The 71,373-nt window shown below is 46.6% G+C and overlaps 2 protein-coding genes and 1 long non-coding RNA gene across 5 annotated transcripts; 2 read left to right on the top strand and 1 right to left on the bottom strand.

Annotated features, from left to right (window-relative positions):
* Window positions 1-31,038: 31,038 nt before the first annotated feature.
* On the top strand, window positions 31,039-35,369 carry ADO (2-aminoethanethiol dioxygenase). Its single transcript, XM_084753119.1, has one exon. It carries the CDS (start codon window positions 31,396-31,398, stop codon window positions 32,164-32,166), a length of 771 nt encoding a protein of 256 aa, XP_084609245.1. The 5' UTR covers window positions 31,039-31,395; the 3' UTR covers window positions 32,167-35,369.
* Window positions 35,370-37,992: 2,623 nt separating this feature from the next.
* EGR2 (early growth response 2) lies at window positions 37,993-46,317 on the bottom strand. 3 transcript variants are annotated; one of them, XM_084753116.1, is made up of 4 exons: window positions 45,302-46,317; window positions 44,348-44,453; window positions 41,749-41,857; window positions 37,993-40,420 (listed from the first exon to the last, which is right to left on the bottom strand). In XM_084753116.1, the coding sequence occupies exons 2-4, from the start codon at window positions 44,444-44,446 to the stop codon at window positions 39,180-39,182; spliced, it is 1,449 nt and encodes a 482-aa protein (XP_084609242.1). In that variant the 5' UTR covers window positions 44,447-44,453; window positions 45,302-46,317; the 3' UTR covers window positions 37,993-39,179. The 3 variants fall into 3 exon arrangements, with proteins under 3 accessions (XP_084609242.1, XP_084609243.1, XP_084609244.1); XM_084753117.1 differs by lacking the exon at window positions 45,302-46,317 and adding an exon at window positions 44,556-44,651; XM_084753118.1 differs by lacking the exons at window positions 44,348-44,453; window positions 45,302-46,317 and adding an exon at window positions 42,152-44,306.
* Window positions 44,702-54,140, top strand: LOC311581106. The gene is made up of 3 exons (XR_014773656.1): window positions 44,702-44,836; window positions 47,189-47,270; window positions 53,727-54,140. It is a non-coding gene; the product is annotated as an uncharacterized lncRNA (long non-coding RNA).
* Window positions 54,141-71,373: the final 17,233 nt, after the last annotated feature.

Here is a 71,373-nt window from a genome sequence, read left to right as displayed (position 1 = left end):
GGTTTTTTTTTTAATCTTATTATCTCTGTCTAGTCACCCAAAGCCTTACAAGGAAAAATAAATTTGCTTATGAAAAGATCTGTTAGTCATCAGAAATGACCCCTTTCTTCTCTGGCGTCTTCTTGTGATCATGGATGTCAGACAAGAAACACGATGGCTACCTGGTCTCCTGTGCCTGACCTCAACCCACCTGTCTGGAATCCTGCATCCCTTGCTCCCTCTGGCTTCAGTCTCTGTTCAGTAAGGCCAGAGGCTTGGCCTGCAGTCAACAGAGCTAGCCTAAAATTTATACAGGTGTTTCAGGGCCTCTGGGGGAGCCAAGAAGGGAGGCATGCCCACCTGCCCTCAGACAGAGCAGACTCCTCTGCTGGTCAAAGGCAAGAGTCTTGACCATCTTTCAAAGTTGGGGGAGAAGGCCATCATGTGAGATGGTTTCTGGGACACCCTTCATTTTGAGCATGCTATAAATCTACAGCTAGCATTAGCCTGCTTTGGGGAGTTCCCTCCAGGTTGGCCCAGCACTGACTGGGGTGTGTCTGAAGGGCTCTTTCTTAAGCTACAGCTATTCATGAGTTAACACGTATTATGTTATGGTAGTTCATGGAAAAGAGTGTTGTGGTAAAGCCAGGAATGGAATCTTAACATGGAAACAGGAGAAAAGTAGTGGAGAGATCAGAGTAGACTGTGGGCCTAGGAGGAGTAGCAGGATCAATGGAGAACTCAGCCATGATGGGCACTCAGCATCCCCAGGCAAAGGCACTGGAAGTCATAACTGACCATCCTTTACAAACTCATCATAATCCATACAAAGGACCAATAAAGGTCCCATCTGCAAGGCAGAGGCTTAGTGTGGCTAAATGGTGACCCAGGATCCAGGGTCCAAGAGTTGGTGGGCACCAAGGCATGTGTGCAGATGTAGTAGCGCTGTCCACCCAAATCCATGGTAGGGATGTGCTTCTCTGCTACCTTATAGCCAGATGTGCCCTGGCTTTGGCCGTGGCCTCTGAGCTGAGATGATGTATGCTGCTTCCAGGTGGAAGCTTTTCATTTGCCAAATAGGTCACTCCACTGCTGTGTCCCTCAGCCATGACAACTAGCTGTGTGTGCCACAGAAGTTGCCCCAGCCCGGCTTCCTGGGGCCCAGACAAATTGATAAGAGACATGTCACATGAGGAGGAAATGGGTGTGTTTTCATCGGTGGGAACCTTGGGGTGCTTGTTACCTCAGCATCACCTGACTCATCCTGAAGTATGTTGTAACCATGCACAAAAGCAGAAAAATTAAGAAGCCAGAGTTGAGTGCCTGTCATCATCCTGGTTGATTTATCAACTCCTCTAAAGAGAGAGGTTTTTCTCCATCTTGAGACCCAACAAAAGGTATTTTGCCTGCCCACTGCCCTGTGATCAGTGGGCTCCCATCATCTAACAAACAGAGTTCCAGGGCAGCCAGGGCTATCACACAGAGGAACCCTGTCTCAGCGGGGGGAAAGAGAGGGCAGGGGAGAATAAATGCAAATGAACTTCATTGATAGAATTGATTGATAACTAAAACTCCCTCAAAGTCCTGCAGCCTAAGCTTATAAGCCTGGATAGACACTTCTGGCACATTTATTATTAAATCAATGTCTTAAACAACTATGACAAACCCAGGCAGAAGTGGGAGGCAGGAGTTGGGGAGGAACTTAGAACTAGAAAAGAAAGCTTTGAATTTGCTTCTCTCTCTCACTCTCTCTCTCTCTCTCTCTCTCTCTCTCTCTCTCTCTCTCTCTCTCTCCCTCCCTCCCTCCCTCCCTCCTTCTCTCTCTGTTTTGTTTTTGTTTTGTTTTGTTTTCTGAGAGTCGTTGTCAATTTATTTTATTTTATAGGGTCATACTCAACTTTCAACCAACTCTCGATTTTGACCTGTTATCTTTCTGTGATTATTTAAAATATCATTGCATTTCAAATCACAACTCTTTTGTCTCTCTGCCCTATCTCCTCTGAATTCATGGATCTGGGTTAAAGGTCACCAGGACACTGCTGTGTATGGAGTCTGGGTAACTCCCCATGTTTCCCACAATGGTCCTCTTGGAGTCCCATGGGTAAGCGTTCCTGCTCCAGCTCTGACAGGGGAGCAAAGGCAGACAGACTAGGAATTAGAGACTTACTCAAACCTCACAGCCAGAAGCTGAGGGCATCGGGACATGGTCCTCTTAAGTAGCTGCAGCTTCTAAGGGCTCTGCCCTACATTTGTAGCCCCCATGGAGCAGACTATCAGGAAGGGGACAGATGTACAGAGCACCTGGGGACACAGACAGATGCAGACAGGACATCATCGAGGCCACCCACCCCTGAGAACAAACTGTGAGGGTGGAGGCAGCCAGCCAGAGCTTGCTGTCCCCAGGCACTTCTACAGAAAGTTCTTAAAATAGCACTTGACCAGGCTGGGAAAGGCAGGTATCCGTGAGCCTGCATGCTGAGATCCTGGATGCCACAGAAGCTCACGCTTTGGCAAACGCAGCCAGGCCTGGGCCTGGCTCTGTCAGCTGCTAGCTATGAGAAGGCAGCTGAGCAGGACCTAGCCGGCAAACAGCAATTATGCCTCCAAGCCAGGCTCTGGTCTCCACGTCCAAGCTGTTTACTCACTTGGCCCAAAGATAACACCTGGCCCTGCTGTCTTCCTACATTTCAGAGAAAACAAATGAGTTTTCCTAAATGACACAGACAGGAAGTGAAAGAGCCAGGATTTAGTGCCCCAATTTCCTCTCTCTGGGTCCCAGTTTGCTCCTCTATACACGTAAGAAAGTTGGACCTGATGACCCCAAAACTCAATTCCAGATTTCCTATGCTTCTCCAGTCTGTTGCCAGATCCTGTCTGCACATCACAAGCACCCGGAGAAAGTGAAGTACCCAGTCTGCACTCACATCTATCTGTAGGGTTCCTGCCCCACACACCCCTCTGCCCAGGGTTGTTCCAGACTCTGGTCCACACAGCTACTCCGTTTCTGCAGTTTGCTAATAGCATTAGAGAATGCATGACAACACTTCTATGAGATTAATCCAAATGAGAGAGGCAACAGTGAGGAAAAACACTGATGTCCAATCATATCCCACCATGCTCTTGGCAATAAAGTAAAGCAACTCTCCTCATCCTGGTAGGTATGTTGATGGCATCTGAGCAGGCAGTGTGGGGTCAGATGAATGTCACCTCCATAGCACTGAGGTGACCATGGCCTGGGGTGGGGCAGGGGATGTGTCATAGTCCTGGTCCAGAGTCTCAGTGCATTCACCATTTTAAACCAACAGGCCAACTAAACAACACACTCGAATCAATTAGCTTTCTCTAGGGCCTCAGGGTTCCCTGGTCCTAAGCAGGCAATCCCAGAAGCCCTCATCTTCAGGGTGGTATGGAATTCACTAGGAGCTTCCTAAAAATGTTGAGTCCTGGGCCTCTCTGTGAGAATGGTTTCGTGGTCTCTGGTAACCTTAGCCGGCCTCCCCAGCCACCCACCACTCATAGTGTGTGGACCATGCTTTTGAGGAATGAAGTCTGGCCTGTGTACTGGGCCCATCGCTCACGCTTTCCTCAAGAGAGATACGGACTGCAGCTGCTAATTTGGACAGGGACAAGCCAGTCTCATTGAGCAGGATGACATATACAGCCGAGGGCTGTTTTATTTGGGGTAGAGGTAGGATTGCGTTTGTTAATTCAGACTTGTAAAACTAAAACTGTAGTGCACAATGGCTGTGACTTTTATGCCATCTCAGCCACTCAACAGCATCCCGTCCTACACAAGAAGTTCTGTTTTAAAGACACCTCCCATTAGTCATAGTATTTGCAGTCTCCAATTGGATCACCTGTGACATTACAAGTAGCAGGTGTTAATGATTTTACTGGTATGCAAAGAATAAAGCAACTAACCTAAAGTAGCGGGGAGGCAGGAGGTAGGAGGTGTACCTCTCCCTCCATCTGCCTCCCAGATCTTGGGGTGGGAGGGTTGGAGAACTGAGCAGGATCTGAGGGGACCGTTTACAGTGCTTCCGGGATTTACAAAGCTGAAGGCTAGTACACACACACACACACACCATCACCACCACCACCACCACCACCACCATCACCACCACCACCACCACCATCAATGGTAGGGAAACACTTCGGAAGTGGTGGGAACTCTGCAGAAACTGTTCGTGTTCTAAGTCTGTAACCCCAGGGAAGCCACTTAACCTCTCAGGGTTTTGTTCTCTGTACAGTAGGGCCATTGATATTAGCTCAGGTGACAGGAAGATGGACTGAGATATCAGATGCAAATCAGCCAACTGAGACTTCTCAAGAACTGATCATTCCCACCTTACTCCTCTGCTGAATAGAAAGCCATGAACCAGAAGGGAGCATCACCATTGGCTGTGGTTGCTGCTGGGGGGTGGGGGTAGGGGGGATGGGCGGTGCACAAATGTTCCATGAGGCGGCTTCTTGACTTGCCATGACCTCGTTTTTAGTCACCTAACACCACCTAACACCACTTCCACGAGGCAGCCTGAGGAGGAGAGTATTGGTCTCAGCACTCGATGAAACAAGCGCCAAGGACATAGTGTAATAGAATGGGGGTGGGGGTGGGGCAGAGTAATCAGAGAGATGATGGAAAGGAAAGGAAGAAGAAAAGGGAGGGAAGGAGGGAGGGAGGCCATCAGGCAAGCCACCACCCAGGACATACCAAGGGTCCATGGTGTCATTAACCCCTAGGTGTCATGAAGAGCCTTGGGTGGGAGGAAGCATTTCCCCACCTTCAGACACATATTTTGTGGTACAGCCCCTGTTCAGACTGTTTCTTCCACCCATGCCTACCAAAAAGCCAAAAAAAAAATCCTATATACTCACTTTCTAGGTCACCTTCTCTGGAACATCTTTCCTTGTGGCCCTTAAGGTCGCCTCTCCTCAGAATCCCGAGAGCTTTATCTGTATCCCTCTTTTACGTAAACCACTCTCCACCTCTGCCAAATGCTGCCATAGTCGGCGAATCCCCTAACTTCTCCACCACACTCTTTCCTCCGCTCCCACGCTCCACCCTGATGTGTGCCTAAGGAGAAAACAGGACGCAAGGACTTCCCCAGCTCGGCAAGGGCCTAGACCCTTGTGTTGGTGTTGAGAGCTGGTAAAAAAACTGAGTGCTGATGGGAACTTGTCTACTTGGGATTCTTCCATTAGAGACCACAACGACCATGGAGACCAGAAGAAGCAGAGCAAGGTGCCAGCAGCACCCAGGGTACCAGTGCCGGGAAATAACAGGATCACAGTAGTTTCCCTTCGTGTTTCCTGGGCCAGCTCCTAGGCGTTGTCTTCCCTTGGGCTATCTCTATAACTCCTGGTGTCGTTTATGTACAGCTGTTTTTATTTTACCTTGAAAAAGATGTATTTAGTTTATGTATATGAGTGCTTTGCCTTGGTGCATGCCTGGTGCCCTCAGAAGTCATAGAATAGGGTCAGACCTCCTATTCTGGGTCTAGCCACCATGTGGGTGCTAGAAACCAAACCAGGGTCTTTTGCTAGAGTACTCAATACCCCTAGCCACAGGGCCACGATGCTCTTCTTCGGGACCCATATTGTTTCCCTTGAGATGGGCTCTCTCTGTGTAATGTAGGTTCCTGCTTTAGCCTCCTAACTAAGGACGAGTACCTCAGGCTCCGCTGTCATTTCTTTTTAAGCAAGATCAGCAACTCTCGGCACACTGTAAGCCTTGCACAAATGTCAGCTGTTGTAATTTCCCAGTCAAGTGGGGGGGGGGATCTTAGTTCAGGAAGGCAAAAGCCCCTATTTTGTGTTCTCCCTGGGAAACATCAACTTCATTCTTTAAGCCTCACCTCCAAGACTCCTCGGGTACGGTGAGACCCCACAAGCCTCAGGATCTGTGGGCAATGAGTAGCATGCATACTGGCCCTGCACAGCATGGGAGGGACCCTGCCACAGTGTGGGATGGCAGCCAATGGCTGGTCAGGTGATGCTGGGAGACACTTTGTGTGGACACACTTGGATGTAGCCTTCATCCTTTCCTCTTGTTCCCCTTGGTCTCTCCCATCCCCAGGGCCCTGGCTGGTAAAGTTGCTGCTGAGGAATGTGAGGTGTGACAAGTCACCAGTACTTTGCAGAGGTTTTCTTCTGAGGACTCACACTTACTACCTTGTTGGTTTGTAATTTGAGAGCATCAAGGCCAAGCCCCACAATCCCTGGGTCTTAACTACGCAGTTGCTCCTCCAGTCATCTCCCAGGGGTACCCTCTTCCATCTGTCGCTGTGGAAGAAGCTTCTTCCGACAGAGGTTGTCCAGGATACCAGGCATGCTGGCTGCAATCTGATCCCTGGAGAATTCTGGGCCTGCTCTCAGATGAGGAGACCTATCTGGCAGGCTGTCTCCGTGCAGCTCCATCCATCTTCTAGGTTTTCACTATCAACCTTGACTCTGACTTCAGAAAGATCTGGAACCCTAGATCCTAATCCTTCCACACAGAGCTTTGGCCCAGGCTCTTTTTAAATGTGTATATTTTGATTATACAATTTAATCAAAGCACTCCCCTTATACTTACATAATTATTTTCAGTCAACTTATTCTTCCTTATATGTTTAACCCCTCAAAACAGCCAGGCCATGTTCACTTCACCTACCAGTACACTTAGAAACGTTCAGATACATTCATGTGTGTGCAAGTGTGCGTGCCAATGAGTATGTGTGGAAGTCAGAATTCAATTCAGTTTCTCCTCCTACCACGTGTGTCCTGGGGATCGAACTCAGGTCATCAGATTTGGCGGCAAGCACCTCCATCTGCTGAGCCATCTCATCTTTCCAGTTCATTTTATAAGAGACAGTAAAATTGACAGGAGAAAGGGAGGGAGGGAGGGAAGGAGGAAAGGAGGAAGGGAGAAAGAGAGCTAATCGTTTTTCTGAAACACCAAAACTTAATCTCAAACAGGAAATATCAACAACAAATTAAAAGTAAGTCACCTTCATGAGAATTCTAATCTCAAAGTAACCCCCACTGTTGGGAAGAAGTTGTTTAGCCCCACAATGCGACAACTTATCTAACTAATTTTCTTTCATTTGCTCACAATGGTGGCATTTCATTTTTGGCTTCATTCACTATGGACACTATTTCAATGTAATCAAATAAATCAAACTTAAATAGCAGGGCCTTTTGGAAAACAGAGACTCATCTCTCAATGCAATGAACAAATATTTGCATTACCTATTTATATTAAAATATGCAGATATTTCCCAAGCATTCTGCCAACTTATAAATTTTTATAACTTCTTTGAATTGTTAACATTTTTTTAACACACTGCAGGATTTCAGCTTTGTGAAGGGCTCAATAACAATCTTTCTGGTCAGGAAAAAGGAAAAGGACATTAGAATAAAGAATGCAGAATAAATAAAAACAAAACAGTACAGCCCGTACATCCACTCACACAAAGACAACGTTCATGGGCTGCGATATGGAATTGTCACAACACAATGTCCTTCATGTTGGATTCAGCAGTGAAAGGAATTTCTCTAGTTATTGAAGACTTTATGGCTGGGTTTCAGAAAGGGGGAAAAAAAAATCCACATCTATTCCAGTGTGACTTCTGTGCAATGCAAGCCCGGCACATTTTAAGGCCTGTTGGATAATGCCGCTATTCTTTCACGAACTGTTAACAGCTGTAGCAACTATTATGACCGTCTTCAAAACATGTCTGTAGTCGGCGCTCCCCAGACACTTAGCAATCCCAAAGCTATTCCTGGACTCACTCGCATCACAGCATGAGCACAAAGTTTTGATTTATGCTGGAAACGAAACAACAAACTTCTGACCCTTCCTCTAAGTGGCCATTCAGATGACACGGACGGCATGTGCCTGTGCGGGGAGTGGGGCACAATTCACAGAAACAAAAAGGAAACAGGACAATAAATGGAGGGCCACCCACAGTTACCTTAAGGAGAACCCACGGTCGCCAGCACAGAGCTCTGTGTTGGAATGACATCTTGGGGCCCACAGAAGGCTCTTGTGCTTGGAGAGCAGGAATGAGCAAGGCGGCTTTGGGGAGGGAGGGAGGCCAGCACAGGAGGGGTGAGGGCAAAGCCTGCGGCAACATTAATCCATCAAGACGCCACCCTGGGGATGAGGATGCACAAAGGCAAGGCTAGGGCTGACATGGTGGGAGGCCTTGCCAGCCTGGGCAATGCCCCGAGTGCTATTCCAGCCCTTCCTCCCCAACACGTACATGGACAGGTGCACCAAAAGCTCCACGTCACTGAACCAAGACAAACTAACCTAAAACTGGCAGCTGTGGGAATGAGTGTCAAGCCGATGATCACAGGCCCCTTTGGAACTGTGTGTCTAGCACCATTGTGCAACCAAGATCCAGAGACGCGCCCATACCAGAGCCAGTGACTAGCAGGGAAAGATAGGCGCAGGACACCTGGGTCTTCTGTTCTCAAACTAAAAACCAGAAGGCAGTTAAGTGTGTGTGCGTCTCCCAACGATAAACCATGTGCTTACCTCTCTCCGTGCTGCCGTGGAGAAAGGATGCCTCGGAAAGACTCGTTCGCCCCAGCCGTTGGCCATCTTCTTTCCACCCAGTATTAGATGCCAGAAGAGGAAGGGGCCCAGCCTCCGGCCTGAAGCTTTCACATCTAGTTAGGACACAAAACACAGCAATGTAGAAAAGAAGTAGAAAAGCAAGTGGAGGAAAAGCAGGAAAGGGTGCTTGCTACCGAAGCTGATGACCTGAGTTCAAGCCTCAGGACCCGCACGGCTGAAAAAAGAGAACTGACTCCCATGGCCTCCTGACCTTCACAGATATGACATGACACACACTCATACATATAATAATAATAATAATAATAATAATAATAATAATAATAATAATAATAATAATAGTAAAAATAAAAAATATCAAAAGGATTCTAAAGGGCTAAGAGTGGGTAAGGATGGGTCATCTGACTTGGTCCTGAAGCCTGAGAAGCTGTGGTCCAGCCATTCAGTCTCCCTGAACCCACAGCTAAAGCATTACTGAGGAGGGAGGTAAAAAAAAAAAAAATACCTGCCTTTCTTCCAACAGCACGCTGAGACGCATGTAATGGGAGAGCCAGCTTCAGTCACTTAAACAATGAGGCCATTCAGTGACCTCACACATCCAGAGAGCTGAACGTAGGTAGTTCTAGGCTTCGGTCTCATGACTCAGAATCTTTTGTTCTCCTGGTCTCTCGTATGAATATTTCCCTTGCGTGTTAGCTCATGGTGTCCAGAGAGCCGCTACAGCACCTGATACCATCTTACAGTGAGAAGGGGGAGGTCCCTGGCGGCCGCCTATCTTCTAATACTTATCACACTGTCGTTGTGAGAGTTAAGAGTTCCCAGAAACCCCACATTCAGAGGACTTCTACCTATTGGCCAGGATCTCATGGGGCCACCACTGTCAACAAGGAGAGTTGCCATCGGGCTAGGAAGGAGGCTTGGCTGGGGCTGAGATGAGGTAATGATTACCTCAGCAGTGTGCTGCCCCAAGTCAAGTTTACCAGCAAGGAAGAGCAAGGGGCGGAAGTGTGAGCTCAGCAGCGGCGCTTAGTCCTTCCCTTGTTAGTGTTCTCTCTGTTGATTGAAAGCTTAGAGCATGTGTGTTGATGATGTCCATGGTATGTGCTGCCACCAGCCGCTATGGGCGAGGAAGCGTCTTTTGCAGTGATACGGATGACTGCAGACTCATAACTGAGAACTCATAACATTGAAGGCTTCTTGACAACCTCTCCCCCGCCCCACCTCACCCTATTACTCCCTCAAACAAACAAACAAACAAACATTCCAGACAGGACGCTGTTGGAGAGAGTCCTTAAAATTGAGATAAAGATGCTGAGGTATAGCTTTCGAAGCTCATGGCTTCTGGTGTGGGAGTGGGGTGGATGGTTTTCTTTAAGGGGCTGGCCACTGGGAGTTTGACCTTGCTCCAATGAGTATAAAGGCAACACATATTGGGCTTGGTGGGCTTTTTCTGTGTGAATGTTTTTTGGGGGGTAGGGGCAAAGGTGGGAGGATGGACCTAGGAGGAATGGTAAGTGAGGGTGATTGGGGTGCATTGTTTGAAAATCTCAAATAATTAATAAAAATATTATGTTGGGGGGAGGTTTTTTTTCTGAACAGGGCATGGCAGCACACACCTTTAATCCTGGAGCTCAGGAAACAGAGGCAGGCAGATTTGGTCTGAGTTCAAGACCAATCCAGACTACAGAGCAAGTTTCAGGACAGCCAGGGCTACACAGAGAAACCAGGTCTCAAAAGGAACTTTTTTCTTTTCAGTATTATAAAGAACCCATAACTTCTGCTATTTGTACAAAATATGTCTGACTTCTTTAAAGGAAAAGTAGACTACAAAGCTTAGTATCTTTTCTACTGCAATGTCTCAGGAGATGTGGGCTGGGTGGATGACTCAGTCAGTCAACGCTAGCCTCACAGGCATGAGGACCAGGGTTCAATAGCCAGAGCCCTTATAAAAACAACCAAAGGAGAGTGTACTTCAAATCCCAGAGCTGGGAAGGTAGAGACTGGCAGGTCCCCAGAGTTCAATGGCTAACAAGGCTTCAGGCCAGTGAGAGGCAGATAGTGCCAGAGTAATGACACCACATGATGTCCTCTGATCTCCTCACACACATACACAAGCATGAACACACAACTCAAGCAGAAAATGCTTGTAGCGATCACTAGTGACCAGTGTCAATGCACTTTCACAACCATTCAGTCCCACTGTTGTTCAACTGAACTTTGACCTTGCTTACACTGTCTTGTAAGTTAGGCGAGATGCCCCTTTAAATGTCCAAAAGTTTTGGTTTAGTTTGGTTTTTACAAGACAAGGTTTCTCTGTGTAGCTTTGGCTGTCCTGGACTCACTTTGTAGACCTGGCCTCATACTCACAGTAATCCTCCTGCCTCTTGCCTCCTGAGTGCTGGGATCAAAGGTGTGTACCATCTAGAAGTTGAATCTTAATGTAAAATAATCACAGTAATTCTATTTCCTAAATCAGCCACTGGTTTTGGGAATAGTTTCTATCATCATTCTGGCTAGCCATGCTTCAGGGAGTCTTCTGAGAGTTTTCTAGGGGGAAAAGATTCCTTCATGATTTAAAAAAAAAAAACAAAACAAGTTTTCTTTTTCTTCATCTCAAAGGAAATGATGCCCGGAACATCAGCAATCATGAGAGGATGACCCAGGAAAAGACCAAGGAATTGGAAAAGTTAAAAAGCAAGCTCCGCTCTCGCTGTTGAGTCACCAGATTCACCAGCCTTGAAATGCATTACTCCTAAGCTTCATATCAGGTGAGATGAGAAAAGAAACTCCTCGTGTGTGGGTTTAGACTTGGTTTTCTGGGACCCCAATGTCCCAGGCTCTCTATTTCAGTTAAGACATCTGCTTCACCACCCACAATGGAAGCAAGCTCTCTTACTGGGGCTCTACCTGTAGGACACAGGGCAGGTCTTTGATGTGATCAAGCTGTTGTGTCCTATCCCACATGCCACAGCAGCCTCGGTAGGACCAAATCTTCTGAAGTCCACAGAGTGAAGGGATTCAACACTGGCTATGGTGACAACAGGCTCTGAGGCCCTCACGTGCACCATGAAAGGTTATCTACTTCACATCAAGCACCGGAAACCTATCTGCCCTGAGGTGCAGGAGAAACGTGTCACCATTCAGAAACTCACAGGTAGTGGACATAAGAGGTCTACGAAAACAACTAAATTGATAGGAATAAAGGTGCTGGTCTGTTTTTAAAATGCTATAATTTGGGGCTCTAATCCTTCTACAGGACTATGTATATCTCTTATACAAAAACTGTACAGGGAAAAATGTTGAACACACAAAAATATAACCAAATGTACATATATTAAAAAGTGTGAGGAAGGAAGCATTTGGTTCTATTAAGTGGTTTCTCTCAATTATTTTTCCACAGAAAAGACTTAAAATGTGGTTAAATGTCTAAAATGTCATATGACACACATTTAATTTTTTTTTCTTTCCAGAAAAAAAGGCACTATGTACTGCAGCGAGCTTGCTGTTTCTCAATATTATCTAGAATAGAACATTACAGACAGGACTCCAACTATTAGAACACCCATCACTGCACAGATTTTCTTTTAGAAAAAGAAATCTAAAGAGGTGAACTGCCTTTCCTACAGTTATACAACTGAGCACAGTGGGAAAATAAAAATAATGGTTTGCATTATATCTTGGACGGTTCTTAGAGGGCTAAGTAAAGCCACACACACCAAAAAGAGCCTGGATCTGAGGAATGCTCAAAGGCACAGCAAATCCACCAGGGAGTGCCACACCTATGTATCATCAGCCCATCCGAGGATTTCTCAAAGGATGTGAAGATCCTTACAGAGGATGTGAGAAAACACATCGAGTGCTACCAATAACAAGGGCAAGGGCACAGGGTGGTTACTGACAGACAGATCCTAAGAAAGCAGTGGTCCTCTACCTTCCTAGTGCTGTGGCCCTTTCATACAGTTCTTCATGTTGCCGTGAGCCCCAAGCATAAAATTATTTTCATTGCTACTTTAACTGTAATTTGCTACTGCTAAAAATCATAATGTAAATATCTGTGTTTTTCCAACAGTCTTAGGTGACCCCTGTGACAGTCATTTGACCCTCAAAGGAGGTCATGACCCTCAGGTTGAGAACCACTATACTACAGCAATGGTGGATATCTTCTCCCTGCCGTGTGCTGCAAGGTCACACTGAAACACGTCATTGGTGGCTTGGGGTAGAGGTGGGAGGGGTCTGCTTATCATATCTACCTGTTGCAATACTGAAAGGAAAATCGAAACACAGACATAGAATCTAATCACGCTCACAATAAAGAACATACGTATATGTGCATGCATACACAGAAGCTGAGGGGAGAACCTGACTTATGATGCTTCAAAAGTAGAACGTTAGTATCCTCTTACCGCAAGGTCAATATAAGCCACAGAGCAGCAAACATACTGATGAAGCCAAATGCTCAATCTGTACCCACAGCTCAGCAGATGGTATCATTGTTCCCCAACATTTGGGGAAATGGACTTCAGTGACTTCATGTACAGGATGATTGTAGCGTTGTTAGTGTACCTTCTGTTGTTATAACAGGATACCACTGAATGAAAAATTTATTTCTCACAGCTCTGGAGACTGATTCAATATTTTTTTTTAACGTGCTGGCTGTTTTTGTCAGGGCCCTATTGCAGCATCCTCCCAAAATGAAAGGTGGTATGAGAGTAAGAGAGAGAGGAGGAGAGAGTAGGAGGGAAGAGATCACACATTCTTTTTATCACGAACTCAAAAGCCCCTCATTAATCCATGCAAGGGCCATGGCCTTATGAGCTCATCCCCTCTTAATGGTCCTATGTCTTAATACGGCTACACTAAAGTTTTTCTCACCACACGGTCTCTGGGGAACACACCTAACACACAGCAATTATGTGTTTTCTCCTAGAGTGGGTTTCATGGAACACCTCCACAAACTAAGTCAAGCCAGTGGAGTAGCCAGAACCAGGAAAGCAGAGTGTGTGAAGTGCTTAAGTCTCAAAAAGGGGAAACTTAGAAGCTACAGGGTGGCTGGCTAAACTCTCATGAGTTTAGCCCTATGAGACAGGAGAAAGGCAGATACACTGTGTTCTTGCTAAGGCTCTGTAGCATGAAATCAGATATGGGATAGCTTGAACATTTTGCTCGTTTGCTTTGCTCTTCGGGGTCTTTTGTACATCCATATAAATAGACTGCCTTTTTCCATTTCTGTGAAGAATGGCACCGGGATTTTGATGGGATCACTGAATCTGTGGATTGCTTTCAGTGTAGTTCCTACAGTTCATGGGTGTGGGGTGTCTTCCCCTCTAGTGTCGCCTTCAATTCCTTTCTCCAATGTTTTCTCTCTTTGCATTTTTTGCTATTGGTGTTTAAGAAAGATATCAAACTTTGCAGATTAATTTTGTATCTTGTCACTTTGCTGGAAGTGCTTCTCCAAGAGGCTTTTTTTTTTTTTTGTCTTTAGTCTCCTATGTATGGAATCATGCCAGCTACATAAAGAGGACACTTGGACTTCTTCCTTTCCCATTGTATCCCTGCTATCTCCTTGTCTTATTGCTCTAGCTAAGACACTGAGCACTATACAAGTAATCATAGAGAAAGTGGACACCCTTGACTTGTCCCTGACTTTAGTGGAGACGCTCTCAGTTTTCCCTTATGGAGTGTAACATTTGTTCTAGGTTCATCATAGATAGGGTTTACTATGTTGAGAGGCATTCTTTCTACTTCTAGTCTTTTCAGGGCTCTTAGTATAAAGGGACAATAAATTTTGTTGAAAGGGTTTTTTTTTTTGTTTTTTGGGTTTTTTTTTTTTTATCTACTGAGACAATCACATGACTTCTATCCTTAAGTCCTTTGTGTGAAAGATTACATTCATTGATTTGCATATCCTGAGCCATCCTATCTTTGTAATGAAGCCAATTTGATCATGGCGAATATCTTTTTGATGTGTTCCAGAATTTAGTTTGCCAGTATTTTAATAAGAATTTTTGTACCTATATTCATCAGAAAGATTGTGACTGGGCAATATTGAGATTGGTAGTAGTAATAGTAGTAGTAGTAGTAATAGTAGCAGCAGCAGCAGCAGCAGCAGTATGTTGTGTGTGGTGTTTTGCCTGAATGTCTGTCTATGCATCGCATTTGTGCAGTGGCTTTAGAGACTAGAGCACTGAAGCCTCCGGAACTAGAGTTACTGGAGTTGTGAGCACCATGTGGGTGCTGAGCCATCTCTCCAGTCCCAAGACTGATTTTTATCCCACAGCTTAAAAGCACCTGTTTGGGTCACTTAAAATAATAATGGCCTCGTGGGCTCTGGCAGACTTCCCTGTGACACTGCCATGAGTGGAAGTGAGTGTCTTTTCTCAGTTGGCTTCCCAGCTCCTCTGTGATCTCTTCCTCTTCCTAAGACAGTGAGGCTGCTGGTCAGAGCAGCAGGCATTGTCCTCACTTGTGTCCTCCATGTCATTATCTCTTTGTGGTTCCTCAGACTCTAATCTCCTTAATGAGCTGCTGGTTCTGAAATTGGCCCTTTGCCTAGAGTGGGGTTTCCCCAGCCTGGAGATATGAAGAGGCATCCCATACCCTTTGTGTGGGGGAAATCCCAGGGCCCCCAGAGAACTGGGCTATTATTTTGTACATTAAATAGGAGAGAGGCTTGACTAACAAGTGTGGAAAACAGGCAATTTTCTATTGTGAAATAGTGTCTGGATAAGCTATTTTAACAACACAGGTCCTTTCTCTTTACTAACTTGCACAGACACACCTGCCGGGCTGGCTTTGCTCTTTTATCAGCTGTCCAATATTCTAGAAGCAACATAAAAAAGCTGGCCTGGGGCAGCAGAGCTCAATTAGATCACACACTGGCATCAGGACTATGCTCTTGTTCACAGGCACAAGAACAAGAACTTTTTTCTTTCTTTTCTTTTCTTTTTCTTTTCTTTTTTTTTCCCCCACAGAACTTTTAAAGTCAAGTTTTGAACACATTTCATCCACTCAACGTTGCAATGGAAAATGCTAATGAACTTGAAAAAAGTTGGCTCATTTTCTATACTTTAAAAACCTGTGAGTTCCCGTAAGTCATCCAGATCCTTTTGAAAAATTTCACATGAATTTCCTTGTTGGGAGGTAGTGGAAAAGTTCAGGAATCGGAGCAGAGGGAAAGGAAGTGGGTCCAGGAGTGTGCCTCCTCTCTTTCTGCTTCCTAACCACCGTGAACGCCCTCCTCTGTCACATGCCCCCAGTCCCGTGATGCTCTGTCCAAACGCGCGCACGAGCCAAACAATCATGGACTGAGCCCCTTGAACCTGTGAACCCAGTGAGTCTTCCCTCCCGTGTTTCCACCGGGTATTTTGAAATGAAGAAAATAACTAACGCACACTGTTTAGTAAACGCTGAGGGGTGACTCTGTGAATGGCATACTGTAGGACTTGTTCCTGAAAGCAAAGGTCCCTGGAACAGAACTGTAGTTTATACAACGCTGAAATGTGTTAGCAGAAAGGGAAATGACTCTACACATTAAAGAGGAGGAGGGTGATGGCTGCCATTCCCGCAGGGGACGGTAAGGAAGGACTGCCACACTCAAGGAAGCACTAAGGAAATCTGGAAGGAGGAAAACACTAGGGGTTAGAGACAGTGGCACAGAGATCTAAGTGAAGAAAAAAGAACTATACGGAATGTCGAGCAGAATACAGCGACATACAGCGGATGCCTCTGGCCTGTGAGAGGATGCAGAAGAACAATGAAGCAGAGATGAGAGGCGAGGGGGGACCAGGTTGCGGCACAAACCAGTGCACATGCTAAACAATAAGGAAGTGTTTTCCCTGAATTACATTTTTTTTTTTTTTTACTCAAATGCCCCTGAAGAGCTACATCTTTCCAAACCACCTCCACCTGAGGATGTGTGATAACGGAACCCTAGTTTCTGAGGTCTTGGGTGACTAAGACACTCAAGTCCATGAAGATGCATTCTTGGCTCTTCACCCAATTCTCCTCTAAAGGTAAAACAAGGACCAATTAGATCAATTCCTCTAATTCCAAAGTCTCAGTGAACCAAAGTCGGCACCACTGCACTCGACTCTCCCATCTACTGCTGGCCATTCTGGAAACATCCTTCCTAGATGTGAGAAGGAGCCAAAGGGGGAGTCTCAAAGGGCCAGGAGAAAATAATAAAGTGGACATGGCCTCTTCAGGAGCCTTTCCCTGCATCTAGTAAGGCTTATCACCAAGCAGTGACACACAGGACAGGTGTGCTCTGTGTGTGTGGCTGGCACCTGCAGACAGGGGTGCTTCCAAGGTGTTCCTGCCAATGGTGTTGGAAGGCAAAGGACAATGCCATCAGCAGGAAGAAATTATTAACTGGTGGGCTGAACAGACAGCTCAGTCTGTTAAATTCTTGCCCTAAGAGCATAAAGTCCTGAGTTCCGGTCCCAGAACCGACATATTAAGAAGCAGACAGGCAAAGCGGCTATAATCTCAGCCAGGCTGCTCTGTTATCCCAGTCCTGGGTGTGTGGGGGGGGGGAGGAGGGCAGGTCACTGGGGCTAGCTGTCCAGTTGTCTAGCCTAGCTGGTAAGTTGAAGGCTAATGAATGACCCTGTGCCAAGTAATAAAAGTGTAGAGTGCACCTGTGGTACGGTATCTGCGGTTGTCCTCTCACGCCACATGCATGTGCACATGTACATGCAAACCCGCCCACCCATACACATACACACAACTATTGATTGGGCTATCTGACAGTTCTCTTTGTGCTTAAGGCTCAGAATCCAAGTTTATCTTCCCTCATCACTTTTTTGTATGTATGTGGTGCTGGGTATCAAACCAGGGCTGCACTCGCGCTAGGCAAGGGCTCTACCACTGACCTAGCTCCCCAGTTCCTCTCCCCTCTTACTGCTATTATTAGAGAGGAGAGAGATTCAGAATCATTCTTCTCATCACGTGAGCAAAGCACAAATGAAAAAACCTCAGCCTCGGGCTCTCTCTCTGTTCCTCGGCAACCGTCTTCACCTCTCTAGAGCACTCCCCACAATTAATCCCTCATCTCTTCTAGGAGCGGAGTCCAGAATGCACTTGGGAAAAAGACAAAAGCAGTACGCCCCATCTTGGATTCCGTTAATAAATAAATAAATAAATAACATGCTATTGCTGTCCACGGGAAAGGTGTAACTCAACAGGTGAACCCAGTTTCCCAGGTTCTCTCCTCCCTGAATCCCTGACCCCAGTGGTGAGGAAATGGCTCAAGTGGTGCCATCTTGGTTGGCTTCCCTCACTCTGTGTGAGCTATACTGCTTCTGTCTCTTACAGGCACAGTGCGGTGGTTAGAACAGGAACGGCTCCCACAGACTCATGTGTTTGAATGCTTGGCCATAGGGAGTGACACTATTGAGAGGTGTGGCCTTGTTGGAGGAAGTGTGTCATTGTGGGGCTGGGCTTTGAGGCCTAAGAAGCTCAAGTCTGGCCGGTGTGGCACATGGCCTCCTGCTGCCGGCGGATCAAGACGTAGAACTCTCAGCTCCTCACCAGCACCATGTCTGCCTGCATGCTGCCATGGTTCTCATCCTGATGCTAACGGACTAAAACCTCTGAACTGTAAGCCAGCCCCAATGAAGTGTTTTCCTTTAAGATACTTGGTGACCTTATGCTTCAACCTCAACAAAATGTAGGCTGAAGTTAAGGAGAGAGAGACAGGACGTCTAAAAGCAGGACTGAGATCGTTCCTTGGAGACTTACACCTTAAGTAATGGGGGCTTGTGGGGGGCAGGGGACTGAAACTACTAGATGTTGAGTACCCACGTGGCCATTGCCACTGCTAAGCCACTGTTACTGCAGTAATACAAATGCTGTCTTTCTGCAAAGGCTTCTGGGAAAGTCTGGACTAAGAGAAGAAAGGTAAAACCAAGATGCCAGATTAGGAAGACCGTGCCAAAGGTATAAATATGAAATTTGTCAGCTAGGTATATGTGACAATTTTCATTTAGGGGAAGGGGGCCTAAAACATGTGAGGGCAATGGTTAACACTCCAGGGCCTAAAGTCAGAGTAGTGAAATATGGCAAGGGATAATTATTTTATTTTACTGTGATGCTCAGCTGGATGTCCAAAACCAGGTTGACATTGCAACTCACTGGAAGGTGCAGATTCCCACAGGTGCAGTCCTCATAGTCAGTACTGCCCCCCACCCCCACCCCCGCCCCGAGTGGTGCCCAGGTTCAGTGATAAGCCCATTCACACTCTGCGTACACTTCAAGGATTGGGGCAAATGCACATGACACGTCCCTCTACTACTGCGCCATAGAGAAGTTCTAGAGTCCTAGGAGCGCTCTGTCCTCTGGCTGTTCATCAATCAGTTTCCTGTCCTCTAGCCCGTGGCAGCCATCAGCTTTTAACTATCGCTATAGTCTTACTTTTCCACAAATCTCGCGTGTTTGGACTCACAGGCTCTGCAGCCTTTTGAGAGCGCCTTCTTTCCCTTAAATCCATGCCGTAGCCTTTTTCCATATCTGCTACTGCCTTTGTAGCTCTTCACTTTCTAGGCCTGAACTCCTACTGTCTTTGTAGATCACGGTTTGTTTACTCATTTGCCTACTAAAGGATGCCACGTCTGTTTATCTATTACTTTGAAAAAACAAAGATAAAAGGAGTAGTAGATAAAAGCAAACAAATAATTGAATGAGTTGAGAGCAACCGGACAAACTCATTAGCAGCAGCCTCGTCGTGTTCGCTCTGTTTCTTTGCTCTGTCGACCAAGGCACTTCCCAGTCACGGAGCAGCTCTTGGGCCTGCAGTGCGCTTCCACTGGGTCCTCTGCCTGGAAGACAGTGTCAGTCAGAAGCTAGGCAGGTACTAATAGTATCTTAGCTTTGAACTGGAAAGTTAGCTCTGCTATAAAGGGCACTTCTGGGGCCACCAGCACTCTAAGAATAGAACCAGCGTGTTCTAGTGTGGAAACACCGCTGCAGAGACTACTATACAGATCAGCTACAATTTGGGTACAGAAGCATTTCGTGAGGGAGCACCAAAATCATCAAGTGTCATAATGGGGAAACCTACTATGAGCTAGTAGCTGTACAGTTAAGCCTACTGTGAGCTAGTAGCTATACAGTAAAGCCTACTGTGAGCTGGTAGCTATAGTAAAGCCTACTGTGAGCTAGTAGCTGCACAGTAAAGCCTACTATGAGCTAGCAGCTGTACAATAAAGCCTACTGTGAGCTGGTAGCTGTACAGTAAAGCCTACTGTGAGCTAGCAGCTGTACAATAAAGCCTACTGTGAGCTGGTAGCTATACAGTAAAGCCTACTGTGAGCTAGTAGCTATATAGTAAAGCCTACTGTGAGCTAGTAGCTATACAGTAAAGCCTACTGTGAGCTAGGAGCTGTACAATAAAGCCTACTGTGAGCTAGGAGCTGTACAGTTAAGTCTACTGTGAGCTAGCAGCTATACTATAAAGCCTACTGTGAGCTAGTAGCTATACAGTAAAGCCTACTGTGAGCTAGTAGCTGCACAGTAAAGCCTACTGTGAGCTAGCAGCTGTACAATAAAGCCTACTGTGAGCTGGTAGCTATATAATAAAGCCTACTGTGACCTAGTAGCTGTACAGTAAAGCCTACTGTGAGCTAGCAGCTATAAAGCCTACTGTGAGCTAGTAGCTATATAGTAAAGCCTACTGTGAGCTAGTAGCTGCACAGTAAAGCCTACTGTGAGCTAGTAGCTATACAGTAAAGCCTACTGTGAGCTAGTAGCTGTACAGTAAAGCCTACTGTGAGCTGGTAGCTATATAGTAAAGCCTACTGTGAGCTAGTAGCTATACAGTTAAGCCTACTGTGAGCTAGTAGCTATACAGTTAAGCCTACTGTGAGCTAGTAGCTGTACAGTAAAGCCTACTGTGAGCTGGTAGCTATATAGTAAAGCCTACTGTGAGCTAGTAGCTGTACAGTTAAGCCTACTGTGAGCTAGTAGCTGTACAGTTTCTGTCTGAATGAGAAGTCATCAGTGCCAGAGAAACTCCCATGCCACCTCCAGAGCAAAGGGTTGGGGCTTGGGAGATTTTACACTCCTTTGGTATACTTTACGCTTAATTCTGAGTTACTTAAATTACTTTTCAAAACAGTTGATTGAATAAAAGGAAGAGGCTTTATATAGTTCATGTATGTTTTTCTATTTGGGAAATGGAAGTCATGATTAAAATTGGCATTTTTGAAGCTCTAATTGCTAGTTACTGCTTTGCTGCAGGAAAGAAATATTTCCTAGATCAGCCAGATGGGAAGTCTCAAGATAAGAAATTATAAGCCAGTGTTCATGTTCCAACCAGAAGAAAAATTCTGTTTATCCATTTTTAATTCTGCTTAAGTAGTAAGTAATACATTTCCTTAATTGATTCCTAAACAGCTATTAATTGGCTGACTAATTTTCTAACGCTAGACTTAATCTCCCAAATCCTATTACATCGTAAATAAGTGAAGCAGAGTTTTATGAAAGGGAAGCTCTGTGCATTAAGGACTTCATAAACCATGACAGGAGCAGACTGGCTTGATTACTAAAAGTGACCTTCCTGTGGGCATACAAACTTACAATGGCCTGCAGAAACTTAAAATGTCCTTCCAAACTCTTTTCTCACTGAAATAGAACTTAGTATTTCAGCTCTCACATCCAGAACAGAGCGGCACAAGAGCCTTCTGGACAAGTGTTAGGAACTGAGCTGCCATTCGCTGGGACCCGTTCAGCGCCTCTCCTGCTGGAGGCACCACCCACCTGCAGCGCCCTCTTCTCTTTCCTTTAAGGGCAAGAAGGGCTGCAAAGATGAACTCAGGAGAAGCATCTGAGGGAAGGCCACAGTGGTTTCTTGTTACTTGTGAGGCCATGGAACATTCTCTCTTACTGATGCTCCTGACATCTGCTGCAGATCTATGGGCCGTTAGAAGAATGGCTCTGTTCAGATGGACTCATCCCTGAAAACAAAAGCAACAACCACCAACAAAACAAAACAACAAAAAAAAAACAAAACAAACAAACAAACAAAAAACCCATGGAACTTTTCTTTTATTCAAGTCTCCTGAAAGCCACTCAGGAACAGCTACAAATTGAGGTCCGTCTTGCTAGCTGCTTGAGTTTGACAAATAAAGCAATCATGGAAGTCGTGGAGCGTGCACTACTGCTAAAAGCCCTATTTTCTTGACATAATACAGCAGTGGGATGGCCAGGCAACTGAATGGCATTCCTTAACATAATCACTTAATGTTGTGCAACCAACATCAGGTCTCATTGCTTCCTCACTTGCAAAGGATTTGATGATAATAAAGTTGATTGTTAGTGTGAAGATATAAATTGTTCAGTAGTTAAAGTTCTTAATGACAGCAAAAGAACACAAAAGAGGAAAAATAGGCTTTAGCAGCCCAAAGTCATTGCTAATTGCCTGTGCATTCATCGTGGGCTGACCAGGGCTAATTATCTAATTAAACTGAAAGCTGCTGGCTTAAAGGCATCCAAGGTGCCATGATGCTAGCTGTCAATTACCTCAGCACGGTTTCTTGAAATGTGTCGTTAACTCAAGCCATGTTTTGCTTTTCTCAACAGCAATACTCGGCACTCTGGTTGCATGGTAATTTGTGCTTAGAAGGGGGAAAAAGTTTTCTTTTGAAAAATGAGCTGTGGAAACTCAGACTAACAACAAACGCTTTCAACAGGAAGTCCCGTTCATTCTGTTCCACGATCCTTATTCAGGAACAGTCAATACCGTCCACAGCAAGTAAAAAAACACAACAGGACACAAAAGAGAAACCAGATCGCTGCTGTCCACATGGTGCTGAGTGTCTCCTGCATGTCGTGTTTAACACTACACTTACAAATGTCTTCTGTGACACCCCACAGCAGTCCGAAGTATGAAAACATGCCATTCAATGCCATTTAATCACGAGGAAGGAGAGTGTACTATTGCCAGCTGAGATCCTTACAGCCGCTCCACTTCTAAACTGCGCTGTGAGTTCTCACAATTGCTGGATGATAAAAACATCATCAGGGCCAGCCGGGCGTGGTGGCACACGCCGTTAATCCCAGCACTCGGGAGGCAGAGGCAGGCGATCACTGTGAGTTCAAGGCCAGATTGGTCTACAAAGTGAGTCCAGGATAGCCAAGGCTACACAGAGAGACCTTGTCTCAAAAAACAAAACAAACAAACAAACAAACAAACAAAAAACAATCAGAGCCACTGTTGACAAGGTTGCTTTTCCAACAGAAGGCCTGGAGTGGGGGTTCCCTTTGAGATCGGAGTGAATCCCCTGCAAAGCCTATGGTGGATCATGAGCTCATGTGGCCACTCCTCTGATTGAGTAAAGCCATGCACAGGGCATGTGGGTACCTAAGTGACTGGGTCCAAGATAAGTTTAAAAAAAAAAAAGACTAAGTTCAATAAAAATTACCTGAGTCTGTCCACCAAATTCCTGTCGGTTCTGGCCATAAAAGACACCAGGCAGGCTCGTGATAGTATCCCTCTCCCCGGGCCCCTCCCATTCTCAGGACCTCTTTATCACTGTTCCTTAAAAACGTACATTTACTCTGCTCACTCCTTTCCAAATTGTCTTTTTCTTGTGAGTGAGTCAAGGAGTGTAGAAGCCAGTGGCTCAGGGTGGCTTTGGTGACCAATGACTGTTGGACACTTGAGCTTTCAGCTAAGCTCACCAAAAGCTGGGAGAGGTGGCCCTCTCAAAACATTCCCGAGGTCCTCTTGGAAATAAACATATAACTATTTATTTTAAGTCTTCCAAACGCACTGAATGTATCTTAAGGTGAATTACGGGCACAGATCTCTCAGACACACACACACACACACACACACACACACACACACACACACACACACACTGACGGACGGACAGGGTACAGTTGGCGGACTAGGGCAGACAAAGATCCTGTCTCAGGGGGAACTGTGGATTTCACAAATCAAAATAATTAGGCTGCTGTCTTATTCCTAGGGAATCTGACCTAAAAGCACAGTCCATGACCTTGCAGAAATACTTGTAAGCATCCTTGCCGTGGGGGAATGGCATCTCCCACGAAAGAACAGCTTTATTTGAAAGACCACTTCCACTTCCAATCAGGGCTCTCCTGGTCACCTGCAAGCACATGGAACTCAGAACCTTAGCCCAGCCCTTTTCCAGTCAACATTCAAGCAGGTGCCAGTAACAAACACACAGATTATTTCCTGACAGAGAGGGAAGCCGATTTTCCCTTTCACTGCCTCTTAAAGCTGAACATCAACTGTTTTACCACTTGTGTTTAAAATCCATTAATTAAAATAAATAGAAAGTTAAAAAAAAATCATCTTAACTTCAGCCAGGAGGAAAAGGACAGATGGGAAAGCGGAGGAGGTGGAGATAGCTGATGTCTTCTTGCGGGGAAGAAAAACAAAAAGCACGGGGTGGGGAGGGGGGAGATTGAGTATTTAAGAGACATAAGATGTCTTTGAATTTAATTTACAGTTTGTGGTTATTTTGGGTCTCATAATAGTCACATTGCTTAAGCACAAGAAGACAGCCTCTCCAGTATCAAGCTGGTAAGTGGGCTACTGACACCATAACTCCACTCTCAAGAGGACCATGCTGTCTAAGGCAGGGTTACTATTGCTATGAGGAAACCAAAAGCAAGTTGGGAAGGAAAGGGTTTATTTGGCTTACACTTCTACATTGAAGGAAGTCAGGACACGAAACTCAAACAGGGCAGGATCCTGGAGGCAGGAGCTAATGCAGAGACCATGGAGGTGTGCCGTTTACTGCCTTAACTTCCCACAGCCTTCTCAGCCTGCTTTCTTATAGAACCCAGGACCACCAGAGATGGCTCCACCCACAATGGGCTGGGCCCTCCCCCATCCATCACTAATTAAGAAAACACTCTACAGGCTTGTCTACAAGCCTGATCTTATGGGGGCATTTTCTCAGCTGAAGCTCCCTCCTCTGATGACTCTAGCTTGTGACACAAGACTAGCTAGTATACTGACATTTAGCAGCATGTCCGGCTATGAAAAACAAAAGTTTTCTCTTCTTTAACAATTTGTGGGCACACCTCACCCCACCTCTGTCTGCAAATTCACTTGGTTTTCATTCCCTTTCCCCTTAGCTTCTGTTGCTCCAAATAAGCTGGTGAGGGAGGCAAAGGAATCAGCTTAAGTTCTTCCCTACCCGAGAGCCCTACATTCACAGGTCCACAGTCCAGCCCGATAAACTGGTCACGACCCCAGAGAGGGCTGCAGAAGTGAATTGCAGGAGGCAGGTGTGAAAAACATGGTAAAGTTCCTGAATGCACAATGACCAAAAACTACTTCAAAATCAAATACATAATCAGGCCAAGGCATTCCCTGCAGTGCTCGCCTAAGCTGCACTGGATGATGTCATTGATAACGCATTGGTTCTCACACACCACCAAGGAGCATTGCCCCAAACACCAAGCTCAGAATGGTGCCTGATGTGTGCAGTAAAAACAACCACAGTGCTGGTTGCCATTTTCTGCTCTCATAGGAACAAAGTGGCTTAACTAGGGAAAGCGGAGTCTTTTCATAATTTCAACCATGAACCTCAGCACATTTCAGTCTACCATTGAGAGTATACTGCAGGATTTTAAAACTTGCTATTTGAGTTGCTGACTTGAGTTTCATTTAAAAAAAAAAAAGATTCAAAAGTAACTTTGGGGTTAGAATTAAGATAGAATGCTCAGTGATTTCTGACGTAACTTATTGGTTATACAGAGAAGCATTCTTAGCACTGACACTTATGAAACAAAAATATCACCAACTCTGAAAACTGTTGGAAGAAGCTCTGTGTCCTTCAGTGTTAAATATCCAGCAAAGATTTAGTCTTTATGTAAAGGTAGGTAAACATTTCATTAGCAGGAAAATTTGCCTTCCACTTTTAATCAATATTAAAAATCACATGGGTTCCAAAGTTTTGGGGTATTGTTGTTGTTGTTGTTGTTGTTGTTTTCTCATGAGCTTTTTAAAAGCAGGTCTCATTTTGTAGCCCAAGCTAGCCTCCACTCCTTGGAAACTTTCCTCATTCAGCTTCTCAAGAGATGGGATTACAGGAGTGAGCCACCATACCTGCCTCAATAATTGCTTCAAAATGTCTCTATGAAGTAATATCAGTAAATATGTAGCTTATATACCCAGTTTTTTATGCCTTATGCCCATTGATGGTGTAAGAATTTCTGTCAATAGGGGTCACAAGCAAGCAAGAAGTCCTAGCTATAGAATTAGCAGAAAATGGTGCCAATAGCTTATGTGACACCATAGACATCTGCAGTGTATTGGTAAAATGACCACCTAAAGTCTAACCCAAAACTAAACATTTCTAAGCTTAGAAAATATGCATAAACAGCCTCCATATCAGCCCAGTGAGTCTACATAACCAAACAAAGCCAGGGTAAAGGAGTTCCTGTGCAAGATCTTAGTGGAAAAGGCCTGAGTTAAGAGGCCTGTAACAGTGTCATTTAAGTAAAGAGAGTGGAGAAAATATCTGTGTTTGGTTTTACCTACGTTGTTCTCGTAACGGCCTTTTCTCCTGTGTTGACTAAAGGAGCTGCTAGAAAAGAATATAACCCTCATCTCCCACAAACCACCCACCCAGGGGTGGGAGACGTTCTAGAAAAGTCACGTGACACCCAGACACTCACAAGGCCATCCAACCAGTTCTTCTGATTTGGCATTTGTTTGTTTGTTTGTTTATTTATTTATTTATTTATTTATTATTCATTCATTCACTCCTAATATAGGACGAGAAAACTAGCATTTTAAAATCTGAAAAGTAATGTGAATACAACATGAACCCCAAATATTTAAATATAAGTTGTTTAAAACTGGGGAAACTCTAGCAGTTTGTTTCCTGCCTCCCAGCAGTCCAAGTGCTAATAATTGTGGTGCTCTTCTACTGGAGTCCATAATGGATTGGAGAGAGAGAGATCCTCGTAAAAGTTGGGAGGTCATCTTGTAAATAAAGGAATCGTAGGCTTCCGGAACAGAAGGGGAGAAGAAGATGAGGAACAAGAGAGCAGCCTGCTCCTGAGGTAATGCAAGCCTAGCAGAGAGCAGGGAGCTGGGGGAATCTTCCAGACGCTTCCCGTGAATGAAGGAACTTGAAGAAAAGAGAACGTGCTTTATTCCTGCTTCTGTTTGCTCATCCTCTTTCCTAAATTTACTAGCTGTGGACAGAAGGCGGGGTGTCAGCTTTCACAGTCGTACCTGTCAGCACAGAGCTGTCAGCTTGTGCACGGGAGAATGTGCAGGGTATGCTTGGAAACAGACCGCTGAAGCCACCGCTAGCCAGAAGCCCTGCTGGCTGCACCTGAGAAGCCGCGTCTCCACCTTCACGCCGTCTCTCCTGTCTCTCCCCAGAATCACTCCATTAACTTGGGGGTCCTCTATACTTGTCCCACCAGCAATCTCCCCTGGTTAAAAAAAAGTAAACCCATGAAGCCAGTCAAGGCCCTTTCCAGGCCACAGCACTCTAAAGGTTTCCTGTTGTACTTATTTTTTTTTAAGATTTATTTATTTATTATATATACAGTGCTCTGCCTGCATGTACATGTGCAGCCCAGAAGAAGGCATCGGATCACTTTATAGATGGTTGTGAGCCACCATGTGGTTGCTGGGAATTGAACTCAGGACATCTGGAAGAGCAGGCAGTGCTCTTAACCTCTGAGCCAGCTCTCCAGCCCTCCTGCTGTACTTACAGCACATTCCACGCTCATCCACGGCTGTAAAGCATTCACAAGCCAGTCCTTGGCCACCTCTCTGCTTTCATCTCCACCCAAGACCCCCCAACTCCCTATATCCCTGAAACTTTTCTCTTCTCTTGGTAAGAATCAAGTTCTTTCTTACGTGGCCGGTCACAGTGTGACAGGCTGTGTCCTACCAAGGGCCCTACAGCTCCTCAGTGGCATGGATAGCTTTAAGCCACCTGTGGACTCAAAGGACCAGAGGTCCTTGGCATCGTGCTATGTAACTGTCTCAAGTGTGGCGGACACAGCATGAGCTCAGAGGTTCTCAGGTGAACATTGTCAGGGTGACTCTGGGAGAGGACCACTACACTGTTTCCTTGCACACAGAACTGTCCTGAGTTGAAAAGCATCTTTTTATGTAAGCCACATACATCATTTAAAACAAAACAGAACAGAAACTTAAGTGTATGGATGTTTTGTCTGCATGTATGCTGTACAATACATGCGCGCAGTGCCTAGAAGGCCGAAAGAGACTGTCACATCCCCTGGGACTGGGGTTATGGCTGCTTGTCAACCACCATTTGGGTGCTGGGACTATGACCTCTGGAAAAGCAGCCAGTGAGCTTAGCTATTGAGACTCTTAAGTGCCATGCTCTGATATTTTTACATAACGATTTTTTTTGGATACTTGGGACAAACCCAATACCCCTGATCCCTCCTTATAACTGAATGTAAGGAGACACACACACACACACACACACACACACACACACACACACACACACCATAGCATCCTATTACCATGTTCAATTGTACTGGTAAGGAGGATGCTCAATTGTTCCCTGATGTTTATACCAGTAAGGAATCTAACATTCATGTCTCTGTGCTCTGGAACACCCTGCGCTGTCTGTTATCTGCTGCTATAACTGTGCCAGACCAAGGAATTTATAAATGAAGTTACTCCTTATGGTCTGGTGTGGCACCCGCGCCACTGCGGTACCGAGTCGAGGGCAAGGGACTGTGGATTTAACTCATGCACACACACACACACACACACACACACACACACACACACACACAATAACACAGCGGATCCTTCGTGCTAAGAGAGCAGCAACCGTAGCAGCAGCCACGGCAGCGGTTTATTATTCTCCTCTCCTTCAGAGTTCCAAAGAGCCTTCTTATAGGCAGCAAAACAGGAATCCTCCTCCCAGGTGAAATCCCTCAAGAGGTGATCGCACACAGGAGGAAAAGTCTCGAGGAAGGGAGGGGCGCGTTCTCAGAGCAGTAAACACGACTAGCTAACCAAGATAAACACAGACATGGAAGCTGCTAGAAACAGGACATGAAACAGCAAGACAGGCATGCAGCCCAGTCGGGCCTGGTTCCTACAGTCTGGAGGCTGGGAAGCTGAGAGCATGGTACCATCTGGGGGAGAGAGAAGCCATTAAATACAGAATCTCACTCAGCCTATGCACACTGGCAGTGGGGCAGCAAGCCAAGCAGAGCACTTCTCACAGGCTAGCCCTCTTAGGCTCAGCATCCCTCATTAGTGCAGCTCCTAGGGACAACATCAGAGGGAATTGAGGCAGTTGCCTGCCTGTGACCTCTAAAGTACCCTATGCCCTGCTGACACCCACCGGATCTCCAAAACTTTGACACGCACAGCATAGCATCCTATTACTGCACTTTGGACAAATACTACCCTCCCACCCCCACCCCTAGTGTAGCCTAGAAAATGGGAACTCTTCAAGGAAAGGGCAGCTAGTGGAGGCATTACCAGGTCTAATGGCCAAAATGACCTTTCCCAACTCCACTCTGAAACTGGTGAAAGAGAAACCACATTCCATTTCAGCGCTCCCTGAATGCTTAAACCTATTGGTCTTGAAAGGGTAAGTTGTAGCCACTGAAAATCTTAATACTATCTATTGTCCTGTGGTAGTTACTCTGTTCCCAAAAGTGTCCCTGGTCATTTGCCCACGTAGCATATCTTCCAGACTTACAGATGAAATACTTAGCTTTGTTTATGTAAATACAGACCACTGTTTAGAAGGGACACATGTGGAAATCAAGCAAGTCCGTATGTTGTTCAAGTCTGTGTTCTGTGTCGTCTGTACCTCCCACTAATTACTCTTTAATACAAGTTAAAACCAGTAAGTAAAAAAATAAATCTATGTTTGTAAATGAAAGCAAAGGACTGTCTCTCAAATATTCCTTACTTTACAAATAGACTGCAAGGGACTTCCTTGAACAGTGAACTTCAACAGTGCATTTACTAACTGCAGGGCCAACCAATCTTAGGGGTCGTTGGCGTCGCCAAGAGTTGCTCCTACTCACACTCACTCACCTATTAGGAGTTGACTTTTCACAGATCTTAGAGTGACCCGCACATGGTGCTCAATCTAGAACCATTTCAGAAAGCATGCCCCAGGCAAAAGTCTGGCTACACCAAAACCAGCATTCTGCGAATGCATGAACTGAGGGGCTTGGGACGAAAGGATGTGCGTGCGGACAGACACTCAGCTTGCAATGGCACGACGCGCTGGGTAAGCTCCACCCTGCGCCCCCACCCCCACCCCCACCCCCTCCATTTACCCCAATTCAAACTGTGTTTAGTTAGCCTGAGCTCACTGCTCTTCCACGTGTGTACCTCCAACTCACTCCCTCGTGTACAGAGGGGGAAATCAAACCATTGGTGCCTACTTCTTAGGAGGAGTTTCTGTGAAGGTTAACTAAAATATTATTATTCAACGTACTTAACAAGGTACCTGGAATACTGTGCTTACTGCTGGCTAGGTTACATAACCCACTGAAAACGCACGCCTGTTTGACTGGAAAGGATGTTCTACACGAAACCCATGTTTAGCTTTGAAAGTCCAAGAAGACCTTATTCACGGCATCTGGTATCTTCTTTTTCCAGTCACCACGTAACTCTATAAAAAGCCCAGAGACTAGTTCATCACTCCGCGGTGAACTAACTTCATAAACTGGCCCGATAGTTGCACTGCACTAGAGACTCTCATGACAGTGATAATCTACACTGACAAAAAGCCCCTTCCTCTTCAACTGGTGTTTCTCAGGCGCTCTGGGGCTGGATAAACATCAGTATATAGAACCAGGGTCATAGCAAATCAAGGCGCAGCGTCATCAAGCCCCGCGGCAAACAGCTGCGCCCAGCTGTGCCGTGGTTCCCCGCTCGACCTCCTAAAAAAAAAAAAGAGAGAGAGAGAGAGAAAAGTATAGAAGCGCCATCCCCGAATCTCTGCGGTGCACACAGCGTGGCCCCACGAGGAGCCGAATCCCCATTCTCATGGGGCAAGGGTCAAAGGTGACCCTGAATGACCCAGCAGGCCCTAGCTGCACCAGAAGGCTCAGGACCCTCCTGCCCAGTTCCTCCCAACATCCCCCCCCTCCCCACGACAGCTGCCGGAAGTGTGTCACCCCGCCTACGGGGATGACGGGAGTTGTAGTTAAATGATTCTTGCATAATAGTTAAGTTTTATCAAAAAAAAAAGAAAGAAAGAAAGAAGGAAAGAGAGAGAGAGAGAGAGAGAGAAAGAAAGAAAGAAAGAAAGAAAGAAAGAAAGAAAGAAAGAAAGAAAGAAAGAAAGAAAGAAAGAAAGAAAGAAAGAAAGAAAGAAAGAAAGAAAGAAAGAAAAACACCCTGCGGCTCTAGACAACGGGTTGATTGCTTTCTGCCAGGTCTTAAAAGTCCTGGTTTTCCCTTCTCCGCAGAACGCGTCCACGCAGCACGCAGGCGCAGCCTCGGACTACACGTCCCAGCGTGCCCTGCGGCACGCCCGCCGCGCCCCGGCAGTCGTCGACGGTGCGGGCCGAGTGAATGGAGTTCCGCGCATGAGGCAGCGCCTGGCACGGCCCGCGCAGCGCCTACCCGGTGCCCCCCGAGCGTGAGTGCGGGCTGCGGCTGTGCGCGTGCGCACTCGCCTTTGCGCGCGGGCAAGCGCCCGACCGTTGGCGCGCTAGCGGGGGCGACCGTGCAAAGCGGCCCCGCGCGCCCCGCCGGCCGGTGGTTGCGGGGCCTCTCGCGTGGCGCGGGGCTGCGGGTAGCCGTGGCGGCCGCCGGAGACCGCAAAGGGCGGCGCAGAGGCGGAGCGGGCCGGCCGCGAGCCGTGCAGGAAGCGCCAAGCATGCCCCGCGACAACATGGCCTCCCTCATCCAGCGCATTGCCCGCCAGGCTTGTCTCACCTTCCGCGGCGGCGCAACGGGCTCCGAGTCGCCCGCGCCCGGCTTCCCCGAAAACCTGAGCCAGCTGAAGAGCCTGCTGACCCAGGTACGCGCCGAAGACCTCAATATCGCGCCGCGCAAGGCGCCGCCGCAGCCCCTGCCCCGCAACCTGCCGCCGGTCACCTACATGCACATCTACGAGACCGATGGCTTCAGCCTGGGCGTGTTCCTGCTCAAGAGCGGCACGTGCATCCCTTTGCACGACCACCCGGGCATGCACGGCATGCTCAAGGTGTTGTACGGCAAGGTACGCATCAGCTGCATGGACAAGCTGGACGCGGGCGCCGGGTCGCGGACGCCGCCGCCTGAGCAGCAGTTCGAGCCTCCCCTGCAGCCCCGGGAGCGGGAAGCCGTGCGGCGGGGTGTGCTGCGTTCTCGGGCCGAGTACACTGAGGCCAGCGGGCCCTGCATGCTCACGCCACACCGGGACAACCTGCACCAGATTGATGCGGTGGACGGGCCAGCCGCCTTCCTGGATATCCTGGCTCCACCCTACGACCCAGACGACGGCCGAGACTGTCACTATTACCGCGTGCTGGAGCCCATCAGACCCAAGGAGGCTTCCTGCTCTGCCTGCGACCTTCCCCGAGAAGTGTGGCTCCTGGAGACTCCACAGGCTGATGACTTCTGGTGCGAAGGAGAGCCCTATCCAGGCCCCAAGGTCCTGCCTTGAAGCTCGTGCCGCCCGGGAACTGTGGGCCAAAAATGTGCCCTGCCCTGCTCAAGAAAAGCCTGGCCGCTGACGACCTACCATAAGGGCTCTAATCTCTCTGCTCCCTCGCCTGATCAATGGATCTACTGGAGTGACCAGAGCCTCATCTTGGGCCACCTTGGGGAGCACGGCCCAGGCACGGTTATGGGGGCGGGCGAGCGGGTGGGCAGAAGGCTAGATTGCTTCCCAGTGGTCACTGCCACCTGCCACCGATGCTTTGATTTAAGGGAGTGGGGCAGGGGACCCTAAAGCTCGTCCATCTTAAAGCCATAATGAAAGTATTCTCGTTTCTCATGCTCTACAAAATAACACTAAGTGGTTTTGAACCCCTCCTCCCTTTGGTGACTAAGATTTGTTTTCTTCTGCCCACTCCTTAATAGTTTTATTACTGATTGTGCGTGACCTTGAATTGTTTTTTAGTTCAAGTCATTGGTCTGGTTTACACACACACACCCATAGAGTGTCTAAAGCGAGCAGTTCTGAAAAGACATCGTTCCAGCGCTCTGGTACACCCTGGTATCTGCGTGTTGAGGACAATTTCTCTCCCCTGCTCCCCCTGCTTGGCAGCCACATCTGGTGTACACTCAGGTAGCCTTTAGTAAGAAGTTCACATCTGTGATTTCCCTGAGGTCAGGCCCTTAGAGCTCATTTTCCCCTTGAGTCTCCAGATCTGTTACTTAAACAGATTGTTTTGGGGGATTCACCTTTAAAGCAAAGACTGTGTTATCCTCAAGTGACTTTTTTCTTAATGTACTTAAGAGATGATAAGAAATAATTATGTGTTTTCTAACCAGAAGATTCAGAGGAGCTGAGTCTGTTGTGCTTCCAGATAACTGAATGTAAAGCCACCTGTTGAACTCCATCCTCCTGTTTTCTTCCAGCATCTTCCTGTGAAAGTGGGGAGGGGTGCTCTGGCCCTTTGTTTGTTTGTTTTGTATTCTCCCAAGAACCTGCGGAAGCCTGTGGTTCCAGCTGTGTTGCTGGGGTCAATATCCCAGTACTCCCTTAAACAAAAGCCATTGCTGGCTACTCGTGTCCTAGTTAGAGCTAGAAGGCCTGTAGTGCCCTGGGAGCAGGCTGCTGCCAAACAGGCAAGAAGCCCTGGGCTCAGTACTCAGCGCTGCATAAACTAAGTGTGGTGCACACACCTATAGCTCCCACAGGAGGATCCGTTCAAGGGCAGACTTGGCTACATGGTGAATCTAAGAGGAGCTTAAATGGATGGAGGAGATGTGTGTGTGTGTGTACACATACGGACTGGATTGACAGTAAAGAATTTGGCCATTTTAGAGCATCAGGGTTAGAGTAAGCCCTGTGTCACCTCTTGCCGCAGACTCCCGTGCTGTCTGCATCCCTGCCGCTGGCTGAGGCTGGGTACCTCCATCATGTTTACAGATGTGTTGACACTGTAGCTTCTGGCCTTGGAGCACAGGTTCTCTCCGGAGACTATTTACAGGCTTCCTTTTTATCACAGGCTTTTTCATAAAAACAAACTGTAGAAATAAAATATGCCCAGCTGTCTTCTAAGCCCACTTGATTGCTCATGTGGCAATAGGACCCTAATATCTGTAATAAATGGAGACTTACTGTCCCAGGCGGCAAGTGTTTATTGACCTTTAGGGAAGCTGCTCCTGGCTCCAGGTATCCAGGTTACACAGTCTGGGGCTGAAGGGCTGTTTGCTCCCAGTCCAGTTAAAAGTGGTACGGAAAAGCAAATCATTGCTTGTTTAGCTTGTGGGTTTTTGTTTTGTTTTAATAAAAATGAAAACAACAGGCCAGAGGAGACCTATTTTAAACCTGACACAGCTACACCACCAAGGTCTTCCACCAGGGCTTCCTGAGTTCAAGTTGTTTCCCTTCGTGGAGTTAAAATGTCTCTGGATCCCTGTGACACAGCTCTTAGAGCCACTCGTGTGAAAATCTAGATAGGAAGTGATGGGTTTAAACTTGACTTTTTTTTTTTTTAATAGAATAGCAAGGAGTGTGGTTTTCAGCCACTTACAGTTTTTGAGTTGCAGCATACTCTGGGGTACTTTAGCCTATAGGAACTTAGTCTAGAACTAGGCTAGTAATAAAAATATGAGGGCTTTTATTGCAAAAGAGGAGGGGGAATGTTTAGGTTTGTTAAAAGTAATTTGGAAGGAAAAAAAATCCTAAGGTGCTTTTCAAAAGAATAACTGAAATTGTTCTGGGCTAAAGCAGCAATACTGTGCCCCTTATTAGCTCAGTGAGAGTGGGGAGCTGTTGTCTCACTCATACATCCTGTAAACTTCCAGTGACGACAGTGTAACAAGTCTCAATGAGCCACTATAGAAAGAATATGTTCCTTATTAAGGCAAAATGTGCAGAAAAATCCTTGCACTTCTATGCATAAACTATTAGCTGTATCTGCTGCCCTTGTGTTTCCATGTAGGTCTACAATACAGATTGTAGTCTAGAAACTGGGATCAACGCTACCTTCTTTCCTTTGGAAAGACCTCTGAGCACAATGGTATCAGTCACTTAACTTCTATGATGAATAATAAATGCAATAACTAGTGAGAAATTGTCTGTCTAATACTTGGATGAGAAATTGTCTGTCTAAATACTCTGAAGCTTTTAAATTCCATAGTTAGATCCGTGATATAAGATTTCTTGTAACTTCCTACTCCTGTGAGAATTGATGGGTTTAATACCACATGCTGCTGATTAAGTGAAAAGGCCCGCCTTTTAAGTAATATATCTTACCAGTGGGAGTGAGTTCTTTGACATAACTAAGAGTCCTGCTGTCAAAATGTACACCTTTTATTTCCACACACACACCCCTGCATTGTCTTGTAGGTTCCTTGGTCTTGACATCCAGGAGGACTTTTCCCACTCCAGTTGCAGATGAGACCAGTGCTGTAGCTCTCCTGCACAGCAGAAGAACGCTGTCTGACTTCGAACCTCTGTCATTGCCAGTCAGCCACCCTGACAGCATTTAATCCTATAACTGCAAGTATGAAGTCAGAGCTTAGGGTTCCACAGAATGCAGATGCTCCAAATGCTCCCTGGTCCATTGCACTGAGGTTTTTGCTGTCAAGGAGAAGATCATTTGTTAAGGATACCCAGTCCTTAAATGCCGGGGCATTTACATTTCTGAGTAAACTGTGTACTTGCGGGAAATAAAGGCATGTTTAAAATTATATGGAAATAATGTTGGTTATTGCGAAGTGGAGAAGGCAGGCATTACCCCTGATGGTAACTGTATTTAACTGTCGAAAGCCCACAGTCTATTTCATAAAGATTTTGTACCAAAAGCCAGTGACCTACAACTTTCCGAAGACCTTAAAATTGTTTATTAAACTTAAAATAGTTTATTTTCTTGACAGTGGTCTTTGTAACAAGATGACTGAAAACACATCTGAGGGTATTTAATGTCTAATTGCACGATTTCGCTGTAACAGAAAAGGCTGCTCTTGTATTTCACCTAAAGAAAATAGCAAGAGGGCTGAAGAGATGGCTCAGACGTTAAGAGCACTGGCTGTTCTTCCAGAGGACCTGGGTTCAACTCTCAATACCCACATAGCAGCTCACAACTGTAACTCCAGCTAAGATAAAAATTATTTAAAAGAAAGAAAGAAAATAGCATGAAAACAAAGTTAATTTATCCTAAAAAAAAAAAAAAAGACAAACCAAGACTTATGTATTTTCGTCTCTTGGTCTTGTCTTTCCTTAGGAATTTGGTGGTTGTGGTTTGGACTGGCAGCATTTTATGGGTCTGTGCCTACCTGCCTCCACATACACGCTGAACTTCGGCAACAGCTGAAAAATGTTTATAAAATAATTTGACTTGATCTCATTAGCAATTAGGATACTGAAGTTAATCTGGCTTGAGAAAGTTGTTTAGGTTTAACAGACTGTAACACAAATCGAACCTTCTCAGTGGCATGAATCTTTAAGGAATCACTCTCCACAAAAAGCTGAAATGTTTGTAGTAGTGTCCCTTAAAGTGCAGGGAAGAGAAAAAAAAAGAACCAACTTCCCTTTCTGTGCTGGTTTCATAGGCAAATTTTTAAAGTATCTTGAAAATGGGCCTTGAATGCTTTAAGCTGAGAAAGGTACTGCTGATATGTAAGCATCTGGGAGCAAAAGCCACAAGTGGGGGGCCCTGAGCAAACAGGTGTACTAATTCTTAGATCTGGGTAGTGAGGCTGGCCACCACACCAACGTGAAACCGATTACTTAGCCGGTGTGTTAAGCACGGAGCATTCTTTTTGTCTTGTTCTTTCATTAAATGATGTTTAGTCTTGCTTTTAAAATATTGATGTTAATTGAAGATGCTCTAAAGTTTGGGAAGATGGTTAGTAGTAGATGTTCCCATAATGAAATTTCACAGAAGAAGCATTTGTTTAAAAGTTACCACAGGGTGCCATTGCATTACAGTTGCCGGTGTTGGATAAACAACATTGGTATTTGCAAGCCTGAATCCAGGGGAGAAATTACAAGATAAGGAAAATATCCCACACTCAAGGTTTTGAAATCTCCATCTAGTAGTTCGGGAAAGAAGTTTCTACATCCCCGAGATAGGGCTGAGGAAGGAGATGCAGGGGGAAAAGCATTAGTTGCCTCCATAAATTGAATCTCAAATCCTCGTGCTGTTAAGGGCCAAAGATGTGACCACTACTCTAAATAACAAGCCCTTGACTGCAGCGGTCAGCTTGAGGGACTTTACCAGGACCAGAAGCAAGGGAAGGGCTTTCTGCTGAGACGGCACAGTGATTACACCAACAAATTATATTGCATAAAAATAGTGGACACGGGCCAGGTGTGCTGGCACACACCTTTAATCCCAGCACATGGAAGGCAGAGCCAGGGGGATCGCTGTGAGTTCGAGGCCAGCCTGGTTTACAAAGAGTCCAGGACAGCCAAAGCTACACATAGAAACCTTGTGGGGGGGGGGGGGCGGGGCGAATGGACATCACAAGCATTTAGGTCCAGATTTTAGGAGTAAAGATGCTAACAACGTCATGATCTGTTTGTAAGATAATTGGGTAGGTCAGATGATTCTGTGTTTAAAAGAAAATCTCAAAAGGTTCCCCGTAAGAGAAGCCTTGTAGTGTTTTATTTTGCAAACCATTACCTGGTATCTTGGGGAAGGCAACTTACCTATAAAGTTTAGATTGCCTTGGGGTTTTACAGCCTGCTGTTCACCTGTCTTAACAAGCTCTTTTGAGAGTTACTTCTAGATCCACCAAACTTGTGACAAATGATCCCTCCAAATATGGGCAATCATCTGAGAAGCCAGGCCTGGAGAGAAATGAGTCCTGGGGTAATTCCTTCAACCACCCATCACAATGCTGTCATCATCAGTGTAAGAGCAATTTTGATCTGAGGGGATGATAGCTCTTTGAAAAAGCTTTTCAGTGGTCATAACGATTAATCCTGGAACCCAAAAGTCACTTCCAATTTGACCATGCCGCCAGACTTTCTACAAAGCCACAACTTAGGCACTTGTTTGTATTTGTTTTCCAGAGCTCACTCAGGAGCAGAGAGAAGCTACAGGCTGTTACAAGGGACAGACCAGTGAGTCAGAAGTCCTCCTTACTTTTACACTAATTCAAGGGGGAAAATCCCCGAAGACTTGGCTTATGAATGGAGGTTAGGGTGTGAGGCTTGGTAGCCACAGGCTAGCAAGGAAAACACAGGAGGTCCTGTGCTAGCCCCCTGGCTTGAGTGGTCTTTTGTTCATAGTTCAGAGGTGAACAGCTGTTTCAGTTCTACCCAAGAAGTACTTCGTAGAATGACTTCTGCAGCAAAAATAAAAAGTATTGTTGAAAGGTATTTATTTACACCATAGTCATAAACCTTCCATTATCTGAACTCTAGTTAGTGGTTTTATGTTAGAATAGATTGTTTATTTTTCCACAACTATTAAGAACTAATAAATCAGCTGCGTGACATTATGCACATTCTCATCTGAAATTTGACTACAAAGGTAACACTTTTTAAGTCACAAAACAGAGCATACAAAAATATACTTTCTAAAAAAAATCCAAATATTAATAGGCAGAAATATACAGCCATACTTAATAAACCCAGGGAGTGATTTTTTTTTTCCGTAGTAAGGCATCCTGTATACATGCAGACCCTGTAACACTGCCCACATCACACAAGGCACCGAGGACACTTAACACAACTGCATGCATGCATCCTATGTACATCCCCCTTTAAATAAGTTAACCTTTGACTCATTTCAAGAGATCATAAACGCTTTACATTTTTTTTTTCCTTAAGGTTCAGAACTGGCGAAGAACAGTGCACATCAAAAATACACAAAATCTGGATGGATATACACTGAAAAAATAATCTTTGTTTCTCAACAAAAAAGAAGCAATATTGCTTTGTCCCTCCCATCATTGCACTTCTGTTCTGAGTTTTTAGGACATATTGCTTAAGGGTTGAGACGGCTAGATAAACTTCAATTCACTGTTGTAGGGCCACAGAATGCCGCAGCCAAGACCAGACCCTGCGCACTGTACAACTTCCCCCAACTCAGTCCCAAGACATAAAGTGCAGTGTCAAGTTTTGCTTAGTCTTTTTCGCTGTCCTCACTCAAAAGGAATCAGCAGCTCCCAACCTACTGTAGAAAAAGTCTCAGAACAAACCTGGCATCCAGGGTCAAAATAAAGGGAAGGGCTAGCAAAACCTAGTCAGACATCTCTTGCTCAGTCAGTACCAGACCGCAGCCCTCTAGGCCAGGGGCCCTCACCCAGACCTCTTCTGGCTCCCCATTGCTTGGAGTGGCAGTCAACTCCCCTAAGAAAGTAAAGTGGCCTAAGTTTTAGGAAGGCCTTTTGTGAGAAGGTGGGGCAGAGCTGGGCTCCATCAAGGTCCTTTGCCCACAATCACGACATGACGGAGAGGAACAGGGAAGGGTGGTAGTGTTGTGCAGCTCGAGCAGACAGGGGGCCTCTGGGGCATGGAGAAACTGGTGTGTCTGCTGGCGCTTCATTTCATGGTGTCCTGGTCCGAGAGGTGCAGGGCGCCAGTGGTCCTCCAATGGTGCTGTTACTGCACAGGCTGGCCCCTGCCTGCGATCCTCCAGGACCAGAGGCTGAAGACTGGGCAGGCGCAGACGAAGAGGGAGCACTACTCTTTCGCTCCTTCTGTCGAAGATGGATCTTGGTGTGGCGCTTCCTTTCGTCGCTCCTGGCAAACTTGCGGCCACAATAGTCACAGGCAAAGGGCTTCTCCCCGGTGTGGGTGCGGATGTGAGTGGTGAGGTGGTCACTTCGGCTGAAGTTTCGCATGCAGATCCGACACTGGAAAGGCTTGTGGCCCGTGTGGATTCGGATGTGCCGGGTCAGCTCATCAGAGCGTGAGAACCTCCTGTCACAACCTTCTGCTGGGCAAGGGTAGGGCCTTTCGTGCACTGGCGTTTTGCTGGGCCTGTTAGGGTACTTTCTAGGTCGCAGGATGGGCCGCAAAGGCAGATGATGAGGGTTGTAGGCGGTAGCAGTCACTGCTGCAGAGCCACTGCCAGGCAGTCGGGGTCCCTCGCTGCCTCCACTTGCCCCGGGTCCTGTAACCCCAGCACTGGGGCCCCCCAGAGTAAAATTACGGATGGTTGAGAGCGGAGTGAGCGGAGGGGGTACCCGCAGGGAGTCCAGAGGGCAGGAAAACGGCTTTCGATCAGGGCCGGCAGAACCATGGGGATCTCTCTGACATGGAGATGGAAAAAATCCAGGATAGTCTGGGATCATAGGAAGGAGACCTGGGTCCATGGCCGGCTTCGGAGATGGATAAGAAGGAGGTGGCTGATAGGCCAGAGAGGAGGTGGAAGTGGTGGGTGGCGACAGGAACGCTGAAGGGTCCTGGTAGAGATCTCCTGTACAACCCGAATAAGGAGGAGGAGGGGGTGGTGGAGAGTAGAGGTGATCCAATTCAGGCTGGGTCTGAGACATGGTACACACACCCAGAGGTCCTGCGGCCAGCGGGTTGGGGGAAGCAGAGGTGATGCTGGATGAAGCTGTGGTTGACGCAGGAGGGGTGACCCCTTGCAAGATGCCGGCGCTCACAATATTGATGATGCCTTCTGGGTAGCAGCTGGCACCGGGGTACTGGGGGTCAATGGAGAATTTGCCCATGTAAGTAAAGGTCTGGTTTCTAGGCGCAGAGATGGGAGCAAAGCTACTCGGATACGGGAGATCCAAGGGCCTCTTCTCTCCAGTCATGTCAATGTTGATCATGCCATCTGGGAAGAGAAAAAGCAGAAAAGAGGTGGAATGATGAAAATGCATGCAAGGACCAACACACCACACACACACACACACACACACACACACACACACACACACACACACGGCCATCTCCATTTCAGGATTCCAACACTTCTAGGTCTGGAGCAAGGGTCAACAGGTAGAGAAACTGAGGCCTGGAGACATTAAGAAGTAATTAACCAGAGTATGGGACTCAAAAAAAAAACTATCTCCAAAAACTGCAGGACTGCCCCTCCCCCTCTACCCCCTAGCCATCTGTGACTCTAGTCCCCAATAAAAACACCCAATAATAGCAACACTATCAAACAATTTCCCATCTGCCTTGGACTTCTCTCCCACTCTTTCGCTTTGTGGTCCCACTGCCTAGGCAATGATACAGACACCACTGAAGAGCCTACCAATCCCAGGCGGTGCAGGGAAGATGCCAACCGCCGGGAAAGGGGAACCCCAGAACGGGTAAGTGGGTGGGTGATGTTCCTGCTGCTAATTCCTGGTGCCATCTCCCCCTCCCTCTCCCGCTGCGCTTCAACTGACGACTGACAGTGGGAACCCAGGCTGCGGAGGAAGGAGTCTAGGCTTCCCTCCCAACACCCTCAGCTGTGCCGGACACCCGCGCGTCCCTGCCCCTAGCCCAAGACCAGAGGCTCAGCTTCGAGGAAGGCGCGGAGGCTGAGGGAGACGACCTTACACAGCATAGCCACGGAACCAGGAGCACTCTAGTGACTGACTGCGCCTGCTTCCCTCTGTTGCCTGCCTTCCTCCGCCACCTCGTCTGGCTAACCCTATTCACGGTGGGGCGATGCGCTAATGGGGTGGTGCCTCCACGCCGCACTAGACGCGCAACGCGCTCCAAGATCCTCCCCGAGTGGACTCTACTCAGAGCGCTGCCCGCGCGCTTCCTAAGCGCTCTGCTGCCACTTCGCTCTCCAGACGCGCAGCCCTCTCCCTGACTCCCGAACTTTCCTGTCACTTTAACCCTACCCGAGAAGCCCAGAGACCCGCTAGTGGACCTGCTTCCAGCCTGGAAAGCCAGGAGGAGTGCCGCTTGAACCCTATATCCAGCCTAAGCTGGGCGGGCCGGGCCGCAGGCATGCCAGTAGCTTTTTGGTGGCCAGGTGCAGTTGCCCGCGCGCACAACCCGCTAAGCCCTGGTCCCTGTTCTTTCCCATTCCTCCTGCACTCACTTCCAGTCTTCAGAGCCAGTGTGGTCAGCGTCGTCCACCTCAAGTCCCCATTCTCCCTTCCAAGCCCCGCACACCCACCGCCCCCACCCACCAGCTCCAAAGACGGGCACGCGGCTTACCTCCAGCCACTCCGTTCATCTGGTCAAAGGGGCCTCCCAGTTCACCATTGGGGAAGATGGTCACCGACGGGGCGGCGAGGTCTTCCACCGGGTAGAGGTTGTCAGGCAGCTGGTGCATAAAACCACTGAGAGTTACTGGGATTTTGTCTACGGCCTTGGCGGTCATCATTTGCTCCTCGCACAACCTGGAGACCCAACTCCCTCGCTACCTGGAGTGCCAGAGAAGCCGTTTTTTTTGGAGAGGGGTTGGACTGAGCCTGGGTTTTGCCCTCCACACTTAGAAAAGACCACCACCACCGCCACCACCACCACCACACACACTAAAAAAAAATTCTAACAGAAATAAAACTAGCAAGCAAGTTGTTGGCTTCTTAAGGAAGAAAAATGGCTATCTGCCACTGACTCTCTCCTGCCTGGGATCCGGCTGTTGAGGAGCCAGGAGTTGCTGGTGTAGTGTTATTTTATAACAGGTCTGTGTGTCCCCTCGCCCAGCTATTAATCAATCGCTGCTCTCTCAGACGGAAAGTGTTAGGCTCCGAGTATTTATGGGCAGGTCTTCAATACCCGTGACGTCGCTGCCCATATATGGACTGAGGAACAGGGCTGGGCCAGGCAGTTTTTGCCGTCACATGGCCAATTTGCATACGGGCTTGGCTGCGCGGGCTCCGGGGAGCTAGCTGAGAACGGCTCGCAGCCGGTGGACACCATGCCAGGTCTGGGGCTCTCGGCCCCCTGCTTGCAGTCGGGACCCCGGGCTGCAGAGTTCAGCCGGGGGAGGGCGTGATCGCAGACTCTGGCGCGGTCGCCGCGGGTGAACGCGCGGGCCGAGGTGGCAGCTCTGTCTCTTGGGGCGGGGAGGAATTCCGGTTCTTCGAGACTTTCCAAAAAAGGAGAAGATCCGGTAGTGGCGGCTCCGCCTCCCCAGCCCTTGTTTGGGAGCCATTCCGGAAAATTAAACTTCGGAAAGAAACCGAGCGGAGCCGAGACACTACAGTCAAACCCCTCCTTCACTTTCTTGGCAGCTCAAAACCGCAAGCAAAAAAAGAGACAGAAGAAAAAAAAAGAGAATAAAGAAAGAAAAAAAGCTACCCGCATTCACGGAAGCTGACTGCCTTTTTCTGAATTACACGGTGGAAAGTAGTGTCTGGTGATAAGAGTGAATGCGGTCTTGCTTTTTTGGAAAGTCTGTGCTATTTATACAAGAGCGAAAACGGAACAGGTCTGGGTTGTTTGTTTGTTTAAGTATTTTGGGTAACTCGAGGGTAGGGGTTAGAGTTAGAATATGGAGCAGAAGAGCTGCGGGAGCTTCAAGCGAGCTCCCCCTTCCTCAGCCCGCGCGCTCCCCTCCTCCCACTCCAGCTGCTGCGCAGAGCGGGCGCCCTTCCCGGCGTGTCTGGGCGGTCCGCTGCGTGGGGGCAACCAGATGGAGGCTTGGACGCTCACTCTGTCCGGCGCGCGCGCGCGCACACACACACACACACAGACAGACACACACTCACATACGCCCCACTTCCGCTACACACTATCCCTCCTCCGCTTACACACACCCCCACACACCTTACTCTACACACATCCCTCTTGACAGCGCGCGCGTGTGTGCGCCCGCCTAGCCATGAGAGTCCCCAGGCGACAGACAGGACACCCTACGAAGACACTGTCCTCATCTTCACAACCCACCAAGCTCCACTACCCTGCCCCATCCCTATGTGTGTACACTTTTCGGGGGTGCATCTTACTGCCCGTGCTTACGGTCTACCCCAGGAATAGTCCCCGTCACCCTTACTTAGAGCCTGCTCTGTGCTGACAACAAATAAGACAGTTTCGCGTTTCCGTGGCCCCACACGTGTTTCCCTTAAACAAACAAACCAACCCTTCCAGTAGGAACCTTTCTGTTAAATTCTCAAAAACTTTTCTGAGATCTAAACAGTGGCGCCAGCTGGCTCTCTGGACACTTGGCTCCCAACGCGCACAGCCCACACCAGACGCGCTCCCGCAACAGCCGGGTTCACAAGCCCGAGGCTCCCGGACCTGCGTAGCCTTAGATCTTTGGCTCAGGCTGGGAAATTGCCCTGCCCTTCTCAGCTCTAAACTCCGGCAGAGAAGGGATCCGGCAGGGACCCTACTCGTTCTTGCTCCGGCTACTCGGAGCACCGAGGATAGCCGGCGGGCAGGAGCCACGGCGCCACGCAGTGGAGGGAGCGCGGCTCTGCAGGCGCTCTTCCGCCGATCACCTGCGGTGCCCGCGGCTACAGCGCGCCAACTCCTGCCCGGCTAGGAGTAAGGTGGTCAGGGAAGCCCAAAGGCCACCGGGAGCCGCCTCCGCGCCGATCTCCGAGAAGCGCTTTTCTCCCCATGCCAGCCGTGAAAGTTGTTCTCCTGGGAATAGTCCTCGCCCTGACTTCAAATGCCCAAAAGCAAATCAGAAAAAGTTTCTCGATCGCGCTGGTACGCCCTCTCCTTTCCAATTGGGGATCAAATTCAGAGGAGAGAGGAGAGAAAGTTCGACGAGTAGACCTCTTTTTGGTGTCCCACCTCTGAAAAACCCTTCCAAGCCCTATTTTAAAGCGAGGAAAAAAGGAAAAAATAGCTGCGCTCTTACCACGTGCGTCAGTCCGCTCCGCCTGCGCTCCGGCCGGTCCCGCGGCCCCCGCGCTGACCACAGGCAAGACGACGCCTCGGAGGGGAGCCCGACTCTCATCTCCAGCCTGGGTCCAGAAGAAAGAGGGGTGTCGGGTTATGCAAATAGAGGTCCCGACAGTGGGGCTCGAGTTACGGTCCCCCGCCAGCCCCAGAGGTGAAGCACCCACCCGCGGCAAGCGCGGGCCTGGCGACTGCTGGTACTTCGCTGCCGTCGGTGCACGTGGGCGGAAGGATTGCAAGCAGCCGTCCCTCTCCCCCGCGCTGTCGCCAGCCCTGCAGGCTGCCACCTCAGCGCAGCCCGGAGGGGGAGCTCCCGGCCGGCGGAGACAACAGGAGAAGGGAGCCAGCCGAGGGCAGGATACCCGACGAGGGTAGAGTTGGAGCGCGGGAAGCTGGCGAGTTGCCGCTACCAACCTTCGCGCAGGAGGCCAGTGGGGTAAGAGAAAAGGTTCGTACCATCAAGGAGTCTACAAAGGGGGCCGAGAGTCGGGGGTGGGGGGAGGCGGGTAGTCTATGGAAGCTGAGCCTTCCAAGAACTCTCACCCTCCCCTAAAACCTTCGCTGGACCTAGCTGTTGGAGAGCAACAACGTGGGGGAGGGGATAGGTGCTATTAGAAGCTAGCTGCCGGAAGCCTCGCTGGTCAGGCTCTGTAGGGTGCCCGGGGCCAGGCTCGCTCTCAGCTCTTCCAGAACATCCGCGGGGAACGCGTGTTCTGTGGAAGCTTCTAGTAGCCTTACCTTTTTACTTTTTTTCCTCCCCACCCCTTTCTCCATTCCTTGTTTTAAAAAAAAAGAATGACTCTTTGAGTACAAACTCTTAAATATGGGCAGCTTAGATAATGGAACATATTTCAAGCCAGCCACAGGGTAGAAGACGTGAACAGATGAGTTCAGAAAAGGTAAAAGCACTTGCCTTAAGTCACGCAGCTGGTGGTTTGATCCAGTTCCAACCTGCTACTGGGTCTTCAGAATCCAAGTCCCTTGCACTGGTCGCTGTGTGGGGTGCCCAAAACTCTCTGAGAAGATCGGTGGCTGACCGGTGAAAGCCTGGCTCAACCCAGTGGGGAAGAACGCATCGCCTTCATCAATTGCATCTTGCTTTGGCACTTCAGATGAAAAGTAAAGCTGGGGTGGGGGCGAGGGGAGGTTGACGAAAGGCAAGAGAGAGGAGGCTATTACAGACGGACCCCTGCAGGGAGAGGGAGAATTTAAACGTAGGGACTCTGCAAACCTGTGTGATGGAAGGAATTGACCAAGCTGGCACAAAACCAGCATATTAATGATGCTGTCTTAAGAGAACCCAACCCCACAGTATCCTTCCTGGAGGCAAGGAGGGGTCAGAGGAAGGCAGGGCTATGTCTCTGTGCTGAGGAAAGGAAGAACCCCCCCCCACCCCCCAAGAGACCGTGGGAGTGGAATACAAAGGTGAAACCAGGGTCCCTACCTATGTCAAAAGCATTTGAACTTTTAGTGTTTAGGTAAAAATAACAACAAAATGACTTTAAATATAGAAATACAGAGTTGTCAAGTTGCCCGTGTAAACGAGGACACTCCAAAACATATCAAGAGTCAAGAAGAGCAACTCGCTGCCAGGCTCTCATTTGCTTAGTCCAGAGGAGGCAGAAGGAAGCAAGAAGGCTTCTCAGAGGCAGGCTTGCTCCTTGGGTGGGAATGAGGTGACATATGGGCAGCTGAGAGGCAGCTGCAGGGTCCCCAGGAGTGCCCTGGGAGGGTGGTTTCAGACTCTCTTCCAGTCCTGTAGTTCTCGCTCACAGCGTGGTGGTAACACAATGACAGCTACTCAAGGGACACATCAGATAACTTGCCACATGCGTTCTGGTGTACAAAGAAACATGTCTGACGATCTTCACGGGCTCTCCCTTCTGTGATGTCATTTCCATCCCACCTGTGACTGCTGGTTCGAACCCCCCTTCTACCTTAGACACTAGCGAGGACTAGATCTCCAATTCAGACGGCACAGAGCATTGTGGTCTTTGGAAAACCAGATGAATGCTAACTGCCACATCATAATGAAGGTGCTGGGGAAACTGGTAAACAGTTCCCTACACCCAGTATCTGGTGACAAACGGAGAACCTGTGGGCTATAAGCCTGGTTCAGGTCATGCCCCACACAGCTTTAAAAGCCAAAGCTGAGATTGGGTCAATGACGTAAGCGATATGGACAGAAGAAAACCCTTATGGTCATATTTTGTGGATATATCAGTGTTGGCACAAGCAGCGGGTGGTCAGAGCCTTTTAAAATGTTTCTGGAAGATCTACCCTGCTTCCAGCACAGTTCCATACCAAACTCTGGAGATAGGATGGTGCCTGCAACCAGGTCCAGTTCCCAACCCCGTGGAGTTTGCCTGGCACATAATGCGAACGCATCATCATGGTGACTGTATTTGCTCTACACAACAACAACAAAAAAGAAGAAGAGACAAAAGATCCAGTGGAGTTTCATGGCTGTGGACCTCATAAATCACAGATCTGAAGGACTGGGGGTAAGATCCATAGAAAGAATGATTCAGAGAGAAAGCAGGTGTAGGAAGGCCTCGGGACAGGAGAAAGCAAGGTATGTTTGTGTAGAGAGAGACCGTGTGGGTAGACATTTCTAGTTAACCTAATATGCCTGGCATTGGGGCCGAAGGTAGCCAGTATAACCAGCTGTCTTGTGAGCATTCTTGAAGGCTTTAATCCCCCCACAGTGCACCTCTTTCTCTTCTGTTATATCTTTTTCTGGAAAATGATAGTGGCGTTACTGTTTTTTTTACATTTGAGGTTTCTTCTTGCCCCTCAGTTTCTTCAGATGAATAAGAGCTTGCCAGCGCCGTCTCTCATCCAGGAGAGCATACAGAAACACTTACCGACATCAACATTGTGTCTCTGGGACTGCTGTAATGAAATACATCCCTCAGTCATCAATAAGGAAATGACAGACAATGTGAATTTTGTCCCACATAAAATGGAAGCGTGTATAAGTCCAGCAGAGAAGCATCGTGTCAAATCTGCAGATCACTCACTATCTCTGGTTAAAAAAAAAACAAAAAAACAAAAAACAAAAACTAAACAAAACAGGTAAATGGATGTACCCTTTGGCATGATTGTTGAAGACAGGTGCACTGAAATGTACTCAGGGCTGAACTTAACAAATGACAGTGTCAGTCTGGCTGATCATAAGAGCTCAAAACCAAACCCTCCTAAGTCATCTCACTTTGTGCTTTTGTAGACTTTAATCCTCCCACTTATATATTCCATGTATTGTGTATTATAGGATGAAAAATGAAGGTGATTACAGCTAGGGAACCCATCCATGTTTGATTTTACTAGCCTGTTTATATTACCAGGTTATGAGAAGTAAATTCTTTTTTTTCTTTTCCAACTAACATCTGACTGACTGACGAAATTTTTGGTTTAATGTTTATAAAAGGATCAGGCAACAGAGCATTGATGCCAAGGCAATTGTTCCATAGCATTTAAATACAAACATTTTCGTATTTCAGCTGAATAGTCTCGCCAAGAGTGTCACCATTTATTATGGTGATGATGATGATGATGTTGATGATGATGATGATGGGTTCTGGTCTTCCATTCAGATCCTAATGTTGCCCCTCCCTGGCTGTGTGTGCTTCTACCCATAGCATCGCTGCTCTGCCTAGGTTAGTGAAATGGAAAGTGAATGGAAAGGCCAACGGAGTTGTTGGTGATGATTAAATATAATTGATAGGAAGCTGCTGGCACACTGACGTGTGCACGGTAAATATCCAACAGTTGTTACTTATTAAATTACTTCCTCAATTACTGAGTGCTATGCACCAGGCACAACTCTACTGCCCTAGGTTCATCATTGTGGTCCTCAGAACCAACCTTGAAAGAACATGGCTGCTCTCTTCTGTTTCATACATGAGGGGGATGAAGGCTTAGAGTGGGTACCATGACTTGCCCAAGTCTTCCCAGCTAGATGCAGAACCAGAAGACAGACTCTGCTATTGGGATTGGTCCCAAAGCTGTGCTTTGAACTCATACAATAACGCAACCCACCAAAAACAGAAGGATGGCTTTGCTTCAGATATTGAGGAAGGAAGGCATTCAGGGCACTTCTCCCAAATTCTGAGCTTCTGCTTCCAAGAATCAAGAACTCACTATTTCTGAGAAGATGGTGAGGAAGGGAAGGAATCCCAGAGGTAGAAGGTTTCTGTAACATACTTTGAAACAGATACAGCTTTCTAAAAACTGTATCATGTAAGCTCAGAAGGCCCCAGTTGCACATTTAAGATGGCCTGGTTAACATACATCCCCCACCCCCGAGGGATCAAAACACACCGGCTGCGCTGTTCTTCAAGGAAAAGGTTGGGAGGTTGGGACTATCACAGTGACTGGAAATTTATGAGATGTGTTGTCCACTCACAGTCTTAGCAGAAAGATGTCAGACTCGGTGCCGGTCTGGGACATGTAGTGAATTTCAGTCCACTGTGAAGGGCGTGCTTTGCCTTGGTGTGCCCTGGGAGCAAGGCTTGCCTTCCCCTCGTTTCCTATACTACTGTTTTCTTCAACCATGTAAGTCACCTGACTTCAGAAGTCTTGTTGCTGCCCGTGTCCCAGCCAGGGCAGTTCTGCATGGGAACACAGTGTCTTCCTGGCAGTGAGAGAGACCTCTCATAGATAACTCCTCATTAGTTCTGCGGCCCTTCCTGCCTGCTATGTCAAACAGTTTCTCTTAGAGATACCATACTTCTGAGCAAGGCAAGGACCGCTCCCCACCCCCCACCCCCCACCCCCCAGCCCCCACCCCCCCACCCCCTGCCCAAGGAGCCCCCTCTAGAGAAAGAGCAGATAGCTCCCTTTGCATGAAGTAGAAGCCATCCATCCCTCAGCAGTCAGTGTAGGGACCACAGTGAATTCAGCAGCCCCCAGCAGAGGACCACTAAGGCGACATCTATCTGCCTGGAAGCCCTAGCCAGGCCATTCCTTTCTTCCTGATTCTTCTCCCTACCTGCTACAGGCAAGGAACCCGAAGAACGCAGAGAACACAGGGCAAGGAATGCAGAGATCTCTTTTCCAGGTCCTGCTCTGTCACGTGATAATGGCATTATTTGGAGTTGATGGTTGATTCGGGAAGCAGCCGGTTGTGCTTCCTGCTATCACGCCAACGCTAGCCTTCCGTGGTGGGCAGCCTTTTCATTCCCATGGTTCTTGGTATTTCTTAATCACGTGCCACACAGATAAGGAGGCATGGCATTCCCTCATGCTTGCTGTAACACTGAGTAACAGCCCATGTGGCCATGGGCTTTAGAACGACAGTTTGAGCCTTCGCTATTTTGAGTGAGAATAGTGTGGGAGACATAGGGGGAAGATGATGTGGACAGAGAACACAAAAACCTTGCACTCAGTGAAAAACTGTGTAAGGGGGAAAGCAGTAGGTTGGAAACTGCACTTATTGGCTACCTGTTCATAACAAGGATCCTGGTGGTAGTGGTAGTGGTGGAAGTAGTAATGTGTATTATTGAGTACCCAAGAGTACTAAGCATTCCACGGCTTATGGTGCCTGATTTGTTCTGCTCTTCATTTTATGAAGCAGATGATATTATTATTATTATTATTATTATTATTATTATTATTATTATTATTATTATTATTATTATTATTTAAAGGTGCAGAAACCAAGTCACGAAAGCCCAACATCCTGTTCTAATTCAATGCATGTCATCAAGCTGTGAACCCAAGCAGCCTTAACTCCATAGCTCCCAGTATTTACCCTACCTTGCCTGTGTAACGAGATATGCCATCTCCCTTCTCGGAGCCTCTGGGGTTTTGCTTGTTTGTTTGTTTGTTTCATCTTCAAGATGGGGACTGCTGTGTCTGACTCTACAGCCCTTTGCTAGAGCACTGTGAGAGATCTCTAGTGGCTGTCACCCAGGGTGGTTGCTAGGCTGTAAGGAATGAATGTGGATCCCTGTAGGGAAGGAAGCCCAGTGGATCCTAGGATGCGGACAGGGTGCCTTCGAACTGGACCTGTTCGCTTGCCGGCGAACTCTAAGGCTCCTTCCAAGTGGTGTCTTTTCCCTCTCCTCAGATTAGGGGGTGGTCCAGATCTGAGTACTACTTTTCAGATTGCAGAAGACAGATCCCCCAGAGAATGAGGAGGGGGCAGGGCTCATTGTGTCTCTTGTTTCTTGTTTCTCTTGATCCTGAAAACAGGCTAGACACACAGTCACACTCCCAGCAATCGACAAAATGTGATTTTTCTGCTCTGAGGCTGCTGTGCCTAATATGCTACTGTGGTTTCATTCGGGTCATCCCTGACTCACGGGACAGTTTCAGTCAATGATCTTGTAAGCACACAGGCAGTGTTTACCCCAGGGACCTGGTGACGTCCAGCCCAGAGTTTGCTTTTTATAAACAGGATTTTTTTCAGGCAACAGCCCATGGGAGCTTTGGAAGAAAGAAAGGGGGGAAAAAGAGCACTTTAGATTCTTTTCTCTGATTGTCTCTCATGAAAGAACACTGTAGACATGCCCCAAGTGGTTGCTTTGGCCTTACATCTGTTAACTCAGAAACACTGGGGATGAATACGGCCTTTGCAGAGGACTGTGTCCTATTACACAGACATTTCATCACTATGTGCTTGCAAATAATGACAAATTCACCTGCCCACAGGAAGCTCTCTGTGTGTGTGTGCATATGTTTATTGTGTGAGTGCTGTGTGAGTGCTTGTGTATGTGTGCATGCATGTCTGGGTGTGCACGTGCACAGGTGTGCAAACTTAGGAAAAGGTACACACCGATATTTAAGCCTCAGCACACTTGATTCACTTTCTCCAAGGTCTGTGTTAAGGGGCTGTGGATAAGCAGGCACAACAGCCAGAGCTAGTGAGTGCACATATACAGGCTTGTAACACTTCCAAAGGGACACTTACCGTGTCCCTTACTTTCCTCAATGGATATTTACCAAGCACCTCCTGTATGCAGATATCATAAGTGCTTGGAAAGTGCCAGTGAACAAAACTCTCTGGAAGATCTTGTGGGGTTTATTCTAGGAATCAAAAAAAAAGGGAAGACTCATTTTGTAGCATCTTCCTCTTGACTTCAGCCAGAATCCCATTTACTCCACCCACACTTGGGCAGGTATCTCTCCTAAGGCCATCGGAGGAAGAATACCAGACTTGCTTTGATAACTCATTCCGGTGTCTACTCTCACAAGGCATTCCTCACAGATAGACTACACCGCCACCCCCCTTTTCACTAGGAATTTTATTTTGTTTTCTCCCTGGGAGACTTGAAAGGACTTAGTCACAGTGTTGCAAGAACCAGTCATAGACTGGACTATAGCCCTTGGCCTTTTCTGTTCCATGGACAAAAATCTCGGTTATCAGTGAGTCTTTGGGGTTTGGAGCTTTTAGTCCATTTCCTCTCTAACGCAACATGGTGGACTTCCAAGCCTCTTTCATCCATGCGAATGCTTTTCAGATGCACAGTATAACCTCTTGATGTTGACAAGCCTTGTTCACCTTTCCTCTGCCCAGAGATGTCTAGTGAACCTGAAAGAGCTCAGGTGACTTACCTCACACAGCTAGAGGGGGAGCAGAGGCAGCATTTTTCTGCCACAGCACTGGATGCCGAACTTGAGTTTCAGCCTGTGAAACGGGGAGCCCGAGGATGGGTTGGGGAGGCCCAGGCATGTGAATGCTTGTGCAATGCCTGAGACACTGCGATGGCGGATGGCCAGTTGTCATTTAGGTCATGTGTTTGCTTCTCCACAGCTGTGACTGACCACGTTCACACCCCTGGTGTCTTGTTGAAAAGAATGAGCACCATAAAGGTGACGGATGCACAGCCAGCCCAGATCTTGACCTCATAGGTCGGCATAGGCAATTCTGGGTCCTACTGCTCCTCAGTTCCGTCCACCGGAGCTGTCGCTTGTCCCACTTCTATGAGGCTGGCACTGACTCGGTGACTGCCACCCTCTTAGCTATTAGGTGGTGCAATCACACACGAGATTGTCCTCTGTTAAGTGTGTCTGGGTCTCAACTGGGGTGACCAGCCTGACCGGGGTGGGGTGGGGTGGGGTGGGGTGGGGGGGATGGGTAAGGAGACGAGTTGAGCAGCTTTCTAACAGAAAGCCTTAATGGTTTTGCTTTTTCCACACCCAGTTAGCCTGTGCCATGGTATTCTCAGAGAAGGTCACAGTATCATTTGCATTTCTGGCTATGATTTCACACACACACACACACACACACACACACACACACACACACACACACACACCCTCTCTCTCTAACCTGTTTGTCTGCTGCATACCTGTCTACCAATCCTCCTTGCTGCTCTAGAGGACTGATCTCCCTGATGGTCACCATCTTGCCCAACCCTTAAGTATTCCAGGCCCCCTCTGATCTCAGAATCCATGTACTGGCTACATCTTTGGTCTAGACCAGTGTTTCTCAACCTGTGGGTTGCGACCCCTTTATGGGTCAAATGACCTTTTCACCGGGGACACCCAAGACCATCAGAAAACACTGATATTTATGTTATGGTTCATAATAGTAGCAAAATTACTGTTAGGAAGTGGCAACAAAAATAATTTTATGGGTTGGGGTGGGGGCCCATCACCACAACATGATGAACTGTATTAAAGGGTCGCAGCATTAGGAAGGTTGAGAACCACTGGTCTCTCCTTACCTTTTGGTCACCCTGTGTCCAGGTCTTGCTCAGGTGTATGAGCCTTTTCCCTACTCAATCCCAGTCACCGTGCCTACCATCAGGTTCCATTTCCACACTGAGGGTCCATGTTCAGTGAATCTCAGGCCCACGAGGGTAAAGACCTCATTCTTCTTGACCGTCACTGAGTCCCCACTGCTCACGGCGGTGCTGGTGGAGAACAAAATGGGTCAGAGTTTGTTAAACGAATGGATCATCCAGGTTTGGGACCTACAGCTTCATTTTGGAACCTTGTCTCTCTGAGTCCCAGGGTCCTCTTGTGTGTAGCAGGGTACCAGTCGATGTAGCATCTATCTCGGGACCCGTACAACACAGGCAGTCTGTTAGCATCTGGCCCCGAACCTGTGAGGAGTGCAAAGGCTGTGGTCTCAACCATCACCGTACACGACAGTCTAAGGGACATAGGAGATGGAGGCCCATGGTAGAGGCCTTTCTCCAACAGAGGACTCAGGCAGGCCATGTTTTCTCCTAGGAAGAGGCTGGGTGATCCTGGGAGGAAATTTTTTTTCCTCGAAATCCTTTTTGATTAACTCCTGTTTCCTGGCTTGTTCGAGCCAAGGCATTTGCACACAAAGGAGGCAAACCCACGTCCAGATATAAATAGGGGCAGTGCTAACAAGGAAGAGAGAACTTCGGCAGCCACCTGGGCCTCTTTTCACTTTGAGAAAGAAAGGTGGATTAGCCTTTTTCCATCCCCAGGCTAGTCCCCTGGAGTTCAGTAACAGCTCTAAAGGGTGTTCTGCTTAACAGAAAGGAAATAGTTAATAAGAGGCTCAGGAGTTGTTTTGTTGCCAGCTAATTAGAGTTCAGAGCCATAAAGCAATGTGCATTATTTCATCCATAGCAGTTAGGGGCTACATGTTGTTTTTGAATGAATACTGCTAAATTTCAGTAAGTAAACACCATTATTACCAACATTTGGCTTTGAATATGCTAATAGCACTCCTGTAGGTTCACTTTAATTTCAATGATGTATTTTAATTTGGACTATAGAAAGGAAACTATAATTTATATAATTTTAAGAAAATCAAGAATAAATTGGCTTAATCACAGCCTGGTTATATTTTTTTTAAAAAAAAGGCACGAACACACACAAATCAATACATGGTGTAAAAAAGGAAAGTGGGCTTGCAAAGAAATAAGCCAAACATTTTATCACCATGGTCCAAAAGTATCTAAAATGTCAGGAGTCACTTGTCACTGTCATATGGGAGGCCCAGAGGGAGAGGCCTTCCTGGCAACATCCGGTTAAGACCTGTCAGGTGTTGAGGCTAGTGCAAAGAGTTCATATTCATATGGGCCAAAAGATGAACAAGAGAGCCCTTGGATTCTTGGAAACCAGGACCCCAGCATAGAGACAGGCAGTGCACAAATGAGAGTGTGCACAAGGTCAGGTTGGTACCATCAGACGTATTCAAAACACTGCTACAAGCTTGAGGAGGGGCGGGGACAGCCATGGGCGTGGCACAAGTCACACGAAGGTCACGTATTGTTCCTGCCATTCATAAATGGTGCGCCTGCCTATATTAAATATACTGGGGTGCCTGTGAGGGATGATCCGGAAACATCAACTAACTGATGGGTAGTTACTAACGGGAAAGCATCCCAAGCATTAGGCACTGTTAGCGGACTCTCAGAGTCTACACGGAAATTGACAGAGCCGAGCTCCTGTCGACGGGGATCCATAAATGTAAGTGCTTCATGTGTTTCTCATCTTTAATCTTTCTGAGCAAATATTGCTGACGCAGCCACAGGAATGAGACATAAGATTTGCGTGCACCACGCAGAAGTCAAAGAGGCCATATTTTAGCAGCAGCTAAGCATTCTGGGAACAGCTTCATAGGTGCCATATCAAAAGGGTGTGGCTCCTCGAGGAGGAGGAAGAACTGTGTCCCCAGTCACATTTTCTCTGGTTTATCTAGTCAGTGCATAGGAAATAAGAGTTCAACCTTGAAAAGTTCACAAGACTAGATACAGAGAGGTGGGAAAGGTGGCTTAGCAGGTAAGAGCCCACAGGATGATCTTCCAGAGGACCTGGGTTCAATTCCCAGCACCCACATGCCCACTTTACCATGGTCTGTTGTAACTCCTATTCTAGGGGAATCTGGTTTTCTCCTGTGGCCTCTGCAGGTACCAAGCATATACGTGGTATACAGACATCCTATCAGACAAAACACCCATACACACAAATAAATAAACAACAAAAAAATTTTTTTAATTTTACACAACCGGATGCAGAAATAACTCCCACACTCTGTGATGTAACAGGTTCCCCAAAGATGGGCTTTCCTTAGCCAACTAAGAGACCTGGTCACTGGTCCCTCAGCAGTTGTTACTCCCATCAAATGGCCAACTGTGGTCTGTTCCCACTGTGTACTTAGGTCCTCTCAGGGTTGCCTCCTTCAGTTGCTGCCTCAGTTTATACTTCCACGGAGCTCCAACATGGAGTGTGACCCCAGAGTACACTTGGACTGCAGTGGCTGAATTTGGGGAGCCAAGGGAAAGCCAGTTCACAACAGGGCAGTCCCCTTTTTAGGATTAGAGACCAGGAAATTAGAAATCAGATAACTGGGATAAACTGGGCCTGTCTTAACATCGTATCCTACTCCCCTTTCTGTGTGGAGCATGGTTCAACTAGATGGCCAGGTGAGAAATGCAATAAAATAACAGTGACTTCATAGGAAAGAAGAAAACGTGTAGGGTACCCCTGGCTCACTCTACATTTGGAATAAATTTCAGAATAGGAGGTAGATTATTTAGCCTCCATGAATTAAAAAAAAGGCGTGGTGGCGCACGCCTTTAATCCCAGCACTCGGGAGGCTGAGGCAGGCAGATCGCTGTGAGTTCGAGGCCAGCCTGGTCTACAAAGTGAGTCCAGGACAGCCAAGGCTAACACAGAGAGACCCTGTCTCGAAAAAAACAAAAAAAGAAAAAAAAACAAAAACAAAAAACAAAAAAAAGAATGGACAGTGTATTGGTTCTGTCTCGGTGATTTTAATTAACATCCAGAAATCTCTAGCCATAACAGCTGCCTATCATCCTATTTGAGACAAAAACGCAGTGGACATAGATACAACTAAATGTTAATTGGCATAATTACCCAGTTAATATTTTAAGACTTGCCACTTGCATTTCTCTACTTCTGTCTTCTTGTGCTTTGAGCTCGTTATGAAATGGGTTTTTTTTTTTATAAAGAACTTTCTCTTCATCTCCCACAGAGTTATTTTTTCACTTTGGGTTTGCTAGTCATTAGTCAGAGATGATAATAATAATTTTTCTTAAAGTGCAGGCTGCAGCTGAGAATTTCCAAACTGCAGTGAGTCACGTCTGCAGTAGTCATTTAATCCCCAGAATGCTATGCCAGGAAGCGGTTCAGGGTTCCCCACTTTTAGACAGCGCATCTGTGTCATAACCCCCTCACCACTTGGGGAGCCTGTCCTGGGCCAATCACGTGTGAGCTTGTTGTGGTCCCCACAAATACATCTCAAAGAAATGTTAGTACATCCCGCAGACCAGTAGCTTTCACCTTGCCTCAGTATCACTGGACATATGATGTTCCAAACTTCTTCTCCATGGCTGCACAGTGATGAGTATTAGTGGGTTCACAGCACAGTCTGTGAGGGACCGGCCTTTAGGAGGATCCAACCCTGCCAGTATTCTACCTGACTCAGGAATTAGCCTCTCCAGCTTGAGTTATTATTTTACTTTGTACTTCTGTCTAGTTTGTAGTCGTCTTTGTCTTACTAAAGAAAGGGTCCCAGGAAATAGCTCAGCGGATAAGTACTTGCTTTCCAAGCATAAGGAGCTGAGTTCCAACTTCCAGCACCCATGTGAAAAACAGAATGAGCACCAGTAGTCCAGCCCTGGTGGGGCAGAGACCAGCATATTCCTGGGGGCTTCTTAGCTGGTCATTCTAGACACCTTGTGACCTTCAGGTCCAGCGAAAGACGCTGTTTCAAAGAAGAGGGTGAAGAGAAACTAAGAAAGACCTCCAACATAGACCTCTGACTCTCTCTCTCTCTCTCTCTCTCTCTCTCTCTCTCTCTCTCTCTCTCACACACACACACACACACACACACACACACACACACAGACACACACAGACACACACACACACACACGAGAATAAGAGAATAAATATAAGTATTTTGAAAGAAAACTATATTATTAATGAAAAAATTGACACCCGTGTCATTTGCATAACAAAAACGAAACCATACAAGTAGACAGTATCTTGAAGTTTTCCGCCAAAGAAGGGAAGTGTCTGCTGAGGAAGTCTGTGTGGGGACCAACTCATTGCTTACCTGGGGCTAAAAGCAGGCCCTTCACTGCCAGCTTATACACTAAACATAATGGAGGAAACCAAAAGAGTAGAACAGTTGCCGAGCAGTTGTCTGAAGCTCCGCCTTAAAGAAAAACAACTCAACCTAGTCTCAAGGCTTAGGAGCCAGGAACTCAGCAAAGCCCACCAACTGCTGAGGTAGGGGGCCAATTTTTGAGTGAGATAGCAATAAGAAGAGTTTTATATATATATATATATATATATATATACACACACACACACACACACACACACACATATATATATATATAACTTGCTTACAAATCTTGAGAAGATACACTAGTGAACCATTTTCCAAGTCAAATAAAAATCTGGATTATAAACAGGATATTATTGAATGGGAACAGAGTGCTACAGAAAATAGCAGATGAACGAGATGAGGAAGAAGAAGTGGAAGAGGAGGAAGAGGAGGAAACTGTGAGCCAAGGGGGAATTGTGAGACATGATGGGCAGCTTGATGCCCTTCAACTAATTGTTTATGCAGTGTAGAGAGAAAGAATGGACAGGATGATGCAGAAGCACAGAAAGAGACAATACCTGGGCTTTTAGCAAGATGCCTTGATGCCCAGAACATGTAGGGAAGCGCAGCTGACACTCAGATCTTGGTTTCGTACACTGACCTCATGTAAAAGCCACCAGGGGTCCTGCTAAAAGTGGGGGAGGCAACATGAAAGATGAGTCCGGAGTATCTTGTAGGGTCAGAAAACAAGAGCATAGCCTCTAAAAATACAGTGATGGAAGTACGTCAAAAGGATGCAGGCATCAGCTGACACTTCTAAGACCAAAGCCGGAGCGCTTGAGCTACAGAATAGCATTGGGTCATAAGCCAAAGCATAAAACCATCTGTGAGTCTGTATTGATGTCCGCCGTACCGATGTTTGGTTGCCTAAACCATCGACTACACAAACGAATATTGAAAGTGGGCTTGGTTCCCTGTGTGGAAGTCCCACATCATTGTTAGAGACGTTGTGAGTGGGGAACAGTGCTTAAGCAAAGCTGCACACAGTGATGTTCTTTCAAAGAGCCTGGGCTATGGGAGACTGTGTCTCAAAAAGGAAGACCAGCTAGAGTACACAGATTCAATGCAATAAAACGGTCGAGCATCAAGAATAATGAAGAATGTTGAAGGCAAAGTGAAACCGCCGATTACTTGTAAATGTGACTCGAACTCAACATCAGTTCAAACGAGAGAGGGTGAGCAGCTGTGAAGACAGCTCCCAAAGCCCTATAGAAACAAACATCAACTGAGACATTGTGTACATAAATGACAGGAGAAAATAAAACTGGAGTAATGGGGTAAAAATAAGTTATTCTCAACATACTATTTACCACCAAAATAACTAGAAGGAAAAAAAAAATCTAAAAATACATAGCAGGAAAGGTAACCTTAGAAAAGTAGTTGAGCCTGCTTGAATTTTGAAGGTCTGGACTCACTGTAAAACTGTACTGTGTTCAAGGTGTAGTGGTGGGTCTGGAGAGACAGCTGAGGTTAGGACTGCTTGCTGCTCTTACAAAGGACCCGAGTTCAATTCCTAGCACTCATTTCAGCACCAGGGGCTCTGGCGCCTTCTCCTGGTTTCCAAGGGTACCTATACATAAATGGCAGACACTCACACAGACATGTAAATAAAAACAAAAGTAGTACTGGTTCACAGCTGGGCAAACAGCCCATAGGAACAGAACAGAGGCTTAGACTCAGGTTTATATTGTCATTTGAATTGTGTTAATGGTGCCTCTAAAATATTACAGGACAATGATGGCTCTTAATCAGCATTGCTAGATAATTACCCAGCCATGTATCAAAAAAAAAGTTAATCTTACCTAACATCATACACAAAAATCAGTTCAAAATCAACAGAAGTAAAAGTGAATGTCAAAACAATAAAGATAGCATAAGCAAAGGTTTGTGTGTTATGAGAGATCTTAAGATGGGCATAAATCTATGTGGCTCACAAGAACATTAAATGTGGAGGAAATCATTGATTAATAGATTCCAGTAAGATGTAAAACTTAATGGAAGTCAAAAGAGACATTAAGAGGACGAAAAGCCAGGCCATGGAGGAGGAGCTTATCATTTTAAAAAAAGACACGTGTGCAACATATGATTACAAAAACCACCAGGTGGGCATAGTGGCACATACCTGCCATCTCAGCCCTTAAGAGGCAGAGGCAGGAGGATAGTGACTTTGAGGTCAGCCTGGGCTGCACAGTGAGAGGGCGATGACGGATCAATGGATCCAGATAAAGTTTCTTTTCTTCCCCCTCAGTGCCATGGTTCTGTGTATGTGTGATGTGTGTACTTGTTAGTGCGGATATGTGTGTCTGTATATGTGAAGGCCCAAGCTTGATGCTGGCTGTCATTTCTTGATTGCTCTCCAGTTTGCTTGTTTGTTTGTTTGTTTGTTTTTGAAACAGATTCTCTGGGTAAAACCCAAGGCTCATCATCTTACCTAGACTGGCTGATCAATAAGCTTCAGGGATCTACCTGTATACGTGCCTCGCCCCCAAGTGCTGGACTTACACGCATGATGTGCCAGTCTGTCTACCTTTTCATGTGGGTTCTGGGAGCTCTAACTCGTGTCTGATGCTTCTGTTGTAGGCAGCAAATGGATGAGCTCTTTCCCATCCCTGTAAACTGATCATAAATTGGCAAATCACTTTCACAAAAACTGATCATAAATTGGCAAATCACTTTCACAAGAACTGATCATAAATTGGCAAATCACTTTCACAAAAACTTCACAGAATAATGGTGTTTATGGTCAATACATATTAAAAAAAAACATTTCAGTATCATTCGGCATCAGAGAAATGGCAACTAAAACCGTGGTTAGATGCCACTGTACATCCTCCAGCATAGGTACAAAATTAAGAACTACAGATACCAACTATCAGTGAAAATCTGCAGCAGTTAGCAGCTGCTTACCCCAGGTTTGAGGTTGAACTTGCCCAACCACTTTAGAAGACTATTTGGCCATTTCTTCCAAAGCTGAACTTTAGCCCCTCAGAGAACCAGACAGTTAATTCTAGATAAACCAACAGATGGTGCCACATTTTTCATAACAGAAAAAAAAAAAAACAACTCCATTCAGTCTAACTCTATCTAAAGAGAAAATAAATTACAATACATGTCAATAATAATAGCACAGTAAAAACAAAAATGTTGTGACATCCAAAGAAAAAAGTACATATACCATAGTTCAGTTCCATAGATCTCAATAATAGCCTAAACTCATTTGTGGTAACTGTGGTGTACCATAGCTTTGCCAGTTGGTAAATTGACTATGCCAATTGGTAAACTGCTCTCCTAGCTCAGATTTCTAAGTTTCAGAATACAGTTTCTTCCAGAGATTAAAACATTCATTCCTTAAGCAGGAAGGTAAACAAATTAGCTTCAGGAAGTCACTGAAACTGACCAGATTCACTATGTGCCCCCCTGCCAGAGTAAACAATAAAATCAGAGAGCCCTTCTGTGAGACTGGTGTTTAACAGAGCTACAAAGACTCAGAGACTCAGGGAAGCTGAGCTAAAAAACAACAACAGAAAAGTATTTCTAGGGGAGAAAAGCTGCAAAGATCGACCTGCTGCCTGAAAGAAACAGAAACCAGCCCAGCTGCCCGGAAGAGTTTTAGATCAACTGTGGTAATGAAAAGACACCCTCCGACCTCTTTAGGTCCCTGAAGGATGTGCAGTATGCTCCAGGTTCCTAGCTTTGTGAGCTGTCATTCATGCTGGGGTGGGGTTTGGTGATGTCACTTCCGTTCCTGTAAGTAAACACTCCCCCATTGGTCCACCAAATTAGACTTTGGCAATGTCTGTACTTTGATCTGTTGTGGGTTCCCTATCTAGGGTGAGTAGACTTGTGTATTGCGTCTCCCCAGGAGGAGTCTTGTCATAGAGCATATGGGCACAGAAACATGATGAGCCTGACAGAATCAGAGATAAGTTGAAAAGGACTGAGTGCATGTCCAGACTGTGGGTAGCAAGATGGCCAGGCACAGTTCTTTCCAAAATAAATCTCCTATAATGGCACTTCCTCCATAACCATTAAGAAACACCCATGGGGCATGATGGCACATACCCTTTAATCCTAGCACTTGGGGAAGCAGGGACAAGTGGATCTTTTTGAGTTTGAGGCCAGCCTGGTCTGCAAAGCAAGTACAGGACAGCCAGGGATACTACACAGAGAAACCCTGTCTGGAAAAACAAATAAAAACAACAACAACAAAAAAAAACCCCTCCCTGTTTCATAGCTAAAGCTAATCTAAACAGAAATCACTTGCCTTTTTTTATAAGCAAACATACTGCCACACAACTGTGTGTCACTAAACTTCCTGTAGGAGAACAGGGACTGGCACCAGACAGAGAAGTCTGCAGCGTGGCTCTATTAGTCATCTAGTGCCAACGTGCATCCAGTTGTGCTCATCCAAGTTGGCAAATCTTCAATGGAAGCTGATTAAATGCCACAGTGGGTAAAGGGGCTTGGTTGGCAAGTTTGACCACCTGCAGTTTATTTCCAAGTGTTTTATAGCAGTTTCCTCTGAGACTGAAACATTCCACCCTGCAGGAAGCTCTTTAAGTCAGAAGGTAAACACGTCAAAATAGCTTCAGGAAGTTCCTGAAATTGACTAGATTTCACTAGACTCCTCCTCCCAAGAGTTGAACAATAAAGACTTTTGAGAGTCATTGTCAGACAAGACAAGCTGCCTGGGAGAAGCAGAAACCAGTCAAGCTGCCTAGAGGAGGTTTGAATCAACTAAGTCACCTGTAAAGAACATTCCAACCCATTGAGCTACCTGCCAGCTCTGTACTCCCAGTTTCCAGCTGTTGTACTGGGGTGGGCTTTAGTGATGCAGCTGTCGTGGAGCACTTTCTATTCCTGTAACTTAACCCCTCATCCTACGCCTCTAAATAACCACAATAAAACTGACTCACCAAGGTGGACTTCAGCGGTATCTGTACTTTGGTATCTGTATTTGGTTCCCTATCTGGGGTGAATAGACATGTGTGCTTCTGCCACCCCAGGAAAAGTTTTGTCAAACAATATGTATATTGGGGCTTTGTGTAATCAAGATTTCAGGATAGTACTGGGCTCTCCCAAGACTATACCAAGGTTTGCTGTTATTACAGTTTGGTTAGTGTCTTCTTGACAGGATCTAGAATCATATAGGAGATCAGCTTCCGGGCGTGCCTGTGAGGGGTAATCACAATTTCATTACTTCATACGGGAAGACCAGTGTTGAGTATGGGTGGAACCATTCCCTTGGTAGGGTATCCTGGACTGGAAAATGGAAAGAGCTGAAGGCTAGTGAGCATTCATTGGTTTGTTTCTTGACTAGATACAATGTAACCAGCTGCTTAGGCTCCTATGACTTTGGCTTTCCAGTGAGATGGACTGATGATACCTGGACCTGTGACTCAGAATAATAAATCTTTTTTCCCTTAGGTTGCTTTTGCTGGGTATTTCTTCACGGCAACAGGAAGAGAATAAGACACTATAACTCTCCTTTCCACTGTGTTTAACCCTGAGGGCCAAAACTGACGTCTATTGAATTGCTGCACTCTGATCAATGTTTATGCCTCTGGGGACAGTCATGAGGAGGGTGTTGTTGTCAACACATGACTTGTAATTGGAAGTTAATCATAAAATAAGAGTATAATTGAGAATACTGGACAGTGTGTGAAGGTGACATTTTGAGACATTGCAGCCTGGCCAAGTAAATACAAGGTTTCTGAGGTTACTAGTGGGAAGAGTGAAGGGCCAAGAGCTTGAAGATGGAGGTCAAAGGTGAGCTGAGGAAATAGTGCAAGTCTTTTAATCCATCTTAAAAGGATCTGAGCTTACTGGGCAGATAAATGGCCTTCGATCTCTTCAATTAAGAACTCCCAACACTTAAATATTTGTAAACCATGTCACTAAAATAAACATATTGTTTATTTATAAAAGAGAGTCAGTGTATAAAATACACTTAACATTTTTATTAATGATATCCACATGGATCCATGTACCCAATAGTCTTCATATTGGAACACAAGGTAATTTTTAAATAACAGGGGCCATTGTATTAAGGCGTTAACATTTAGCTCTTCTTTTCAAATCACAAATGATGTAAGACGTTGACTTAAACATATTTTTAAATGTTAATTTGAATATATTTCATTATTGTATGGTTATGACTAACATGAGTTGCAATAAATGACACCCAGATTTTTTCCAATTTCAAAACTATTTACATTATATATTTCTAGCAAAACTGTAATAAAGTTTATCATGAAGGGACCTCTTCCCTCTACAAATTCATTGAAGTCTTCAGTTGCCTTTAAACTAAGAAGGCAAAAGATAAGCAAGAATAGCAGTCATAAGTCATACTTGTAATTGTAAAGTTTATTCAATACACTTGGCCAGGCAGCTCAGGCAGTCCACACACATCAATTCTTCAACTCTCCAACAGTCCAATATACTTCTCTTCTCGTCCCCACCAACAGGAGCCCAAGCCACAGGAATGTTAGGTGTCCAGGGTCATAGCCTGTAAGAGAGAATTTAGGATTTGAATCTGGGCAGTCTGACACCAAAACCTGAGTCCCTAAGTACCCTGTTGTAACTGCTTAGGCCGGAATGGTTTTAATTGGCGGGGACCTAGAGTTTTCATTGTAAAGTAATACATACCCATTGAAAGCATTTTAAAGAAACATTTAACTGTATACAAAAAGGGTCATAAAGACATCAGAGATCTGAATATGAGAAATCTTTCCACTGAATAAACTGCTCTGTCTGGGGTTTGAGCATGAAGGGTTTTCAAATAAATTGTCAATCATCACGCTAACTTTGAGATAGGCACTCTTTCCATCTATACTTTAGAGACGAGAGGAAAGCAGTATTTACAGATGCTATTATTGTCAACATTACAGAGATTGAACAAACGCAAGTCGCCTGACTCAGCCGTAATGTTCACCAACACTACTTTATACAGCTTTTTCCTTACCTGCCTGCAATTTTGAGTGTAAAATATGATCATCTATTAATTTATTTATTGAAAAAGTATTTATTGAGCCCTTATTATTATATGATCTGGGTATATTGTAGCAATGCGGATCCAGCATTGAGCAGGCAAATAAACTGCCCGCATTATATTCTAGTGAGAAGCGAAGGCATCCAACTACTCATTATAGGAAAACTTAATGAGCACAAAGTCAAGAGATGATCCATGGTGCCTTGGGAACCAGAAGTCTAATTAATTCCTGGCGTGGCAAATCCCTTCTAAATCCGTGTGTGTGTGTGTGTGTGTGTGTGTGTGTGTGTGTGTGTGTGTGTGTGTTAGGCTGCACAGAGTACAATTTAGATGAGCCGCGAGCTGCTCATTCAACACATCGTCTTGAGAGAGGCAGACACTAGCTGTCTCATCTAGTGGTGCCGTCCCTTGTCACCAGTGCTCTAGGTGGGATCGGAATCTGCCCAAAGTAGCTGCCATGTGCAGCGACTGCTAGACCCCCTAGTATTCTAAGTGTGAGCCAGACAGAAAGAGGAGAGGAGTGAGAAAGCTCATCATGGGATGCTTGGGGCGGAGGTTGGGGGGGAGGGGCAGTCCACCAAAAGCCATCTGGTGTAAACTGGTTTAGTTTTCTCCAGACCACTAGCTGAATGGTACCAGTTTCTTTTTATATCGTTTTATTTTTATTTATTTCTGGAGACAGGGCTCCATGTAGCCCTGGATGACCTTGAACTCACAATCCTCCTGCCTCTCAGCCCACTGGGTGTGTGTTGCTAGACCTGGCTATTTACGTGGGTGATGCTTGGTAGAGGTGGTTGGTTAAATCTCCACACTATTTGGACAGTGATAGTACATTGTAGAAAAAAAAAAGATAAAATAGTAGGTTAAGGAGATCTCTCTGACTACAGACATCAAAATGATGTCTCTGTTTTCTTGTGTGTGTGTGTGTCACTCGTGGGGAAATACTCCTAAAATCTTAAGCTTTTTAAAGTACGCTTGAGTGCTGTTAGGTGAGCCACAGCGCTAGAGGTATAGTATCCCTGGCCATTTCCTGAATCTCACTCTCTGGCTACCCAAAACAAGTATCTTCAGCCACACACTCCCACTATCTCCATGTTCTGCCAAGCTCTTGGGTGCAGGGTAGCACACGCTAAACCCTTTGAAAACATGAGCCAACTTCCTTGAGTTGTTCTGTCAATCCTTCAGTCACAAGGGTGCAAGTACTGACGTTCCATAGCTAACACTCATGCTCTGTGTGTCTCAATTCCCTTCAACTGTAAGACTGACTAACACTCCACTGTGCGCGCGCGCGCGCACACACACACACACACACACACACACACACACACACAGGTTTTGTTTGCTGTTGATGGTGACACAATTGACCCTACCTTTTGCCTGTGGTGAGTCCTGTTGTTAGGAACATATACCCAAACATTTCTGAGTCCCTGCTTTGAGTTCTAGTCCCAGAAGCTGGACTTGGGGGTGATACTGTAGTTGTAAAAGTTTTGTTTTTGTTTTTGTTTGTTTGTTTTAGAAACTGTTTCCCATGCCAAGAGTTATATGAATGCTCTGATTTCTATCACACTGCTAGTTTTGGTTTTCTGATAATAACCATCCTAATGACTATGAGCAGTGTGCCCTTTGAGATTTGAATTTTATTTGCCTGGGGATTAGTGATTCAACCTTTCTATGTGCTTATTGGAGGTCTCCATATCTTCTTTGGAGTTTACTCATTTTAGAATTTAAATTTTTATTATTTAAACTAATACCATAACTAATATGCACATACAGAACTTTATGTTATCATGCAAGTGATCTGCCATGTAAAATATTGGAGAGATGCCAAAACTGTATTAAATTCTAATACTGACAAATGGTGCACTGAAAAATTAAAGCTAACAGTAAGTGTGTGTTGGATAAATAAGACTCAAATTATAATGCTCTGAAAGACTTAACCACTGTGGTCAGTGCCAACATAGATCTCATACAAAGCAACAGTCAACACACATTTCTGTTTAGCAGTAGCAATAATTAGTATTAAAATTACCATGGATTGAATACCGGATGAGTAGCAGATTCTGTGAAATAAATCTAAAGGCCACAGCCAGCCTTCCACAAGTACCACTATGTAGCATTTCAGCAGTAAGTGTAACTCTTCACAGATGAGGCTAATTGCTAGATTTCAAGATGAAATAATCAATTCAGTTCAGGAAATACATATTATAGAGGACATTGGTCACTGGAGGTCGCTCAGGATAAAGAAGCTCTGTGCCTTGTCTTTTGAAGTAAAAAAAAAAGGGGGGGGGATATCTCACCTAAGGGTGACAAATTTTCAGGAGCTCCTGGTAGGTCTTTTCAAGCAACCTGGAAGATTGGTGTGGGAAAAGAAAACTCGCATGGATTTTGAAGTAGTGCTAATGGATGACCTTGTCAAGCAGAGAGATTTCAAGCGCAGATGAGCTAACCATGTTGCTGATCATGAAGGTTGTTGGGCAGTGAAATGAGCTCTCTCTAAGCTAAAGAAGTCCCTGCTCCTGAGGAGGGTATAAAGGAAAAGCCTACTCCCAAGGTCTCCTCAACACTGACAGAAGCCAGCTTCCTCAAAGCAGTGTTCTCAGTCCCCAAGCAGCCACCGCATGAATCCACGCAGTCAGAATCCATGACTGGTTTGCTTGTTCTGACAACTCTTGGGAAAGGAAGGCCAGATCAGCAGGACCCAAAGATGAAGAAAGCTCTGAGGAAAGCTCCAGGGAAGTTACTAACTCAAAGAAAAACAAATGACACCAAAAAGAAGCTCCGCCCCTGCCTCTCCCAAGCCTTGCTGCCCCCACCCCACCCCCTCTTTCCTGTTCAAAAGCAAACGGTTAGTGATATTAGCTAAGTGATCTAAGCTAAGGGAGACTGGGTTGATCTCAAGAGCTGATTCCAGTCAGTTGAGAAGGTCTAGGGTGGGGTTCTGAGTTGAGAGGGATTCGGACACTGCACCTAGGCTCAACAGGAAAGAGCAGACTCCATTAGCCCTGTCTGGTCTGAGCTCCTGGGAAGTGTAAGAGAGCATGTCAGACTAGGTGAGTTGCACCACGATGGTCCAGAATGGTGGTACTTTCAAATCCCTAGGGAGACAGGTAAAGCTATTGTTTGCAAAAAGAAGTCTCTGAGAAGAGGGTTGTCCTTAACCCTGAAAGCATTTTAATGGCTGCCACATCTGAAAACATGGAAGCTACTGCACCCCTCTCTATCCCAGAGGTAGTCTCTTTTTCCACTCTCTGTCTGGTAGGCTTTGAAAGCCGCAAGAAAAGATCTGGCCAACTTCTATTGCATCTAATGCTTGACTTCAGGCCCAGGACCAAGAATACATGGGATTTTGCCTTTAGAGTTTTGCCTCTAGAGGTAGCACACGCCTTCTGCCCATCTCTCCCCTCCCACGCTCCCCCCCAAAGACCTGAATCAAGGAACTGAGTAGAGAAATGGTCTCCCAAAGTCTCCACACGCTTTCCTCACATCTTTGACCTGTGACAACTGGTCCCCTGATCCAATGAGGCCTGGGAGTATCACTGTCACTGCTGGACCAGATGCAGGCCCTCTGGTCCCTTTACCAGGTAACTGTGCCCACTCCCCTGAGGCTCCCGCCCACTTCTCAGAGGCCCAGATCCAAGTATTATGGTGATGTCAGCGGCTTCTGGCTCCCTGCCCGCAGCCCACGCTTTCCTCCACAACAAAAATGCTTCAATTCTTCTACCCCCGTTGCTTTCAAGTTGCCCGTCCCCAGCCTGCCACAAAGAGCTCTGTTCTCCTTTCCTGCTCTTCTCTGCACAGACTCAAGGCTGCCCCAGGGCACAGTCTGGGGTTGATGGGGGTAGGTGGGTGGGGAGAGAATTGTTCCTGGACTCTCACACACCCTTCTCCAGGCATATTGAGGAAACCAAGGCGCAGAGGGGAGAGGAGGACTTACTCATGGTGGAGATGGGGGGGGGGAGCGGGAGGTGGGACCTTGTTTTCTGTAGCTTGGTCCAGCCATCCCACCTACAAGCATGCACATGGCTGCACAGTCTGGGGCTGTTTATTACTTGACACCTTTTTTTTTTTTGAAAAGCCCCTCTACTTATTGTTTTCCTTTCATTCTTCTGTCTGGCTTTCCATTCACTCACAGGCCTCAGAGGATCAGGGGACCAATAGTCACAGATCAAAGATATGAGGAAAGCTTGTGCAGACTTTGGTAAGCCGTTTCTCTATTCAGTTCCTTGACTCAGGTCTTTGGAGAGAGAGGCCTGGGAGGTGTGTAGACTGCTACCTCTAGGCACCTTTGTGTCTTCTCTCCCTCCTTCCCTCCCTCCCTCCCTCTCCCCTCCCTCTTCTCTCCCTTACTTCCCACCCCCACCCCGCCTTTCCTGGATGAGGAACAGTGGTTTCCCCACACAAACTTGGTGTCCTCCTTAGACCGTAAGAGGGGCACTGAAGGGGGCTGGAAAAATCCCCTCTGGCTTAATTCTTTAATTCCTCCACTCTGTGCTCTCAGACACCCCACCCCACCCCCATCCATGAAATCTATTGATTCCCCCTGTAATGGGGTACTTTTTGTTTTCCTTGTGTTTTTCCCCCTAGTGGAATTAGAAGCAGTCACCTTATATAAAGAGGAGGTGCTTCTCTGCTAACCAGAGTGTCCCCCCATTTTGAACTCTTTCTCTGGGAGTGTAGCCAAGGAAGTCACCTGGGAAGGGAGCACTCACTCTCTGAATGCCGATGTTATCTGATGAGGCAGGTCAGTGTGTTCTGCCTCAAACGCTCACCCAGAGACAGGAGTAGGAGTTCGGGTTTTGCAACCAGATACCTGTATAATGTGTAACAAATAAAGAACACAGGTGAGATGGCCTTTTATTATTTTTCTAATCACAGGTTTCACTTGTGAAATGAGGGCGAGATGAGGCAGGCATGTCTCTCTGCAAGGTCCTCACCCGAGTCATCTCTGGTGGGCTCACAGCTTAGATGAGGGTGGGGTCCTGGGAATTGACAGGCGATCGTCAAATCCGTACTTTCGGTCTCATGGGAAGAATACCACATAGTAAGTAGTTTGGGGGCCCAGCTCCCAACACAGCCTCAACTGTCCCGTGTTGATCCACAGGAAACCACGTGCTAATTCCAGATTCTCTCACATCTGGAAAGAAGGACTTGTACCCAAACCTGATGCGCTGAGACAATAATCTTCCCTGCCTTTCCAGGGCTCGCTGGAGTGTGTTTCAAGACATTTCACACCGAAAAATGACATCTGTGACATAATGACTTTTTGAAATTTTCAGAAAAATCTGTCACCTTTATTTGTTTAACACATTGAAGTCCCAGGTAACTCACTGGGTAGACCAGGCTGGCCTTGAACTCACGGCGATCCGCCTGCCTCCCTGAGTGCCGGGATTAAAGGTGTGCGCCCGGCTATTAAGCTAGCTTTAGTTTACAAAAACAAGCTCAGCAACATTGAAATAGATAATCCCGTTCCTTACGGAAAGGTCTTGAATCTGGTAAGGTTGTCTTCGGAGCGAAGGGCAGCCTGAATTGGTTCTTAGAGGCATGCCAACACTGTAGCGCGTACTCCACCTGGACCGAACACATCCACCAAAACAGATGGGTCTGGGGAGGGAGAGACAGTTAAGGGCACTTGTCACCATGCCTGATGGCCTGAATTCAACACCTCAAATCAGTGTGATGGGAGGAGAGAACCGACTCCTACAGACTTTCCTTCAGCATCGCACGCACGCACGCATAAAAAGAAAAAATGATGGAGTCGTCAGACAAATCATCTATCTCATATGGAAGTACTAAAAAAAGAATTCTGCTGGTTACCAAACCAGTACTTTCCAGGCACCTCTGCTCCAGTTCTCATGATCTCATGATTATGCGTGCCTGAATTCATAAGGCTTACTGGTCAGATACTCTTACACCAGAGACGGTTCAAACATAGCACACCTACCTTTTTGTCCAATTCTATGTTACAGCAGACATCACTAATCAACTGTTGCTTTTCCACACCAAAAAAAAAAAAAAAAAAACAACTTTATAAAAACATGACCTATTTATTTCCCAAGGTGTTGGACAGCCCTTAACAATCAATAAAGCGAGCTCGCGGAATGAAACCTGTCTTTCATCCCTGCATCTAAACATTTGAATCACGTAAGTAGCTCCTTTTGTTTAGATGTCTGACTCACCAGGCAACCTTCTGATTAGAACATAGTTTCCCATGGATGTTACAGAAACCAGATGGACTTTCCAGAAGATAGGACTGCCTGGTCCTCACGAGAGGGACATTCCTCGCTACACATAGGTCTCATAAAGTCGGGGCTTGAAAATCATTCTGCTTTTATATAACAGATTAAGTATCCGGATAACAAACAGTCTAAAGACCCAGTTCTGAACCCTGAACCCTGGCAGACCGGCCGAGACAGTGTTCTTGAGGAGAGAGCTCTTGAGATCGCCAGCGTTCTTCAGAATCGCTCATCTTCTCTGTGAGGCGTGACAACACACCCCTTCCATTACTTACAGTGCCTAAAAAGAGTCCCAAGGAAGCTTCACACGGAGGTTCTGTGACTGAAGAGACAGTCACTACTTAACACTGAAAGCAAAATTTGGAGAACACCAGGGCACTTGTCAACTGTTCCTGATAATATTGTCCAGCGGGCTAAATGGGAAAAGAAACCAAAAGGCTGAGAGGGTAGGAGCCCAGAAACAAGGCTCCCCCTCCCCCTCGGGTGGCTGTCAGACCTCTCTCGGACTCCAAATAGACACCACCAGGGCACCTCACAATGGGACTTCCTCTCCATTTCCTGGTTTCTGTGAGCAGCGTGATAGGGTAGCATGGGCTCTTCAGCCACATTATTCCCACAGCTGGAGTGACCAGCCCTGCTAGCGCACCCCAAAGCCTTGCTCCAAAGAGGCTTCAGGGTAAAACACC

Source organism: Acomys minous (genome assembly GCF_964271855.1).
Source record: "Acomys minous genome assembly, chromosome: 13".
In the NCBI taxonomy this organism is placed as follows: domain Eukaryota; kingdom Metazoa; phylum Chordata; class Mammalia; order Rodentia; family Muridae; genus Acomys; species Acomys minous.
This window is presented reverse-complemented; position numbering and strand designations above follow the sequence as displayed.

Coding starts and splice junctions, on each gene's coding strand:
- EGR2 (XM_084753116.1), bottom strand. CDS start 44,446: ATGAGAGTCGGGCTCCCCTCCGAGGCGTCGTCTTGCCTGTGGTCAGCG. Junction 41,858..44,347: donor GGAGCGGACTGACGCACGTG/GTAAGAGCGCAG, acceptor TTTATGCACCAG/CTGCCTGACAACCTCTACCC. Junction 40,421..41,748: donor GATGAACGGAGTGGCTGGAG/GTAAGCCGCGTG, acceptor TTCTCTTCCCAG/ATGGCATGATCAACATTGAC.
- ADO (XM_084753119.1), top strand. CDS start 31,396: ATGCCCCGCGACAACATGGCCTCCCTCATCCAGCGCATTGCCCGCCAG.